This window comes from Neolamprologus brichardi, chromosome 8 (genome assembly GCF_056152115.1).
Source record: "Neolamprologus brichardi isolate AB-2024 chromosome 8, ASM5615211v1, whole genome shotgun sequence".
Classification (NCBI taxonomy): Eukaryota; Metazoa; Chordata; class Actinopteri; order Cichliformes; family Cichlidae; genus Neolamprologus; species Neolamprologus brichardi.
This window is the reverse complement of record NC_142111.1, coordinates 12037616-12109704: the sequence shown is the minus strand read 5'-3', so window position 1 is coordinate 12109704 and position 72089 is coordinate 12037616. Positions and strand designations below refer to the sequence as shown.

Sequence of the window (72089 nt, the reverse complement as noted above, 5' to 3'; positions counted from 1 at the left end):
TTTTATTTCCATCATTGTTGCATGAAAAATGAAAAATATGATTACATAAGCACACATTGTGCACATGCAATGTCTGTGACACTGTTTGTTTTCACTTTGGCATTCACAGGCAACTTTTCTAGTTTTGTTGTTGTTTTTTTGTTTGTTTAATCAACCAGTCAAACCTATTGGAAGAATGTGTTATATCATATGTTACTATTTTCAGTCCATAGCTTGCTTAGAGCTGGACTGATAATTTTCCTCTGCATGTCCCTGCTAATGTTTTCTCATGACCAGAAGGTTTTTAAACTAGAAAGCTTTGTGAAACACTAACTCAAACTACTTTCTGAGATGGGTTTTGGAAATAAATCCTATGTAGTTGTGAAGTTCAAAGTTGTAGTTGTGACAATCAAAATTAAAGAAAATGATTGTTTTGGAAAAAGGGTTTTTTTTTCATTCATATTAACCTTCTAGAGGTGTGTTTTGTGCTTATATGGAGATATCTAATTATGATATGTTGCTGAAATTTTTGTATCATCATGATAATGTTGGTCCGGGATGGTCTAAGGAGCATGGAAAGAAAAGCATCTGGACTTCAAGTTTTCTTGAAGACGTTTCACCTCTCATCAGAGAAGCTTCTTCAGTTCTAAGTGGAATTAATGTTCCAATTTTCAGCCCTATAGGGGTGTCCGCAAGAGGGTCATTGATCCTCTACCTGGGAATGAGGATCAGCACCTCCAAATCTGAGGCCATGGTTCTCAGCCGGAAAAGGATGGAGTGCCCTCTCCGGGTCGGGGATGAGTTCCTGCCCCAAGTGGAGGAGTTCAAGTGTCTCGGGGTCTTGTTCGCGAGTGATGGGAGAAGGGAGTCGGAGATCGACAGACGGATTGGTGCTGCGGCTGCAGTGATGCGGACGCTGCGCCGGTCCGTCGTGGTGAAGAGGGAGGTGAGAGTAAAAGCGAAGCTCTCAATATACCGGTCGATCTACGTCCCTACCCTCACCTATGCCAATAGCTCTGGGTAGTGACCAAAAGAACGATACAAGCAGCGGAAATGAGCTTCCTCCGAAGGGTGGCTGGCCTCTCCCTTAGAGATGGGGTGAGAGGTTCGGCCATCCGGGAGGGGCTCAGAGTAGAGCCGCTGCTCCTCCACATCGAAAGGAGCCAGTTGAGGTGTTTCGGGCATCTGACAAGGATGCCTCCTGGGTGAGATGTTCCGGAAATGTCCCAGCAGGAGGAGGCCCCGGGGCAGACCCAGGACATGCTGGAGAGATTGTATCTCTCGGCTGGCCTGGTAATGCCTTGGTGTTCCCCCGGATAAGCTGGAGGAGGTGGCTGGGCAGAAGGAGGTCTGGGCTTCTCTGCTTAGGCTGCTGCCCCCGCGACCCGGCCCCGGATAAAGCGGATGAAGATGGATGGATGTGTCACTAAAATGCTTAACTTTGCAGATGGTTTTAAACACTTAAGTCAGATAGACTTACTGTAAAATGACAATCTAAATTTCCTACAATCTGTAAGAAATTCATCTCAGATGGAAACTTTTATAAGTGATGAGAAAAGATTACAGTATCCATGTTGAATGTATTTACCTTTGGTTTCAGTTATCTCAATACCATCAAATACCAGTGTTACAAAAGCAGGAACAGCATCGTGAGAATGGTGCGTGTTGTTTGGCCTGATATTTCAACATTTCATTGATGATACAGCTCGTTAACCACTACACATTCGTACATTTGTAAGATTAAAATAAGAGTGGGAAAAACAATGGCAGCTTCACAGCTTTTAAACCAACTGGGAATAAAACTGCACACTTTTTTCCGTTTAAGCACTTTTTGTGAACTAGAACAGCAAGCTCTTAAAATATTAAACAACTTGGCCTAGTTAAGGAAACCAAATGCAGTTATGAAAGAGTCCAGCCAGCAATGTATCATTTTAAAATGGCCGAAACTTCCAAGTGGTAAAACTGCAGAAACAGTCACAAATAGTTTTCATTGTCATTTAATAAGATGAAGTCACAGTTTTCTTCATGTTCAAGCAATACAGGAAAGGATTAAGGAAATAAACAATGTGCATCAATAATAAATTAACTTTATTTTTTGTCATGTGCAGCGAAGGTTGGACCCCTTCCGACCATACATCCATGGCTCGTTGGGAGGACAGGTTGGAGAGAGGTAAAATGATAAGAATAACAATGAAATTAAACAACATCAGGGTCACGGGGAGAAAAGAGAACTGACCTCAGACTGAGCTCCTAACTGGGAGAGCAGCTTGAGGACGGTAAAAAAAAAAGCACTGCAGCACATAAAAAAATATGAATCTTCACATCTTACAGCATGTAAAAAGAATGTCGTAACCACTATTGTTTTATAAAGCTTTAAGCCTGGTTATCACTGGTGTCACCAGTGTTTTCTATGAATGTCATCCTAAAGGTCTCAATATAGTTGCCAATTTCCATTGGGTTGTTAACATTCAGAATGCCATGGATAGAAAATTTTTTTCTGAGATTATACAATACTTCAGACACAAAGTTCATGAATGAATACACATGTGATTCCTGCTTACAGGAAATGGTGGGCACAAAGATGCACACAGCAAAGGCAGCTACTACAAATCACTTCATGTGAAATGAGTAAAAAGCCAAATTGTTTATAACAATAATATTATTAATAATAGTGATAATAATAATAATAATAATAATAATAATAATAATAATAATAATAATAATAATAATAATAATAATAATAATAATAACCATCATCATCATCAACAACTAAAATGAATTAATAATATTCTAGTGTTTGAAATAGCTAATTTACTTAAAAATAAACTTTGAACATTAACTTGAATATTAAATAAAGCTAAACTTTTAATTGTTACTGTCAGCTTCCATTTTAGACTTTGACCTAATTCCATCCAGAGCAACATAGACTAGAACAAATCCTCATGAAGACTGGATGGATTAATGCCAAAAGTACAGTTTTATTTATGAGTGATGACACATAAGTAGACTTTCAGTAACTAAATTTACTGAAGTACTTAAAGCAGTTTAGGTGTTTTCGGTTTTGGAACTGCTTCTGTCAGTTGTGTCTAATGTTTTTGTGTGAGCATTTTCATTTTAATTAAGTAAAATATGCAGTTAAGCAGAATGCTATGTGTACAGTCACATGAAACAGGTTTCTGAGATGTCTGTGCTCCAGTTTCTCAGAAACTCTGTACTGTTTAAAGGACATGTGGGCGTTATTAGCAGGTATCTGTGCAATGTAGTCAGTACAATCTATGTATACACATGCAGGCCTGATAGCATTATTGTCCAACTATAACTTTAGGAGTGGCTCTTTTGAAGTCAGAATAAATTAGCAGTTAGGTATATTTTTAACATAGAAAAGTTGCAAAGGCTTTACTGAAAAAATAATTTCACCTTTGATTTTCACTTCATGGTAAAGGTTGTTACCTGAAGATGAAGAAAAAAAACAGACAAACAAACAAATGTTCTGATCATGTATTGGGCGTATTATGGCACATGCAATTGTATTCCATGTGATTAAAGCTAAAATAATTTCCACGTACTCTCAGCCTACTCTTTCTAATGGTGCCCATTTTGAAGGGGGAGATTAAAAATCTGTCACTCAGTAGTGTCAGATCTATGAATTAATCACACTACAAATGAAATCTTTTTTTAAAATATGCAAATTATCCAATAATATTAATCTGTCCAAATAAGATCTAAAAGATGCAATTAACCATAGCTAGTAAGTTAATAGATAACTTGGAAGAATTTGGGGCAATTTGGACATAGGTTTTGTGTTAAAATAGTAAATTAAAACACCACTTAATATTAAGAGAAAACATTGCATTCTAGTTAACAAAAAAGCTAGCTATTACAAATTATATTGAAACTCTACTTAAGTTGACAAGGAAATAGCAAATAAAGCTTGTAGGGAAGGAAGAGAAGTACCCACAATCCTCTCTGCTGCTCTCACTACTCATTGTAACTTTTTCCAGCAGGACCCAGTACAGGAGCCATACCACACAGTGATGCAGCAGGTGAGGATACTCTCAACGGTGCTTCTGTAGAAGGTGCTCATAATGAGGGTTGAGGTTCTTGCTCTCCTCAGTTTGCGGAGGAAGTAGAGTTGCTGTTGGGCTCTACTGACCAGTGATGCTGTGTTTTTTGACCAGGAGAACTTCTGAGATGTGCACACCCAGGAACTTGGTGCTGCTTACCCTGTCTACAGCATCATCATTGATGGTTATTGGGGTGTACAGGGTGTGAGTTCTCCTGAAGTCTATGATGATCTCCTTAGTCTTCTCCACATTCAGGGACAGGATGTTGATGCTGCACCACTCAGCCAGATGGCTAACTTCACTCCTGTAGTAGGTCTCATCATTGTTGCTGATGTGACCTACCAAAGTTGTGTTGTCTGCAAATAGGTTGGAGCTGGCTGATGGTGTGCATTTGTGGGTCAGCAGAGTGAAGAGAAGGGAGCTCAGCACACATCCTTGGGGAGCCCCCGTATTCAGTGTTCTTGTGCTGGAGGTGTTGCTGCCGACCTGTACTGTCTGCTGTCTTCCTGTCAGGAAATCCAGCAGCCAGTTATACAGCGAGGTGCTGATCCCCAGCAGATGCAGTTTGTGAAGGAGTTGCAGAGGAATGATCGTGTTGAATGCTGAACAGAAGTCTATGAACAGCATTCTAACATATGAGTCTCTAGTGTCCAAATGTGTGAGGGCTGAGTGGGGAGCAGTGGAGATTGCATCATCGGTCGAGCAGTTTGACCGGTATGGGAACTGGAATGGATCCAGGTTGGGGGAAAGGGATGTTTTGATTTGATGCATGACTAACTGTTAAAAGCACTTCATAATGAGGGAGGTGAGTGCGACCGGACGTTAGTTGTAAAAGTCAGAGGGAGATGACTTTTGGGTAAAAAAAAAAAAGGTCTAATAAATGTATTTTCTAGGTGAAAATTACTGTGTTTATATTCAATTTAATTTGTGTAAAATTAAAATACAACTCTAAGTTGGAAAACAACAATAACAGAAATATTGGTAAGTAGCTAACAACCAAACGTATACAATCAAGGATGGTTTTCGGTTATCAAGGAGGTTTGGCTAAAAGCTAATGAAGAACAAGCATGTTCTCACTAAAAATATTTCAGACACATTAATGATGAGTTATCATATAAATCAATTAAGTCTAGACAGCAGGTCAGGTTACAATTAACTGAGGCAATTTACTGTTAAATATCTTCAAACAAACCTCCAAAAGTTGATTTTGTTCATCTGGACGTAGCGTTTTGTGGGAGAAACGTTTCATCACTCATCCAGATGACTTCTTCAGTCTCAGCTGACTGCAGGTTTCCCCAATCTTATAAACAGTACATTTGCATAATGACTGAAACCAGCCCACTGAAGGAACAATGGGCTGGGAGGTCAGTTCCTTAATCATAATTATGCAAATTCTCATGACCATTGATCAACAACCACTGACCAAAACCCACTGATTAAAGACCACTGATCAATGGCCACGAGTACCATTTTTCATCATACCAGCATTGTATGATGGCGGAGCTCTGTTGTGTTGTAAATAAGCTCTGAAGCCCAGTTCAGCCAGAATAAAAAACTAATAAGCTACCTCAGCTCCTTGGCTGACAACTAGTGATAGCAGACTTATAGCATGCAACTTATTGAAGCTGCAGAATTGATTTATGCCACTGAATTTTCTCTTCTTCTTTTAGCTGCAGCAACACAAGTCTAATTTATTAACACGCCATGCTACTAAAGCATGCAAAGCCTCTGCGTGAGTGCACTGTCACATTATAACATCAAGAACATTGGACATTTAAACTTGTTTTCATTGCAGCATGCACTGTCTCCAATAGACAAAATTTGAAAAATATAATATTAGGGCTGCTTTGATTAAATTAGAGGTGCTTGTGGTCCATCCTCCTGTTCTTATAAAGGGGAACCACTACAGTCTGTCAGTCCAGAGACACTGTCCCTACTTCCATCTGATTCCTGTCTTGCAGAAAGATTTCAGCCAAGACAGTTCCATAGTATTTGCTAATCTTATCCACCCCACCACCACAAGCTTATTAACAGTGCACCCACTCATCAACTGCAATGCATATTTCCAGTAGGACAGAAGAGACATCAAACAAATCAGACATTTTGGATGTTTTTTCATAGCATCAGGTGTCATCTGCAGAAAAAGGTGTGACTTCCTGATGATTGCAGTCTGAAGAAATCAGCTTAGATGTGATAAAGAGAAGATGTACATAAGCAGAGTTAATGGGTTATCCATCTACCAGCCAGGTGAGATTGACAATCTAGTAGTAAATCATTTAACAAAGTATTTTTGCATGCTATGTTTTGTTTGTTTGTTTGTTGTTGTTGTTGTTTGTATCTTGAACTGGAAGATAAAGTGAATTCAATTAAAGTTGATTAAAAAAAAAACATATTGATTAATCTTAGCTTGCCCAAAAAGAAAGGCTTGCTTTCTGTAACAAAAATAAATGAAAAATGAATTTGCTATGCTCAGTTACAGCAGTTTGAGATTTTCAAAGTAATCATATCAGAAAACATAACTTAAAAATGTCTGACTTTGCTGCCCTCTAGTGGTAATGAAAGCAACACTATGGTTTCATTATTTATTATTAGTCCTTTATTTATCCAGGTAAAAATTCCAAGAGAGACCTGGAATCATGACAGCAAAAGTCAAAAAAACAAAAAACAAAAACGCATGCACAACATACCTCCTTAACAATTAATCCTCTCAGGTTCAAATTAAATTTTTTGTTGCTGATGCACAACCAAGTCCTGTAGTGGTACTTCTGAGTAAAAAAAACTCATAAAATATGTATGTGGGGTAATCAGGTGATTAGTTTTTAACGGCTGCAAATAGGCAACACCTGCCTTGAGAGGGTTAAAAAAGCAACTGACTGCATCCAATTTACAGTCCTTTTTAAACTGCTATTATTCATTCTTCTTTGATTCTAAGTGAGAAATGCTGCACTTTGTTTCAATATTGATCATTACTACTGCTATTTATTTGTCTCTTTATTTGAATAGTAGTGCCCTTTTCACTGTGTAATATTTTCTTTATTCAACGGTGCAACAGACTCACAATAGTTGAAATGTGCAATTCCCTGGTATTCCTATCCTACTTATCGCTATTATATACTCTGTATTTATGTCTCTGAATTTATATATGTGTATATATGGTATAATTCTATTGCTGCTTACATTCTTTTTCCATTTCTATTGGTGCTGTGCTACTGGAAACAGAATTTCCTGGAGGAACCCACCCGAGGTAATAATAACGTTTTATCCAATCTCTCTAATCTGTCTAATCAGAACTATCATCTCTATCATGCCCCACAGCAATAAGAAAACAAGAAGAAAATAAGTTTTAATAGAAAACATATGTAGTTTATTTAATGACAGTTTGCTCTGTCTTACATCATTGTCTGGATTTCTATTTTTTATTGTGCTGGTCAGCGCTCCACTTGAATAATATTAACAAAATGGAATAGGGAACTGTGATGGTTTGCAGTTTGGTAAATGCATGAAGGTCAGTGTGCCTCCTACCTACCATAAAATCACCTGATGTTTTTGGTACATTAACTCAAGCATATTTAATGAAGCCATGCAAAATATTGTCTATAAACTTTGAAATAACCTTCAAAATAAATTTGACTGGGTCTGAATTTTTTTTCATTTTAATTCAGGTTTAACACATTTAAGCTGTGTTAAAGACTAACTAGTGTAGATATATTGACCACTTAAGTTATGGTGGCACAAAAAATGCAAGGTTTTATCAAGGTAAAATTTTGCTTCTTTAAATGGGGCTAATTTTTCCTTTCTTTTTTTTTAATGAGCAGATTCTGAGGGATAATGTAGGATTCTTCACATTTTTGTGTGGATTTCTGCTCAAATTTCTTTTTCTTTCATGAATATTAAAATAGATGAAAGAAAGACACCTGAACACTAAAACATGATTTCAATAAATGACTTCTCACAGTGGACTTTATTTACTACACTCTATTTGTGTCAAAGAGGTCCAGAGGCCTGTACGTGATTGACTCCAGTGCAGAACCAAACACGGAGACAGCAGAGAACTTAAAGTATAAATAAAGGGGAAAACTCAAAAAGGGACTCGTGGCTTTGTGATTTAACTTGGCGAGGTAAAACAGAAGAGTGATTTTACTGATACGTAGAGGGGGTAGATGAAGGTCTGGTCAGCAAGCTGAGTATACTGACGATGGGGTCGCCTGACTTCCAAGGTTCCCGTGAAACCGGAGGCAAGAGGGCAGGCAGGTGGTGAAATCCTTCCAGGGAGACAGAGTGTGGAGCTGAATGACAGAAAATCAGAAATATGTCATACTGTACTGATCATAGCATATGAATGCATTTCTGTATGTTTCTTGCAGATGAGTGGACAAATGTCAGTGATGCTTTTGATACTTGATGATACTTATAAAGTTTGCCTGGTGCACTGTGAGTGAGTTTCAGCATCTATATAATGTATACAAAAGCTCACCCTGCCCTCTACTTCCTGAAGTATGGACACAGTTTGAAAATGTGAGTTAGTAAGTCCTGTTGTCCACAAAGGACACTAAATAAATGATACGATTTCTTCCTGAAATCTAACTAAATTAAATTTAAGACTCTCCAATGAAAGAAACAATTCATTTTTTGGGAACAGAATCACATGATCTTATCACACAATCTCCCTTGTGGCCACAAAATGCAGAAGCTGCAATCCCTTAACATTTTGAAAAGAAAATCTGTGTGTTCTTTTAGCCCAAATCCCAAAAATATGGCATCAATAGAAAGCCCAGGATGTCATCTTGACAGTAAAGTAGTACTCATATACATTGAATAAATTGTGCTTGGCATAGAGGTCTCAGAGTGATGTCCTCCACAAAGGACAAAAATTAATTACTGGATCTTTGGAAGTTATAAAACAGACAGTGCTGTCAGTATTGTAACTGATGATTTCTACATTTTGCCTTTAACAACTCCTCTAACACCATTTGCAGAAGTATTCATCTGTCAAAATACAACCACTTTCATTTATTGTTTTTTCGTGGGAGGAACACGACCAAATTACCGTACTTGTAAGAACCAGTCACAACTGAGCACTCCACCACAAGGTCCAACCTAACATCAGGGCTGATTGGTCCAACAAACTGTATTGGGGACATGGAGGACACTAGCAACTGTGTTGCAAAGCAGGTAGAGCTGGTGGTGACTAGCTAGCTAAAACGCTTCAACAGCTGATCTAAGAAGCCCCTTTAAAAGGAAATTAGAAAGGCACAGGTGAGGTGAGAGGAGGCGAAGAAGGAGCTGCCTCCTTCGGCTACTGCAGCACACATAGATGACCACTGGCCCAAGAGACAAACTCAGGTCAGTAAATCAGAGGCTGTCACTGCCTCTAAAGTGTTTATTGATACACTTTCAGAAGGTTGTTATAATCCATTCAGATGGACGATCACTAACAGGAGGATGGGAAGACTCCAGAATCAACTGTCACTGACTTCCAGTGGATACGGCAGTGTTTACAGGTATGATGATGTAAATTGATAGCATTTCTGGAGTGATTATTATAAGTCAGCGAGTGCCAATAAGCACTCAATAATGTCAATGTGGTTCTGTTGAGTAATACAGCGAGTCCTGATATAACAGCTTTGAAAAGCATTTGTAGATATTTGTCTTGATGCAAGCTCAAACATCCCATTAAGGAAATCCCAAAAAGTTGATTCTGTTCCTCTGGTCGTAGCGTTTTCAGTGGGAGAAAGGTTTCATCACTCATCCAAGTGACATCAGGTTTCCCCAAACTTATACACAGTACCTTGCACAATATCTGAAACTAGCACCACTGACAAACAATGGGCTGTGAGGTCAGTTTCTTGATCATTAATAAGCAAATTGTCATGACTACTGATCAACAACCACTGATACCATTGATCAGTGGCCATGATATTATATTATTACATGCTTCACTGTATTTGTGGTGCTTATGTAGGGTTTTTTACGAGAGAAGACAACTATGCTCCAATTATAAGTTTTCACAATTTATTATCAAAATGGTTAGAACCCTCTGTCTGACTCAGAGACAAAAGGCTGCCGTGCCCAGGCACTAAACACTTTTTATTATGTGTGATAAACAGGACACAAAGGTGATTGGTCAAAAGTTGGAAGAAAGCCACAGTTCTCCTTATTTGGCTGAGATCCAGCACTTTGGCTCATATTTCTTCTTCTGCAGCTTTCTGGGCATTTCTTTATTTGGAGATAACACTTCTGCCACTCTCTGCAATGCGCGTGTTCTCCTGGCAACCAATTCTTGCCCTCCAGTCAGGCCTGTAGACTTAAAGAAGGGGGTGAGAGTGCATTCCATCAGGTTTATTTGCCTCTGTCATGACTAACATACAATTAAGTTACTAGTTACCTAAAATGATCATTTTCAGCCACATGTTCTCAATAAATATTCTTATTAACTATAGTTCTTCTAGCTCCAGTGCTTAATTTAAACTGTGTGACACAGCTCTGTGTCGTCATTGTCCACATGGGCGAGCGGGAACAACACAATGTGGGACATCCAGTAGCATCCAGCCTCCACACAGATAACATTTTCCATTGCCCTTTTGGACTTTGTCGTTTGTCTGTGCCTGGAGAGTCAGATTTTTGTTTAGGGTTTTTGCAGCACCCTGTGCAGAAGGAACAGACTCACGCTTGCAGAGGTAAGTCAATTTGCAGAGGTCACACATTAGCTCTTCCAACAAAGACATTTGGTTATGTTTGTTTATAGTTTAATGATGGGACCACATGCTCTGCATCTTCAAAGTTTCTTTGTTATTATTCATACACAGTAATGTGATGTATAGTGATATCTAGTATAACTGGACCAACCTCGTCCCTCTTTAATTTATGAAGACTGAATGTTGAATGTTGGACCTTGTGTATCTTGGTTTTTTTTTTCTGAACTTTGTTGACCTCAGTCTTTTTGCAGGCACAGAAAATAAAACCAGGAGTACTGTAAGTGCTTCTTCTCTAGGTGGATGATGATTACACTGTGTGACACAGGATGTCACCTTTGGTCTTGCGAGGAAGCAAAGCTCAGGAAAAAGTGTGATTGAGCCGTTATATGGTACCCACATGTGTGCTTGCTGAGAAGGATGGATAAGGATGCCGCAGCCAAACCCAGGCCTCGTCGGGTTGGTTGTAGTTGCAGAACACTAGGACTGAGACAGCCGAGACTGTCCAACTGTACCCAACTTCAACAAAAGAATAGAGCAGCATTCAGTGATCACGACAAATGACAGTGTTCCTGTAACATTCAGATCCCTGATCTGATCTGTCTCCTTCTGCTTTTAGTAACCCAGCTATAGTAACCATACAGCATTCACTCTCTAAACACATGCCATGCACTTTCTAACTTCAAGGTTACTGCCTGCCAGTCATTTTAGAAACCATGTGATAACCTGACCTAACACCATTTCTTCTTGTTCCCCTCAATGGGAAAAATCAAGATGGCTGCTAGGGTGCAGACACACAGCTTGGCAGGTCCTGTGCGTTTGCCAAAAAACCCACCTAAAAACCCCTGGATCTTGACATCAACTTGTCTTTTTGTTTTTATACATTTTTATCTTCTGTGGAGTTCGACATGTCCAAGAAAACTGGATAATTATACCACTTTCCCAGCCAAATGGAGTCAACATCTTTTGTTCACAAGATTCTTGGATTTTGGTCACGCTAGACCACCCCCAGGTAAACATGAACAATCTAATATACCACAACTGTCGCAGGAGATTCTGAAACTTGTTCTGATGCTACTTTTGGCTGGTGATATAGAACTAAATCCTGGACCTAATTCAAACAACAGTGATTTGGACTGGCTACAACTAATTAGCCTAGTTAGCCTGGGCCTACCTGGGCCTCCATCTCAGCTGGCTGGGCCTCCATCTCAGCTGCCAGGGCCTCCATTTCAGTTGCCTGGGCCTCCACCTCAGCTGCCTAGGTTTCAATCTTGGCTTCCTGGGCCTCCAACTCAGCTGCCTGGGCCTACATTTCAGCTAGCTGGGCTTTCACCTCAGCTGCTCGGGCCTCCACCTCAGCTGCCTGGGCTTTCACCTCAGCTGCTCGGGCCTCCACCTCAGCTGCCTGGGTCTCCACCTCGGCTGCCTGGGCCTCCACCTCGGCTGCCTGGGCCTCCACCTCAGCTGCCTAGGCTTCCACCTCACCTTCCTGGGCCTCCACCTCAGCTGCCTGGGCCTCCACCTCAGCTGCTCGGGCCTCCACCTCAGCTGCCTGGGCTTCCACCTCAGCTGCCTGGGTCTCCACCTCAGCTGCCTGGGTCGCCACCTCAGCTGACTGGGTTTCAATCTTGGCTGCCTGAGCCTACATCTCAGCTGCTCGGACCTCCATCTCAGCTGCTCGGGCCTCCACCTCGGCTGCCTGGGCCTCCACCTCGGCTGCCTGGGCCTCCACCTCGGCTGCCTGGGCCTCTACCTCAGCTGCCTGGGCCTCCACCACAGCTGCCTGGGCCTCCACCGCAGCTGCCTGGGCCTCCACCTCAGCTGCCTGGGCCTCCACCTCAGCTGACTGGGTGTCAATCTTGGCTGCCTGAGCCTACATCTCAGCTGCTCGGACCTCCATCTCAGCTGCTCGGACCTCCACCCCGGCTGCCTTGGCCCCCAACGCGGCTGCCTGGGCCCCCATCTCGGCTGCCTGGGCCCCCACCTGCTCTACCCAAATTACAGTCTCCGGTAAAGGGTTTCTCTTCATTAAATGCTCATAGCATTGTCAACAAAAGGACAAGAAATCCTGCTATTAAAATTTACAGAGGAACAAAGATCTGCAAGACATTTAATCAGGCTAAAGTAATCTGGGACACTAAAAATAAACCAAAGGGGCTTTTATGTGGACACATTAACATTCGCAGTATGTTACCAAAGCATGAGCAACTGGAACATATTCTAAGCAATTCCAATATTTCTATTTTGGGTATCTCTGAATCTTGGCTCACAAGTTCTTCTCCTGAGTCTGCGGTTGTCTTTCCAGAGTACACAGTATTCAGAAGGGATAGAATTGGAACAAGAGGAGGAGGAATACTTGTGTATGTAAAAAAATACCTGGACTGCTCTTTACTTAGTTCACCAATAGATGTCGAAATAGAACATATTTCTGTTAAAATCACTCTTTCCCCAGAAATGTCATTTACGTTGATCTGTTTATATCGCCCTCCTTCTGCAAAGAATATTTTTTATGAACAACTACAGCGATTACTTAAATATCATACTATAAATAATAAGTCTAATGAAATAATTGTAATGGGAGATTTTAATGTCAACTGGGACTGTGTAAAGGACAGAAAAACACTCAAGGACATAATGGAGACTTTGAACTTTACTCAACATATTGAACAACCCACAAGAATAACGAGACACTCTAAAACTAAAATAGATCTGGTTTTCAGTAATAAGCCTGAGCGAATTATTAAATCTTATAATTTTATCACTGGTATTTCAGACCACAATTTTATATTATTTTCTAGAAAACTTATAAAATCACGGGTTAAGAATGACTTTCAAAGTTCATCTAATAGGAGATCCTTTTATGAATTTATACCAAGAAGTCAGCGACAAAATGTAGCAGAAGCATTAGCATCAGTTAACTGGGAGCCTTTATTGTGTAGTGATGATCCACAATTCTGCAGCAGTCACTTCACTGACATTGTCAAGGATGTTATATCAACATACTCCATTAGAGGTCGACAAAAAATAAAGACAACATCTAATTTGCCCTGGTTAAACAAAGAGTGCAAGAATTTAATGAAAACAAGAGATCAATTACTAAAACAGTTCCTGAAAACAGGTCTAACTCTGGATAGACAGAGATTTACTTCAATGAGGAACAAAGTAACAAGAAGTTTGAGACAGGCCAAAGCAAAATTTTTTATAAACATAATTGAAAGAGCCAAAGGTAATGGTAAAATTATTTGGCAACACTTAAATAAATTACTTGGCCGTCATTCAAGCAAAAGTAAAAATACAATTGAACTTTATGTAAATAACTCTATTGTTAGAGAGCCTCTATCTATTGCCAGTAACTTAAACACTTTCTTTATTTCATCTGTCAAGGAGATCAGTCAGAGCTTTGACTCAGTTGTATGCTCTGATAATGTGAATGATGTTGGTCAAAATTTGTTCACCATCACCCATATTTCAGACACTGAAGTTGTTAAACTAATTACAGGTTTAAAACAATCAAAAGCACTTGATGTATATGGTATTAACACAAATTTCCTAAAGGAACATATGGATTTGCTTGTACGTCCAACAACTCATGTTTTGAATATGTCTTTCGAACATTCCATTGTTCCAACAGATTGGAAAATTGCTGCAGTTACACCAATTTTCAAAGCAGGTGTGAAGACTGACATGGCTAACTATCGCCCCATAAGCATACTCCCGGTCGTATCTAAAATAGCTGAGAAGTGGGTGGTTAAACTCCTCACTGCTCACCTAGAAAACACCCAACCCTCATTACATCCATTGCAGTTTGGCTTTCGGGCACATCACTCCACAGATACTGCCCTGTGTATGTTAGTGGAGAACTTGAAGAGCTTGCTGGACAGGAGTCCCTGTGTTGGAGCTGTATTTTTAGATCTGAAGAAGGCTTTCGACTCTGTAAACCATCAGATATTGTTGTCCAGATTGACTCAGTTTAATATCTCCAGTCAGGCTCTTCAGTGGTTTGCCTCATATCTCGCACACAGGAAACAGTGTGTGGTGTTGGATGGGGTTAAATCTCCATATTTAGACTGTGATACAGGGGTTCCTCAAGGATCTGTTCTTGGGCCCTTATTGTTCTCTCTCTTTATCAATAACTTACCTGAAGTCTGTCCAAATATATTTGCTCAAATGTATGCGGATGATGCAGTTATATATACGCAAGCAAATAGTGTCCAGCAGGTGGCAAAAGATCTTACAGCTGCTTTAGCGTTAATGCATAGCTGGCTGGAGGACTCATGCCTAATGTTGAACACCTCAAAAACTGTCTGTATGTATTTTTCAAAACGCCCCTTGAACTTGAAGCAGTCAAACATATTCCTGGATGGAGTAGAGCTTGAATTAGCTCCAGAATTTAAATATCTTGGGGTCATTCTAGACCCAACATTATCCTTCAAGAGTCACATAAATAAAGTGTCCCAGGTACTTAAATTTAATAATCGAAATTTTAATCATATACGTAATAATTTAAATATTAATGTTGCAAAAACTTATTTTTACTCAATGATCATCTCTCATATGGACTATTGTTTGACGTCCTGGTCACTTGCTTGTCCAACAATACTTAAAACTATTGAAAACATTTATAAAAGAAGTTTAAAACTACTCGACAAAAAACCGACTTCCCACCACCATTGTCATGTATTAAAAAAACATAAATTACTGAACTTCAATAACTTAGTGAAACTTAAAAGGGTGTGTTTAATATATAAAGTCTTACACTCCCTTGCTCCACCACCACTAAAGCAGTTTATCAGGCATAAAGAAAGCTCAGACAGGACCACTCGAGCTACAATCCGAGGAGACTTGTTTATACCCCACAGACGGACAGCATTTGGGCAGAACGTCCTCTCTGTTAAGGGTGGCCATCTGTGGAACAGTCTTCCTCAACCTATTAGAGAATGCTCGACATTCAATTTGTTTAAAGCAAAGGTTAAAAACTGGCTATGGATAAATCAAGTGTGTGATCATGTATGAGTTGTATATTTTTAATGTTTTATTTCGGTACAGAATGGTGTGTATGTGTAGTTTGGTGATGGAGTTTTTATTATGAATGAATGATGATTTTTTATGAATTATTGTCTATTTCTTTATGTTTAAGGACAACAGGTGGAAATTAGCCTTTGGCTATAATCTGGCATGTTTACATTCATGTAATTTTTCTTTTTACATTTATGTTCATTAACATGCACTGTCCTAAATAAATAAATAAATGTCAATGTTGAAGAAGAGGACATTTCAAGAAGCAGCTGGAGCTGGAGCAGCTGAGACAAGTACATCCTGTACCTCCATCAGCAGCATGCCATCAATGACACAAAAGAGCCTAGTTTGACAGCTTTTCCCATCCTGCATGTCAAACAGCTGGAAAAGAAATTATCCCACATCCCAATGTTTCACCAACATGTGCCAGACACTGTTCCTGCCATTCATGGTTACATCACCTGAGACAGTCACGCCTACCTCAGGACCTCCACTTGTCACCTTCTGATCATTATGATTATGAAGATGACAGTGAGCGCAATTAAGACTGTAAACATCCACGGCCGTGACTGTTTTGATGCATGTTTGTGCGTTTTGTCTATTTCTTTTGCAGCTGTTTATTACTAACAAAGTGAAACCAAATTCTGTAGTTTATATTCTGTATGCATTTTCATCTTTACCAGCCACAATCTAACTACAATTAAGAAACCAACATTCAGAAACTGTTGCCTCAGTGGCTTTATAAAATATGTAAGTAGTTCAGGTAATTTAGCCAGCTTTTGAATTACCACAAACACTTATAATATTCTACCTGCACAGCATGTTTTGTATGAGATAAAAAAAAGTAAGGTAAAAAAAAGGTCTTCCTCTTGGTAAGGTTGAAGTTATATAATTGATGGTAATTCAGTGAATATACTCAGGTGCTTCCCTTTATTCCTTGGCACGTTGCTTTTCAGTGTCCTAGAATGTTTAATTGTCTTTCTGTTTGTAATCACTGCCTGTTTTTGACTTTGTACAACTTCTGCATGTCCTATTCCTGTAAAATCTTTTACTGATACATATGTTTTAATGTTAATAACACATCTTTCCTGTCAACATCATGTATTCACAGCATATTTGAGAAAGGAGATTCAGTTTAGTATAGTAGTGATTTAATAGTTACAGTGTGCCACTACCATTTAGGAGAATAGAATGAAAAAAGTACACAAGGACTAAGGAGTCACTTGCGGTTGAAGAACGATTTACATTTTTTTAAACCTAGAGTATTATTTGTTGTTGTTTGTACTTCAAATGTAAGATGCATTCAAGTCCCAGTGTAAAACTGGGACATCTGTTTTTTTTTTTGTTTTGTTTTTTTCCCAAAACATGTAAACTCCCTTTTCTAAATAAATTGAACAACTCGCAACCCCTTTATCAGAAAGCTCGGAGTTACCAATTACAGACACTTAGCAGTAGCCTATAAATGTTTAGTGCACAGCTGCAAATGGGTGGGGCCGTCACTGTGGATCATCCTTTGCAGTCATTTTTACACTGGGACAATGCATCTGAAATACGACCTCGATCTTCGCGTTCCAGAGGATTCGTCCACACGTATATAATGGGTTGTTGGTGAGCGAGAGAGATGTTACGGGTTTTTCGACATTTGTACGCACAGGTTTTATTTTAAGGTAAAATAATCGGATTTGTGGGGCTGAACCTAATAAAGTAAGCTGCGCGTTAATGGTCAGTATTTAATTTTGTAAAATAGTTTTACGTGTGGCCAGGTTGCTTCGTATTTGGGTGTGGATTATAGCTTGTGAGTCCTCAAATCATTGTACACATTTGTACATCTTAGTTTACGCTTGTGGATCATATCGTACGCATTTGCTACACTTTTAAAGCAGTTTTTCTGATATCGTCTACATGAATTTGTAATCTGACTCAAAACTTCCAGTACTAGTAGTGCTCTTTAAAAAAAAGAAAAGAAATCACACTTTATCTTTCGTCGGAAGCAACACCATGGACTTGATATTCAGTGCTACGTTATTGTCAGGTAAGACAACTTTGTACCTTCTGATTTTGTTTTTCATTTTCTATTTATGAATTACAGCAACCTATGAAAAATGGACTGACCTGGGCCGGTTCTAGACAGGCATATATGAGGGGGCAGACAGAAATGTGGCAATGGAGGAGGGAAAGGGGTGGGGTGCTGTGGATAACTGTTTTTGTCATGTAATTGGACTGGCATTCCCACCTAAAGGCTAAGCTTCTCCTGGTCTAGTTCTTAGGGTCACTGAGGCATGCAAACCCCCTGACCACGTTAAAGTGGCCATCCCTCAGGGGGAAAACTGAAAAATAAAACAGCAAAAAATAAAATATTTCTCATCAGATTATAAAAGCTAAAAACATGACATTTACCTTAATTGGATGGCCTGTATCAAATATATTCGAACCCAACAATAACACTTCTCACTATTGCCAATATTAACAAAACTAAAAGGGTAGGAAAATAGAATAAAAAAAAATAAAGAACACCAAATATCCATCAGGATTTTTACAACCAACAACATAAAATTTATCTTAATTGGATGGCCTAATTCTCAAATTAATTGGCAAGATTAAGTAAGAATAAAATGAGACCTCTCAATATAGCCAATATTTACAAAACAGAAAGAGTTTGCATAGTAATAAAACACACACACAAACAATTCACCATGTCTCTTCCTACAACACTCAAACTAATTTGTAGAACACAACGGATTTAGAACAGAACATATTAACTTTTTTGTCTTTTTTTATTATTACAACAAACAGAACTCTTTGTTTCCAACTAAACACTCTCCTTTCTCCTCAATCCACTCTACAATAACAGTCTCCTGTTTCCCTTTCCAAAAACTTTCATCCATATCCAAGTTATTCATTATGAACTTCTATTGGGCCAAGATCACCAAATTTCTCTTTCTTTTATGTAACATGGTGTGACAATAGGGGTTAAGACCTATGACAAAGTGGAGAAGGAACTCTCATACGATGCTGAAGACACACCAATTAGCAGGACTGTTACAAACAAGTTTCAATATTCTTATGTGAAAATCTAGTTTCCATTCTTGAAAGTCCCTGTCAAGGATGTTGAGCAGGGATCTTTTCAGAGACTGATGGGGAGAATCATAGGGTCACCAGAGTCTGTATGGTCCAAAGTTGAGAGCGCAACACTTTGTTTGTTCATTGTTTTCCTTCTCTTTGTTGGATGTGACTCATCCTCAGCAGGAGATGACACCCCCCAGCAGTCATCCTCACAGATGTTTTTTAAGAAGTCAAGTGCTGCACTAACAACCTCAGAAGCACTGCACAGATCAATTCACTGACACTATAGAATAGCATTTGCTGTTTTTAAGACACCGGGCACCCACAGTAGGAACTTTCCAATCTCAAAGAATTGATGCCTCTTAATTTGGCATAACAGGCCTGATGCCTCGGTGCACAGGTCAACTGCAGCATTATCATCCTCTGTCATCTCAGACAGGATACTAAGGATTTCTTCTTGATTTTCCACAGTGCACCTTGTCACCACATAGTGGCTTGTCCATCTGATCTCAAGCAGCCTTTTTAGACAAGGTGCATCATGTTTATTGAGCACATAGTGGTGGTGAAAAAAGTTGTAGAGTGAACTAGAAAGACTAAAAAATCTTTTTGCACATGGCTCACTCAAATGGCATGCACAACCACTAAGTGCAGTTGGTTGTTGTAGCAGTGGATGTATGGGACATATTTGTCAATCCTCTCAAAGCTTGTACACCACATTTAATCCTACTCATTACAGAAGCCCCATCATAAAACTGGCAAAGTATACTGTCAGCATTGTAGCCAGCATCAGAAAGATGTAACAGTATCTCAGAGGTGATGTACTCTGCATTAAGTTGTTGCAAGTCAAGCAACCCAGTAAGATGCTCCTCTGGCATGGAATTTCTGATGAACCGTATTATCACAGACACATTTTCCACATTGCACCTATCCCTGGTCCCATCACTTTTGAGGCAAAAGCTTCTCATCCTTCTCTAAGGTATATTCCATCAGTTTTAGAAAAATACCTGAAGCAATGTCATCATTATTACCCGCTGCATCATGTCTCAAGGTTTCAGGAGTCCCGCGAAGCCCCAACTCCTTTACACAGAGAAATATTATAGCAATACCAATACTCTTGACATAGCAATGTTTTTTTCACGTTGTGTTTTACCAACCAACATTGAACCCACAGTCACCCCTGTGGCCTCTCTGCTTTTATGCTCAGACCAGATGGCTGAAGCATGCACATGGTTGTGGCTGGACACATGCCTCTGTAGCCCCTTGTCTCGACCAGGTGCTGTTTTCCATTTGTTACAACCAGTTATGGTAAAAACTACATCCTTCTCATTAACAGTGCTGCCATATTTCTAACAGGGGAAACAGAAGCATGCGTCCTGCACAACAGAGTACTCCAGCCATGGTTGTGTGTGGTACCAGGCAGGATTGATTGATCTTAATGTTGTACAACCAAATACACATTTGAGATAACTACTCAATATTGTGGTGTGTTGCAATTTAAGTCACTGGGTAGCTGAGCAAGTTGCTTTGGGACAGCAATTGTTGGCAGAGGTACAGGAGAAGCAGCGCCTGTTGATGCCACAGGAGCAGACATGCTAGCTGTTGTCTCTGATGTACCAGCAACAGCGTCATTGCTACTGGTATTGGTACAGGCAGAAGCAGCACAGAATTTTTTAAATGCTTGGAAGAAATAATGTATCTCACATTCTTTTTCACTCACTCCCTTTGTGAGCTGCTGGAAGCTGGGGTGAAACGTGAAGAAGCTTTAATAAAATTCACTGTGATTACATCAGTATGTGAAATAAGAAAACTGTTGAGTGCAGAGTTGAAAACTGGGGCAGGGCTCAGGCAACTCTGTGCAGCAGACAGGCTCACAGAAAGATACACTTCTCTACCAGACTGAAACTGTGAAAACAACAATGGAATCGTTGACTGTATAAATATGTTTGTATTTTTTAGTTGTTAATTATCTCACGAGATAATAAGTGATTTTTACGACAGAGGTTTGCTGCTTCATTTTGCTCTGCCCTGCCTGCTGAGAAACCTGACACCGGGTCATTTGCATACTAACAGTGATTGGATGTTTAGCTGGGGGGAGGGTGCGTAGGGGTTCTCTGCCGAGGGTTGTGCGAGTTTGCGCACCAACAGAGCACAGAGGGAAAGAGTGGACGATATGTGAAACTAGGGCTGCACGATTTTGCATAAAATGAGAATCACAATTTTTTTGCTTAGAATTTAGATCACGATTCTCTCACGATTTTCTTTTCCAATATAAATATTTCTTGCACTTATTAACTGCACATCAACTTCGTAACAGTTGAGACTGAACATAAAAACAATAAATAAACATAAAAACAATAAATGTCTCACATTTTGTCGTTGCCGCAAAACGTTGTACTGCTTGTAATTCCGTCTCAACCGTTGCTCGACACTGCGTGTATAGAGCAGGTAGTGCAACATTTTTAAAATAGTTGTGGGACGGCACTGTGTAGCGTTTGTCTAGGATGTTGATCATTCTCCTAAATCCCTCGTTTTGCACAGTGTTGATGGGAGCCATATCTTTGGTCAGGTGATAAGTGATGTGCCTGCGGGAGGTCGACGGGAAGCGCTGTATAACGTTCCCGTTATTAATGTTTGGGTGGTTGACGGGGACGGATTTTCTCCTGTCACTTTCTTGGCCTTTACAGCTTCGTCATATTGCACTTTATGGTGACGTTTGAGGTGGTTATACAGATTTGTAGTGTTACCTTGCGGTGCTGCTACTATGGCAAAACACAGCTTGCAAATGATATTTTTTTTGACTCTCATCGTCTTCTTTGAAGGCAAAAAACTTCCACACGGAGGAATGAGAACCTTTTCTTGGAAGTAATTTTACAGTGGGGTTGACATTCTCAACGCCATCAGGAAACGTTTCCTCTGCGCTCATTGTGTTTTCTCCCCTGGGGCAGTTTCACGTGCTCTCCGTTGTTTTTTCCAAGCCAGATGCCTTCTGTATCACGTGGTATAAGGCTCCGCCCTTGTCATTTGTTGAGCAGGAAGCGTGAGCGCTTGTTTTCATGCAGATTATGTCCCGGATCAAAATGCGGTACAATCGTCATCTTTTTTATTTTTATTTTTATTTTTTTTAAAATCGTTGTCATTTGGAAATGAGATCGCACATAAGTATGAATCGAGATCGCGATTTTTCTAACGATTAATCGTGCAGCCCTATGTGAAACCATCTCATTTGTGCCTTTTCTAGTGGATTTTTCAGCTACTGTAGTAAATTTTGTCCATATTCATATGTTTGTGGGTAATCTATTTTATTTCTTATTTTGTTATTTATTAAGTTTGATTTAAGGGGTAGGAAATTTGTTTAAGGGGGCGTTGCCCCCTCTTGCTCCAGCATATAGCCAGCCACGGGACTGATTGGTACTTTATGCAATAAAAACTGCAGACTGCCTTCTAAATACAGAAAGTGCAATAATCTTTTTAATTATGTTTAATGTTGTGATATGATGTACATTCACAACTGTGTGTGGTCATGGGGAATGAGACAGGACACAGGAAATACTATTTTGTGGGCTTTTTTTATTCTCCGACTGTACTCGGAGGAGCACAGTTTTAATTCTGTAGTTTTGAGTGAAACGGCAAAATTTAACTATTCCACTGGCTCAGCCTAAAACTGCCTTTCAGGGTCTGAGACAACAGTAACTATCATATGTACATGTTAAATTCAAACAGTATAGACAACAGTAGTGACCTGTCAAGAAACAAATACAACAAAAAAAAGAAAACAAAACAAATAAACACATTGTTTACATCCCACAACTTCACAGGTCAACTGGCAATAAAGTGCACTGTAAACTCTCTTTTAAACATACATTTCTATGGGAGAACATCATGAACTCACTTCGGTTTCTCCACACAGCTACTGTGCTAGGACAAGTACACATGCAGGAATCACACAGCAAGTGATCTCCCCTCTGAATCAAACAGAAACATACAGAGTTATGCAAAGTGAATAACAGTATAAACTTAACAACTTTGAAATCTGTTAGGACACTGTAACTACTCACGCCAACCCGGTCTTCAGTCCCTTTCACAGCACGTGACCATTAAACATGCACCCGTCGCGCGTTAAGAACTCTCTTGTGTAGCTAGCCACAGAATATTTTGCAGTCTCTAACTCTCCAGTGCTCCCGCTCACAGCGCTCAGTGTGTGACGCAAACTTGAGTGCATGCGTGCTCTGGCTTACAGTGTCTCTTAAAGGGACAGTATACCCCCAAAATGCGAGGTCTAGTCATCACCATGACAACTCTACAACAGACCTCTGGTAGACAGGCAATCAGTCAAAAACACAATCCCCTCTTTTTAAACCCTTTCCATATCTAGTATTAGTTCACTTGGCTACATTCTCCCCTGCTACGAGTCAACGTCCTCGGTGACCCCCTGCTCATTCACCATTCCCCTGAGTTTGGTGGTGTAGAGAACCATACCGGCTAACACCTGGGAGAGTACATCTGGACTGAAGGATACTGCATTGCATGCTGACCTAGGTAGATTAAATGGGTTTGTGTGGACCCCTGCAGTTTCTCTCCTACTCCTGCGTGTAGCAGGTGTGGGTGGACCTGCCTCCGCTTTCTCTCTTTTTCCTTTCCTAGGAGCTGGAACAGGTTTCGCCACCGGTTCTTCGCTGGAGAATCCAATGCTTCCTGGTCCAGGTGTAAGGTAAGCTGCTGGCTCCACCTCGAGGTCATCAGGGTTGTCACTGCTCTCCTGCCCTAGTAGATCCTCACCCACATTTTCAGTTCCATTCTCCAATTGGTCTCCAGGCTCGTCGACCGTCAGAACCAAGTTCCCAGGTCCTTGAGCCACTGGCAGCTCCATTGGGTACTGGACCTCCTCCATCAAGGCAAACTCTGGATGCTCAACCTCCGTATCAGACACTTGGTGCTCATCTGCAGAACTGACTTCCTGGTCACGTAGCCTTGGCTTGGGTGCAGGTATAGACCCCACGCATGGCCTCAAGTTAGATCTGTGGACTCTTTTCACCGGCCCTCCTTCCAGGGGCACTACTGTGTATGTTGTCCCTTGGATATCAACCACTTTATACACAGGGGCTGCCCAGGCATCTTGAATCTTATTCCTTCCTGGTGGTCGGTAACGGAGATACACAAACTGTCCGATGTCAACAGGTGGACAGAACACCTTTCCTTGCTGCTGAACCACTCTCTCTGCAGCCTTCCGTTCGGCAAATTCTCTGGCTCTGGCATGTGCATCCTGGAGACGCTCCTGATGCACTAATAACCAGTCCAGTTTGTCATCCTTTACTTCTTCCCGGCCCAACAATGCATCAATGGGTAGATGTGGGTGGACCCCAAACAGCAGGTAATGGGGAGAATACCCTGTGGTCGAGTGCGGCGTGACATTGTAAGCATACACCAGCTCTGACAGATGCTCGGGCCAGCGCCGCTTCTTCTCAGGGGGAAGCGTACGCAGGAGATTGTGCAAAGTCCTGTTGAACCTCTCACAATGTGGGTTACCCTGAGGGTGGTGGGGTGTTGTACGAGTTTTCTTGACTCCATACAGTTTGCATAGCTCAGCAATCACTGCGCTTTCAAAATTCCTGCCCTGGTCTGAGTGTAGGCGCTCTGGTACCCCATATTTCATGAACCACTCTTTCAGGATAATCTTAGCTGTGGTATCTGCTTTTTGATCTCGTGTGGCAAATGCCTGACTGAACTTGGTGAACACGTCAGTCATTACAAGAACGTTTTCACGACCATCTGTAGCCCGCTCTAGGGTGGTATATTCAACAGCAACAACTTCAAGTGGGCGGGTAGCCAAAAATGGAGCGTGGGGTGCCTGAACTTTGGGTTGAGGCATCTTTGTTAACACACACCTCTGACATTTCTTCACCCAGTGCTCAACATCTTCAAACATGCCCACCCAGAAACATCTTTGTTTCAACAATCCCAGTGTGCGTTCAATTCCCTGGTGTCCCATGTGATCATGCACACTCCTGAGCACTTTTTCTTTAAGGCAGGCAGGTAGTAGCAGCTGATGGCACTGTCCAAGGTGAGCATCCTCAATCACACGGTATAGCAGTCCATCCTTTTCTCTGATCCGAGGCCACTGCTTCAGTAGAGAACGTACCGGTTTAGACAGACCCCCTCTTTCTCTGTAGGTAGGTCTCTTCTGTCTGCTCCAAAACTCTCTCAAGACACCAATTGTCGGGTCTGACACTTGGAAGCGATAGAGTTCTGCATTGGAGTAACCAGGCATCGTTGGGGTGTTGCCCAGCACAGCCTCACTGACTGCTTCCTCATCTGGTTCGGAGGCCTGCAGCAGTCTGATCCTACAAGCCTAAACTCCAGCCATGACAAGATCTGAGCCTAGACTTGTACCTGCCCTTAGCACATTACATATGGCTATAGAGCCATCATATTCTGCATCCTCACTGTCAGGTTCTGCCGTGTCAACTGTTGGTTGCCGAGAGAGGGCATCAGCGGCAGTGTTGCAGCGGCCAGGGCGATACTTGACATCAAAGTCAAACACAGACAGCTGAGCTACCCACCTCTGTTGAATGGCTCCTAAATTAGCAGTGGGCAGGTGACACAGGGGATTGTTATCCGTTATGATCGTGAACTTGGACCCCAGCAGATAACTCCTAAATTTTTCTGTGACTGCCCACTTTAATGCTAGGAGTTCGAGCTTCATGCTGCTAAAGTTTTGATCGTTCTTCTCAGCCCCTCTGAGCCTCCTACTAGCATAAGCTATGACTTTATTCCTTCCCCCCTGCTTTTGGGACAGAACAGCACCTAATCCAAGACTGCTAGCATCCGTTTCCAGCGTGAAAGGGAGATTGAAGTCAGCATAGCCTAGCACAGGGGCACTAGTCAACTTTTCCTTAAGCAACTCAAAAGCTTGTAAACATTGTGGTGTCCAGGCTGAAGCAAAAAGCCGTTTAGCCCTGACAGGACTTATCTCCTTAACACAGACGTTCACTACATCATGGAGTGGCCCCGCAGTTTGGGAAAAGCCCTCAATGAATCTCCTATAGTAGCTGCAAAATCCTAAAAAGGACCTTAGCTCTTTCACAGTACTAGGAATGGGCCATTTTGCCACAGCACTTATTTTGTCAGGATCTGTGCTTATTCCCTGAGCCGACACTTCATGACCAAGAAACTTGACCTTGGGCTGGAGGAAATGGCACTTTTCAACCTTAACCTTCAGCCCCGTATCCCTCAGTCTTTTCAAAACAGTCTCCAGTCTCACAATGTGATCCTGGAATGTTGATGAAAACACAAGCAGATCATCCAAGTAGATCAACACAATCTGAAAGACCAAATCACTCATTGTGGCCTGCATAAGACGTTGAAACGTCACGGGGGCATTACATAACCCAAAAGGCATCCTTAAGTATTCATACAGGCCAAATGGTGTGGTAAATGCTGTTTTGTCTCTGTCTTTCTCATGTACCGCTACCTGATGGTAGCCACTGGCAAGATCTACGGTTGAGAAGAACTCTGCACCACTCAAAGCATCCAGGCTCTCCTCAATGCGAGGGAGTGGAAAGGCATCACGCCTGGTCTTCGCATTTAGTCTGCGGTAGTCTACACACAGTCTAAGACTCCCATCTGACTTGCGTACCAGAACAACTGGTGAAGCATAGGAACTCGAACTCTCCTGAATCACCCCCTTTCTCAACAGTTCAGAAATGTGCTCCCTAACCTCTTTGTACTGATTTGGTGGGATGCGCCTGTATGGCTGAGAAACAGGGGCTTCATCTACAACAGGAATTTCATGCTTCACACGATCAGTGTACCCCAAATCCTCATCATGAAGTGCAAAAACATCCGCATACTTTTTCAAAAGAGTTCTGACCTCGACCTGTTGTCCTGGTGTGCCACCTATGTGTAATCTTCCCAATAAGTCCTGTACGCAGCTATTGGCCCCCTGACAGTCCTTTTGGTTAAGCGTCACCTCCTCATGGTTGGCAGATATGCGCTCAAATCTCACCTCGCATGGGTCACCCTCAATGCAGCGGCCAGGACTAATAATGCCTAGTCTAGCCTTAGGTGGAAGCCAGACATCCTCTTGTGAGATGTTCATCACCTGTACTGGGAATACCAGGCTGTTAGTTGACACTAGAGTTGGGATCACCAATAAGCCACCTGGGAGCTGAACATTCCCTGGTTCAACCAATGCGCTACCAAACTGCTTGCCATGGCCCCTTGCATAGACAGTGTTCAGGGATGAGGCAGGCACCCGCACTTTGTGTTTGCTTGCAACACGGGCAGTAGACACCTTTTCCACAAGCTCAGCAGCTTGTATGCAGTGGCAGGCCTTCCTCCAGCTGGACTCCAGCTCTCCCCCTAGAGTGGTGTCAAACTCTGAGAGTACTAACTGTCTACATCGTTTTGCAATGTTCATCCCTATAATGCCATGGGGTGACGAATCCAACCATTTGGGATTGTCTCTTTCTGCTTTATCATCTTTGATTATAAGAAAACCACATTCAGGTATAGTGAGCCCCATGACCTGTACATCTAACTCCACATAGCCTAAATAGGGCAGCGGCAACTGGTTGGCTGCTGTGATTTTAAGCCACTTGGCAGTACAGTGCATATCTTCATCTTCTCCCTGGAGATGATTTCTGAAAAAGCTTTCTGTCAAAGTGCTTACATTACTTCCTGTGTCAAGCAGACATCTAAGGGATACACCACCTATCTGGATATCTACTTCAGGGCACTGACCAACAGCATGTTCTAGAAAATGTTCCTTGGTTAGAGCTTCCTTTGAGCCTTCTGACTTGCCTCGCATTGCCCGGCTCATAGCAATGGAGGGTTCCCGTTTCCCGTTAGCGGTGAACTGGGCATGGTGGCAGACTGGCTCGTAGGTTGTCGGGGTGCATTACAGTGTCTGGCCATATGTCCCACCCCTTCACATCGGAGACAAATAGGCTGACCCTCTCTAGTGTACCTAGGCTTGGGCTTAGCTTTAACACCTCTACTGTCTTCAGAACTGGCAGTCTGTGTTGTGAGCTCCCTCACTGCATTAGTTAACTCCCCTATGGCTTTACCCTGTTGTATGATTATTTTAACCATCTCTTGCAGAGCCATGGTAAAGTCTGTCTGTACATCACTGGTGGAGGTTGTCTTTTCACAGCTTTCATCTGGCCTGTCACTCACTATATTTCTATGTCTTGCTACATTAGTGCTGCGTGGACGATCTTCCATAGTCCACATGATTGCCTCCTCTCTAACATCAAAGAGACTACACTCAGGCTTGTCCCTAGTGAGCCTACGTAGTTCACGCCGAAGATTTGGGGCATGCACACCTTCAATGAATTGATCCCGAAGTGCCAGCTGTGTGTTGGGTACTACATTAGGGGACTGCTGTATTGCAGCATTGAGCAACTGAGAGAGTGCATGTGAATAATCTCGCAGGTCTTCCCCATCTAGTTGGCGGCGTGCATAGAAAGCATGCAAGAGCTGTGGTGTGGTGCGCTTCTCTCTAAATGCCTCCCTCAAATATGAAAAGAGATCACTCGGTTCCTTCACCTGGCCTGCCATACGTAACTTAACTTCCTCTAGGGCAGACCTTTTCAGCTGTGAGAGGATAAAGTCGGTTTGATCCTCTCCACGCAGACCCCTAGTTCTTATTGCTCTTTCCACCTCTTCTATGAATTCATCAACAGTGTAAGCATCTTTTGCTGGTTCCCCACTAAAAGGTACAATCACCTTTTCTCTTGGAATGTACACAACAGATCTGGTTGGAACATTACCCATGTTAGCAATACTAGACATAACAGCATCATGTTTCCTACTCAGTTCGTTAATCTTTGTTTGTAGCTGCACCAACGGGTTACCTGCACTGTCAAACAACGAGGCAGCTTGACTGTCTTCAGTGGGGATAGCTCTGGCCCCTGAAGGACCTTCCCCCTCGTCCTCTTGCGACATACTGCAATGTCTCTGAGTCTTTAGTGCAGCAGATTCCCACAGTCACTTGTAGATGAGATTCAACAATCCAAAATCTGTGTCAGATGCCCTCCTCGTCCAATGGCTGAAGCAGGCTCCTGTTGTACCACTGCGCAGAACCACCTCAGGACGTCCACACTGCGATTGCCGCCCTCTGGGAAGGACTGGGATCTTCTCAGCCACTACTGTTGTCTATAAAGCCCCACTCACTGTGTCTCTCTATACTGAAACTCAAAACTAACTTGAGAATCCCACTTCTGACACCAAACTATGTGGCCCGGTCATGGGGAATGAGACAGGACACAGGAAATACTATTTTGTGGGCTTTTTTTATTCTCCGACTGTACTCGGAGGAGCACAGTTTTAATTCTGTAGTTTTGAGTGAAACGGCAAAATTTAACTATTCCACTGGCTCAGCCTAAAACTGCCTTTCAGGGTCTGAGACAACAGTAACTATCATATGTACATGTTAAATTCAAACAGTATAGACAACAGTAGTGACCTGTCAAGAAACAAATACAACAAAAAAAAGAAAACAAAACAAATAAACACATTGTTTACATCCCACAACTTCACAGGTCAACTGGCAATAAAGTGCACTGTAAACTCTCTTTTAAACATACATTTCTATGGGAGAACATCATGAACTCACTTCGGTTTCTCCACACAGCTACTGTGCTAGGACAAGTACACACGCAGGAATCACACAGCAAGTGATCTCCCCTCTGAATCAAACAGAAACATACAGAGTTATGCAAAGTGAATAACAGTATAAACTTAACAACTTTGAAATCTGTTAGGACACTGTAACTACTCACGCCAACCCGCTCTTCAGTCCCTTTCACAGCACGTGACCATTAAACATGCACCCGTCGCGCGTTAAGAACTCTCTTGTGTAGCTAGCCACAGAATATTTTGCAGTCTCTAACTCTCCAGTGCTCCCGCTCACAGCGCTCAGTGTGTGACGCAAACTTGAGTGCATGCGTGCTCTGGCTTACAGTGTCTCTTAAAGGGACAGTATACCCCCAAAATGCGAGGTCTAGTCATCACCATGACAACTCTACAACAGACCTCTGGTAGACAGGCAATCAGTCAAAAACACAATCCCCTCTTTTTAAACCCTTTCCATATCTAGTATTAGTTCACTTGGCTACATGTGTAAAAATAAATAAAAATGGTATATTCTTTAAAAGCCACAACAACACAATTGAGGTTGTGTCGAGAAGAAAAAGAACATTTGCATTTCAATGTAGTTACAGAACATTTTGACATGCAAAAAATAGCATCGTATGATATCATATTAACTTTTTTTTAGGAAGCTGTGTTATATCATGTCATAGCATAACTTGTGTGGCAGGCATCAAGTCTGTCAATTAAAGCTGGTCTTGGCCAACTAAATACAACTAATAACTGAATCATTCTTGAAATTATAAAGCTATTGGGGAAGCAGAACATCTTTGCAATAAATATCGATTGAATCAGAATCAGAATTCTTTATTAATCCCTAGGGGAATTATGTTATGTTGTTATTGAAATAGTTAGTATTGGATTTACTAATGAGATATAAACATGTCCAGTGGAATTTTTTGATTTCTTACATTTTTGGATAACTTGGCATGCCTCAAGTCAAATTGACCCAGGAACATCATTGCTGTGCCTAAGTAACTAACATAACAGGAGAGTTAAGTACAAGTGGTAACTGCCTGAATTAACCATGAATGACAGTATAAAATAAATATTTATAAAACATCAATGAATTCACTTGCAAACAATGAGCTCATATTCAATCATATATGTAAATCCACATCTATATACTTGGTTATTCACTTATCTAGACTTTATAAAGATCTAAAGTTATCTTTATACTGAATATAAGATTATCAATCAAGAGCAAACATTTAATAAACAAATCTGTATTTATAAATTACATACTAAGCAGGATTAAAGCTTTATAAATGATGAATTTAGCACTTATTAATACATTACTAACTCTTTACAGTGTGGCATTATTATAAAGTGTTATTATGTAATATGGTACTATCACATAGCTTTATCAAACAAAAGGCACTCAGAAACTGGGGAAAACTCTGACAGGAAGAGGTCTGGCAGACCCAAAGCCACAACTGAATCAGAGGACAAGTTTCTGAGAATTAACAGCTTGTATGATAGGTGGCTCACAGGACAACAGCTTTAAGCACAGCTGAGTAGTGGGTGTAGTAAGCAAGTCCCAGTTTCAACTGTGAAGAGAAGACTTTAAGCTGCAGGTTAGACAGGACGAGTTGCAGCAAGAAAGCCATTGCTACGATGCCACAATGAGACAAAGAGGCTTGTCTGGGCAATGAAACACCAGCCTTGGATTACTAAAGACTGGAAGAAGGTATTATGGACTGATAAATTGAAATTTGAAATCTTTGGTTCGTCACGCAGGATTTTTGTATGCCTTCAAGTAGGTGAAAGGATGTTTCCACAGTGTGTGGCATCAACTATCAAACATGGAGGAGAAAGAGTGATGATCTGGGGCTGTTTTGCCGGATTCAGGGTCAGTGACTTGTACAGACTGAGAGGCACCCTGAACCAAAATGGCTACCACAGCATTCTGCTTACAATACCCTCTGGTATGTGCCTAGTTGGTCAGGGGTTCATCCTACAGCAGGATAATGACCAAAAACATAAGTCTAAGCTGTGCCAGAACTACCTTAGGAAGAAAGAATAAGATGGTAAGCTTGAAAACATGGAGTGGCCCTTCTAATCTCCAGACTTAAACCCCATCGAGCTGGTTTGGGATGAATTGGACAGAATAGTGAAAGCAAAGCAACCTACAGTGCTGCACATTTATGACAACTTCAGCAACAGACATTGGAAAAACTTTCTGAAGAATACTTGATTTCTATTCTCTGTGCAGTCAGTGCTGGTATTGTTTGGGGTTCCAGGGGTGCTCCGCCTCCGTGCTGGGGCTCTGGTTGGCCCTTTCACACTCTGGAAGACCTCTGGATATCTGGGGGCTCCATGTCTGCTTCATGCCCTGGGGGACGGGGCTATGGCTCCCCACACCTTCTAGCAGATCATTACATGGAGAGACCTTTTGAAAACAAGTGTGTTCATGCACACAGTTGTCCACACAGGTGTTCAAAGACACAAACTACCCTTCCTTGGCTCTGGCCTCAAAGCATACTGCGCACTGTCAGTCTTGCGTGCTCCTCAATACCATCCAGTATTTACTATTTATTGTTACACTACTCATCTAGGTTGTTGCTGTGGTCTCCCTACTGTATTGTTCTCTTTTTGCTTGTTTTCTTTTTTCTTTTTTATTCCAACAGGTGATCCAACTGATTTTTTTTTGTGTCTTCTCTCAGTGTCCCTCTTCCCCTCTGTTTTTCTTTCCCTCCCATTCTTTCTTTTTCCCTTTCTTAGCCTCCATTCATCTCTGTCCAGTCTATAATAACTTAAAATAAATAAATAAATAAATAAATAATAATAATGTTAATAATAAAGATCAATCAAGTGGACCAATATGGCAAAGCTATACTGACCCACTTGGAAAAATAAATCCATTGACCTTCAGACAATAATTCTGATAGCTAAAGTACCGAACGGAACAGGCAAAAAAAAGGAAAGCAAACAAACAAAATGGGCTCCACATTAAAGTTTTATAAGTGAAAAGTTACTACCTTTAAATTGTCTTACTCTAGTGCACTCTAGTGGTAATGAAAGAAACACTCTGGTACTCGAGAGGTAGAATGAAATTAGACTAACACAGCGTAACCAGTTTCCGAAATGTCATTATGATTAGTAGTGCTATAATAATAATGTTCTCTTTTTTTACAGTGATTTTAAAGATTTGTATTCATTATTCCTCAGTGTTAAATGCTGCACTTGGTTTCAATATTGATCCTGTGGCTTGGAAGACCCTGAGTAACTCTGCTGCTGGTTTTGGCTACCAGGTGGTGCAGAGACAATCAGAGTAAGTCAGGACATGCATTGTTATGTTGAAAGCGGGTTTACAGCTGCATGTTTAACATTACTGCTATTTATTTTTTATTTATTTACCATCTCTGTTATGCTATATGGACATATGGAGTTTATTTAATAAGAGTTTGCTTTCTAGACTTACATGATTGACTGGATTTATTTTGTTAGTTTGCTTGTCAGTGCTCCACTGGAACAGCATTCACAAAATGGAAGAGGGAAAATATACAGGTGCACCACTTCTCCCCCAAACTGCCAAGATTTACAATTTCAAGGTAGGTAACCATTCATTTCTAAATGTGCTAAAACTCAGATAGTATTTTGCCATAAAAATAGATATCCATAGATCCTGCCGCATACATTTGTTTAAATCAAATCACAGTTACAGTAGATTTCCATATTAGATATCTTAGTATGTAACGTTCAGCCTTAAAAATGAAATAAACTTTCCAACTGATGATAAAAACAAGAAAAAAATTCTTAAATTTTGACAATAGTGACGAAGAAAAGTAAAACTGAGTTTTGTTTTGCATTCCTTCATTTTGAAAATATACCAGATGAAAACTATTGTTTATCTCAGTTTCCAGTCTAGACGATACCACTTCTTATAGTTATCATGAATTGTGGCACTTTGTAGTTGTCAATTTGAATATTGTTTTCTTCCTTACACAAAGTGTATTTTAGGAGTGTTTTAACACATTTGTAATGCTTTCAATACAGCACCAGATTTTGCAGTCAACATGTCGCTTGGTTTGTCAATGAAAAGTGATCCAACAGCACAAAACACTGTGGTGAGTTACTTAACTGCAGACATTACCAGTGATTGTATCTCTCTATATCTATCCCTATATCTCTCTATCTCTCTGCCCCTCTCTCTCTCCTTTAAACAGACTAAAAGTCAGCAGATTTTAAAGATTTGTGTCGGAATTTCTTGTTTGATTTTATATAGAATTAATAATTGTTTAAGTGACAAAAAAATACTCAACCTGCTGTATTATGGCATCTTGGCTTTGTCTCCTCTCAGGTGTGTGGTCCAACCATTCCAAAGGACTGCAGAAGTATCACCATGTACAACGGTGTGTGCTTTCAGTTGGACCGTTATAATAGGATCAGACCACCCGTACCTTCTTCTATTCAAGGTAACAGTAAATGGTCTTTGCCTCTCTGTCTCTCTCTCTCTTACACACACACACACACACACACACACACACACACACACACACACACCATTACTCCTGGTGCCTGATTACATTTAGTGATGCCCTCTAAAATGTTTTAAAGGGGCACTTTAAAGGGACTATGTTTAAATGTGTGGTATTCACTGACCCTTTACCAAGGTACAAAATCCTTTTGCTTGCATGATATCAGTTTGAAACAAATATAAAATTAACCCTTAAAAATTAACATAATTTTGAATCCATCTCTTTGACAGAGTGTAGAACACAGGCAGACATCGCCTTTCTGTTGGATGGTTCAGGCAGTGTATATAATACTGATTTTCAAACAATGAAGAAATTTGTGAAAGATCTAATCAAATCCTTTCTCTCAAGTGACACACAGGTGAGCAACTGTTGTCTCTCTGTCAGTAAAATCATAGCAAAGACATAAAATAGCTACATTTTTATTTCTATTAAGTATTTTTTCTCTCTTTTTCAGTTTTCTGTTTCCCAGTTCTCTACTTCACCGGAGGTTCACTTTTACTTTAAGAAATTTTCCTCATCTGGATCAGTGGAGACTGACATCAATAGAATTAGTCAACAGAGAGAAGCTACTTACACCGCCAAGGCCATCAGACATGTTGTGTAAATAATGCAGTTATAATAGTGAAGAAGTGCAGTTACATTATTGTCCAGTTGATTTTTTTCCATAAATCTGATCACATTAAGTACTGTGTGGACTGTATGACTGAGGGAAGCCTTTTAAAAGACACACTGTACACAAACTTGTGCTTCAGAGTGCCATCTTCTACAGAGAAGATGATATAGCCTCAACTAAGGCTAAATTCAAATATTTGCTGAGTTTAATTTGAAAAAACAAACAAAAAAACCCCCAAACAAGCAAACAAGCAAACAAACAAACTTGTATAACGTTGATCTGTGCAAAAGTTTAAAAAATTGCCAAAGAGAATGACATGCAGAAATAATAATAATGCGGTTTACCTGATTGTGTATAATTTACAAGATCAATTGTAAAACAATATTTTAAAATGAGATTTTTTTTTTAATTTGACAGGAACAATGTTTTCACACCACAAAGTGGTTCCAGACAAAATGTGAAGAAGGTCTTGATAGTAATTACTGATGGACAATCTCATGATCGTTATGATCTGAGAGGTGCAGCACAGCTAGCAGAGAGTAAAAACATTGTTCGATTTGCTATTGGGGTAAGTACTTCCATTATTTAAACCTGCAGTATGTTGAGTTTTATAGTAATAATGAGTTTTATTCAGTTGTCACACTACAGTCACATTATGCTGCACTATAGGGAGAAAAATCCTGAACCACTCACTCACTACAGCTCCTGAAGTTGCTTGGCCATAGAAACCAATGTTATGAAATTCCCGTCGCACAGTTTTTGTCTAAATGTTTCCACTTTGGAATAATACCACTTAAAGTCAATCATGGAATATACAGGCAGACCAAATAAAATTTGGTGACTTGTTGCAGCAGTGCGATCATATTGCAGTACTACACTTAAATTCAGTGAGCTCTTTAGAATGACTCACTCATTCACAAATATTTGTAAATTCAGACTGCATGGCTAAGGGATTGCATTTTTTTTAATGCCTGTAATAATATGACTGAAAACACCCGAATTCAAAGATTAGGAGTTTTGGTTACATGCTGGCCACACATTTGTATATGCACCATATAATGTACATGTAGTGCATTTATTTAAATCAAAGCCAAACTCACTGACCATGTAAAATTTAAATGAAGTCTCTTAAATAAAAGCTGAATTACTGATGGAAACATGAGATATGTGTGTAACACAAACGCAGCTAGTAGAGGAAAAAATATGTGTAAAAACTATTTTATAGCATGACATAAATGTTATCATGGATTTAGGTTCTATTCAGTGTTAGAGAGTTTAATACCTGCTTGTAAATCAAGTGAAGTTTAACGAATGTATTTTAATAAAGTGAGCAAATAATTTTGCATAGTATGAGGACTCAAACATGTTTGTCAACAATCGTAGGTGGGGAATGCATTTAATACACCTGATGCCAGAGGAGAACTGGACACCATTGCATCGTCTCCCTCAAACAAACATGTCTTTCAAGTGGAAAACTTCGACGCACTTGAAGTAATAAGACAGAATCTGCAGGACAAAATTTTCTCAATCGAAGGTACAAACATAAATTTATTGTTACAACTTTGTAAAAATTCCTGTAAATGTTTCAAAAATTAAAATAATTGCACTGTAATAAATGCTACTTTCAGCCGCTCACTTTTTCACAAGGGATTTTTTTCACATTCATTATGAGGATCTGTGTCCTTCTGGAATTGAAGCAGTTAACTTTCATTTGTTGTGTAAACTGCTACAATAAGAAAAAACTAAAATTAGTACATTGTATTAACTTTATTGTACTGTGTTCAGTAAAGTCACATGTAAAATTAAACTTTACATTTTGTGAAATGAGCAATAAATGCTCAGCAGTTTTAAACTGTAAAAAAAAAATCATTTTAAATAATTACTTGAAACATAAAAAAATGAACCTTCAAATTGAATTTGACTCAACGTGTCTCTCTTTTACCTTCTCATTTATTTTTCTGTTACAAGATTTCAAAGCAGTGGAGAGTCACTGGAAATGGAAATGTCTCAAGAGGGATTCAGTGCAGTTATTGTGCCTGAGGTAATTAAAACTACCTGAAACTCACCAGACAGTCTAGTCATAGAAAGAAAGATTCACATGTGCCTTTGTGGCAGTTTTTAAGACCTAAGGGCAAATAGACAGTTAAACACAGTCCAGATTTTAAAGGTAAAATATATCGTATATAAAATGTTTATTTGTCTGCACTGCAGGGAATTCAGACGTCTATTGTTGGTGCAAACCAGTGGAGGGGAGGCTACGTGCAATACACAACAGGAGGCCAGAAGCTGAAAACATATGAGGACGTGTATTTGGAGCCTGACAGTTATCTTGGTAAGAATATTACAGCTTTAACAATCTAACTCATACACATGTGATCATGTATATATACACAGCTCTGCTGTAATTCTTTGACACAAACACACTGAAGAGTTTGCATAATAGACATAATTTAAAAGGAGGAATCAGGAATCTTAATCTATCTTCTCCTTTTGAAAACCAAAATTCTAGGTTACTCCATGGCAATTGCTAAAACCCAACGTGGCTCTCTGACAGTTGTTGGTGCTCCAAGATATAAACACAGAGGAGTTGTGGTTGCTGTTAACAGACAAAGCTTTGAAAACCAAAAGATTGAGCCCTTGGCATCACAGGTATGCATTTGTAGCAAGACAGATATGAATTAAATTATAATTTCCATAGAAATTATTATCTTAGATACAAAAATAATAATATCTTCCTTACACAGTATCAGACTGGTGAATATTTCGGGGCAGAGGTGTGTACCATGGACATAAATAACGATGACATCACTGATCTAATCTTCATATCAGCTCCAATGTACATGGAGCCTGATAGAGAGGTAAGAGTTTATGTTTGCAGACTAACTGGTTTGGTAAATCAGTTTTATTTACTGCAGTTAAATTAATCGGTTTATTTGTCAACTTTCTTAATGTTCATATAATATTCACTCTCCTCATTTCAGTTTGTGGAGTGTAATTTTGATGATCCATTAGTACTAAGAGGACGTGCAGCTGTCAAAGGAAGGTTTGGCTCTTCTCTTGCTGTACTGCCTGATCTAAACTCAGATGGATTCAGGGATTTGGCAGTTGGAGCACCTTTGGAGAATAATGGTGAAGGCAGCATCTACATATTTAATGGTGAAGGAAGAGGAAGAATCAGTCCTACTTACTCACAGGTACACAACATCAAAGAACTCACAAAGATGACTAAACTTATTTATCACTATACAATCTGCAGCTTGATTAATTAAAATATTTCCATGTACACAGAGAATTACTGGCTCTGAGATCCAGTCAGGACTGAAGTTCTTTGGTTTGTCAATCAGTCAGTCATCTTTTGACCAAAGTGGGGATGAACTGCCTGACTTAGTGGTGGGTTCAAAGGGCACAGTTGTCTTACTGAGGTAAGTCCAAGAAAGTGTAATTGTACTTTTGTCTATTGTAATTCTGCAGTATTTGTTGATATACATATTTACAGTATGCATTAATGATCAAATATTTAGGTACATTTTAAAGTTCATTATTATAAGAATGGCACAGATTTTTATAATATCATATTTATATTGTATAAAAATAATTAATTATTTATGATTAATTATCACATAAAACATTAACTCTAAATTACATTATTTCTGGTAAGAATTTGGGGGTTTGGGGTATGATTTGTATTTTGTTTCCTTGTTCCCTATTTCCCTTGTTATCTGGTGTGTTATCCCTCTGTTCCTTGTTGCATCATCACGCTAGACTGCATGTTTACCCTGTTTGTTTTTGTTTTGAAAAGCAGCATTAAAGCTGCAGGAAGGAACATCTGGCTGAACAAGGCTCGGTGAGGCACAGCTATCTGCCATTCACATGTCTTTTCTTACTTTCCAGATCAAGACCCATAGTAACAGTAAAGGCTGAGGTATCGTTTAGCCCAAAGAAAATCCCTACACAGAATGTAGAATGTTCAAAACCATTGGAGAACACAGCTACAGTCTGCTTTACTATGAGCAGAGTGTCTACAGTCAATGAAGGTTCATTATCCTTCCCACTTGTTATAAACCACTGCCCATCATTTTTATTTTTAATGTATTTACATTTGCAATATTTTAATCAAATTCTGTTTCTCTATTCAAGCTCGAGCAGTGATTAATTACACTTTAACGCTGGATGCCACTCGCAAGCCTCCAAACAACCGAGCTTACACCAGTGGGAAACAACGAGAGCAGTCTGGATCAGTTACTGTTGACTTAGGAAGACAACAATGTATAACTATGAAATTCCTCATTGAGGTAAGATAACAACAATCTTAGAAAAAAGTCCTAAAACCAACAGAGTTTTGAGTCATTAAACAAATGATTTTTTTAAAATTAATTTTATTTTTAAGACTCCTCCAACATTGAATCTAAACCTCTTCTTGCAGGCTTGCCCTGAAGATGCTCTCAATGAACTTTCCAATGAGCTCAAATTCACGTTTAATGGTTTGCCTTCAAACACAAATCTCAGACCGAGTCTTGCCCCGCAGGCCCAAACAACAACCATTCATCCTGTAAGTAACCTTTTAAAAACCCTATTAACTTACCAACTGAGGCTAGTCTTTATGAAATTATGACAAACCTTTAGGTTTGCCCTTACCTTTACTGAATCCATTTTATTAAAGGCATGCATCTGACTAATACTGCTTTGAGAGACTTCTGTTGAAGTACTGGAAGTAAATGAGTCACCAGTGATGGTCTGTTTAAAGCTGAGCCCATGAAGACCTTCTGCCTGTTCACAAAAAAACATAAAATAGAAAAAAAAATAATATATTTTTTACAAATTTATAAGCAATTCTACACCCCGGTCAAAAACATAAATATGAAATATAATCTACATATAAGTTATAATATAATATAAACAAATGTACTTGTCCACTGGTTAATTACAAAACCATGCGGGTGCAAGGACCTCACAGCACAAGCAGACTCCCAACGTATTATATGACTGTGCTGTTTGTTATATATCATGTATATATAATGTTTATTTTTCTATAATGTCTACAAATGTCAAGAAGTCACAAGCAAAGTGAGACCACATCATAGTGCATGTTTAAACAAGGAAGGTTTATTCATCAAAATTATTTATAGATTAAATAGACATAACATTACTTTGTCCATGTTCCATGTCCTGATATCAGACAGAAATGTCACATGATATTAAACAGAAGCTTAAATAACCAACTGAACTCTGTAGAGTGGGAAATTATCATAAAGAAGTTCATTTTAATTTGTAGTTTCAAGCTGCTCTTCATATTTTGGCCAGCAGATGTCACCAAAGAGGACTGTGTCCAAACGCTTTGAGTGTTGTGTTACAGACAAAATAGTATTTTACTTATTAATCACCAGTGTTGGGCAAGTTACTTTGAAAAAGTAATTAGTTATAGTTACTAGTTACTTCTTCAAAAAAGTAACTGAGTTACAAGATTCTAAAAGTAATTAATTACTTGAAAAGTAACTATTGCGTTACTTAAAAAAAAAAAAAAAAGTTTAACCCTCTGGAGTCCAGGGTATAATTGGCCATTTTTAACTACTTTTGATTTTCGCTCCACATTTCACCTTTAAAAACTATTTACTTTGCCTTGTTTGGTATCATCCTTTTCAGCGCAACCTCTCGTGTCTGAACCTCACGTGAGGTAAAATCAGACAAAAAACATAAAATCTGAGTAGAGTAGAAGTTATATTTTTTACCATTTCAACCAATAAACATGTTTAATGAATCATATTTCATAAATTTAATTTAAATATAAATTGTCAATTTTAAAATCCTATGCACAAGTTTTGCAAACAACAAAGTTATTTGCATCCATTTACCTTTTACACTCTTTTTTTAAATAACCATTTCAAACTATTTACAGAACAATCAGCTGTTCTGCATTCAATAAGATGTCACACAAATTATTTGTGCCACTCCAAAAAAATACTTTCTGTCCACTATAAAGGAGAACATCACAGCCTGATACCTGCAGGTCTGACAGCAGGTGTATCACTCCTGTTTCTACCTGGAGACAGCAGTCGCCTCATTGTTCTGACACACAACACAAAACTATCCACAACTCTACACACTAACTATACAAGACAACACATTAACTACAAACAAACGTCACAAATCTCTCACATCTCAAAACTCGCTCTCTCTCTTTTTCTGTTGTCTTTCTCTCTCTCTCTCTCTCTCTCGCCGTCACTCCTAAAACATCTGTTTTTTGTTTTGTTTTGGGTTTTTTGCTCATAAGCAGAGAGCGCTTGCTAGCGCTGTCCTTAGACAGTAAACGTGACAAAACTATTCAGGAAAAAACGCCGCGTATACATTGTTTATCATGACTCTTTAAATTTAAAAACTGGTATATATCACCTTGTTGCTTTGTCTTTAAGTGGTCATGTGATTGGCTTACCACGACTACTTTATTCTTCCTCAGTCAAACAGCAGCACTCATGCGATTGTTTTGCCCCCTTAGCTCCAGGTGTTGTGCCAAAAAGTGATTGTCGGCCAGAAAGTGATTGCCATCAGCGGGAGCGCGCACAGCTGCTTAAAGCTGTAGCTTTAAGCAGATTGCTTACAGCTACTTCCATGCAACTGATATAAGATGCGGTAAGCTGAACACAGCTTCAACCGTCTGTTTGTTGAAAAAATGTAATGCGGTCGCACTGCATTTTCTTGTTAGTAATGGTAACGGCGTGGGAACGATAGGAATAGTAATTAGTTAGATTACTCGTTACTGAAAAAAGTAACGCCGTTACTTGTAACGCCGTTCTTCCCATCACTCTTAATCACAACGTCCTAATTCACCCACTTCTTAGAAAAAAACAACAGCAATAGGGGGTGACTTTTATTGTTCTGCACAGCCTTGTGCAGTGGTATCTTCCTGCATACAAGCTGTACCACGAACTATACAGTTTTCTACTTTTACCTTTACTTTCTCTACTCTACTTTTGCCACTGATGCGAACTTATGTGGTTCTCACCTGCTTCAACAGTAGCAGCAAATTTGAACTCTTACAAATTGAACAAATTCAAAATACACAAACCTTCACCTTATTAAAAGTGCTTCTGTCTAAGATCAGTTTCTTGGCTGTGCAGGGGACTAAGATGTTTTCCAGAAGTGGATGAAGAATATTAACAAAAATGTTGTTCCTGGTATAAAGTACCACTATTGTGATTGATGCTTGTTTTATTTTTGAATGCGGGTGGTATGAAGGCAACCCGTCTACCTGCAGAGAATGTTTGCAGAGTTCTCAATGACTTGATATCACAGTTACAAATCTTCTAAATATTACTGTCTCTTATATTTTTTGTATATTTAAAAAAAAAAAGTTCATCTGTCAAAACAAATACCAACCAAAATATCAAAAAGCATTATGTCAGTTCCATACATTATTATTTATTATCACTTTATTAGTGAATTTTCTAAATTGTAAATTACCATTACTTTTATTATGTGATGAAATAACAATCTCTGTGGTACCATTTGTCAACACATCTATCATATTGTTCCTGTGAGAACTGTAAATACATGTAGTATAGCACCTTGGAGAAACAGCGAAAAGATAACAATGACAAAAAGAATCTGCCAGGGAGAAAATATAGCAACAATAAACTACAAATTAAATGAGATCTATAAAAACACACTTCACTACTACAGCAATGATATAAAATTTGCCAGACAATCCTACATCTCTCAACTGTTTAACAGTGATCAGTCTGCTTTTTTTATTTTTCTTTCTCCCATCAATAAATCAAAGGATGAACAACTTCATCCTTCCAAAACGAGACCAAGTGAATCTTTACACAAATAAATTTATCAACTTTGCTTCTTACTTACTCCAGAATAACATTTCTAATATTAGAGTTAACCTCTTAGACTCTTATAGGAATTTACCAAATAGTGTTGGAATTAAAAAGAATTTAGTGATTTGGATTCCATTATCAGTGTCATCGATTCAGTTCCATATCGATTCACATTGCGGTCTCATTGGTACTGACTCTGTCATGTGTCAATGTGTGACAGGTAGAGGTCGGACCTAAATTGCAAACACGGTGACAGGAGTGAGCTCAGAACAGCTTTATTACTTGAGTTTGGGGAAGAAAACACAAAAATATCAAAAACTGAGCCTAAACAGAAGCCAATAACTTAGTGGTTACAAAACTGAATGAATAGAGCACACACACACTCACATAGGGAGAGAATGACAACAATGTGACAGTAATCATAGGGACAATAAATACACAGGAGGGGCTGAGAGGAGTCTAACTGACGAGAGACAGGAAGCAAAACTGAACACGAGACAAGGGACTATCAAAATAAGACAAGAAACGCATCACACTCAGAGACTTGAGACACACAAACTTGGCAGAGGGACAGAGTGAGAGAGCAGTGAGACATGACTGAAAGAGGACACAAGATTCACCTGAAACAACTACAAAGAGACCAGACAACCACAGAGACAAAGCACAGAGAAACATTTAAAGTTTCAAGTTTATTGTTATGTACAGAAACTTGAAATGTCTCTCTGTGCTTCCACATGACAGGGAATACAGATGAAGATAACCAACTGAGAAGATGGAACAAACACAAACAGAGAAAAAGTAGTACATACAGAGACAAAGGCTGACTACTCACTGAGACAAGACAAAGAGCAGGTGACACGAGAGGGGAACTAACAGTGATATGAAGTAAGGGCTAAGAATAAAAAACATAAAACTCAAAAGCATAAAGAATGACATTAAACTAGGAGGACTAATATTAGAACTAGAATCTAAATTATTCAGTCCAAATCCAAAAATAAACTCGTAACCACAAAAAGTCAAAATACATGGCCAAAAACTGGGATGCCCTTTGTTGTGATCAGTGTTGGGGTCATTACATTACAAAAGTAATGCCTGACACATGTTACAGGTACCGGGTGGCAGCACATGTAGGCAGCTATATATGTGTCCTGTAAACAGGAAAGAAATGATCTGACAGGGAGATGTGGCTTGCCGTTTCCTGAATACTCCGCCATTATGTATTCAAATTCACAATTATGCACTCCTTTTATTACTTTTACAGTATTACAACTGTGTATTTACTTATTCTTAACATAGCTCACACATTCTCCATATGTGTTACCAACTGTTACCAACTAGACTAAAGGGAATTAACACATCCCAATATCATAAACATGAACAATATTCTTGTAAGACTTGGTTCAAAATGAATTCCAACAAGACAAATCTATAAATCTCAAATAGTTTGAAAGAATGGTGTAATCAGCACCATCTTGACATGTGCACTGAATTCATGGAAACACTTTATGGCAGAAAACAAGATACTAAAACAATACAGAATATCGCAGAGCATAGGAGGTGTGCGACCCTGGATGTGATTGCTATTATATTCTATTTCGGGCACGATACGAACCTGTAAACAGGAAAGAAAGGATCAGACAGGGAGACGTGGCTTGCCGTTTCCTGAATACTCCACCATTATGAGAAAACAGCGCGGAGCATGCGCTTCAGGCTGCTAACAACAGGCCAAACCATGGTCTCACACTGCCACCTACTGTTACAAAAATGGATCGCCCGCTACAAATATCCCAGGGTAGTTACCAAGTTTCCTGGTAAAATTACTGTAGTTATTTAGGGCATTCCCAAATGGAAATATCACTTACATTGAAAGTAAAATTACTTAAATTAATTCACATAAATGTGATCACACATTAGTGGGTATCACACACATATTACAGATAACACTTAATTTCATGTTTCTCTGTAAAATGACCTGAAACCCCTCGCATTGCCATTAATTAATATAATCTATATGTCCACAGTCCCACACATGTTTACAAATTTCTTTGTTGATGAGGACACACATACAACCTTCCTGTTAGTATTTATGTATGAACACACAGCTGACAGGACAAGCAAAGACAAAAACCTTCAAAAAGAGAATTTCAAGCGATCGCCACTGTGATTCTACTTTAGAAACATGAACAGGTAGAAGCAGAGGCCGCAGCCTGAGTGCCTGTCAGTTTGTTACCTGTTAAACGTCAGGGTCTGGCTGCTGGCTGCTGGCTTGAGGTCGACATTCAGTCAGCTAACATAACTCTGGGTACTTGGCTAGCATAGCGTCAGCATGTTGTCTGTGCAGCTGATTGCAAAGAGCTGAAGTTGTGTTAGCAGCATAATGCAGTTGTTTCTGTTCCTGATGCACTTTACACTTTACCATCATGCTCTCATTCTTTATGAATAAAAGTACTGTCCATATCCATGCTGTAGACCACACCTTTATTTTTCTCCTGTGTCAAACAACTGAAACCAGCTGATTGGAACAGATGAGTGAAACTGAGGCAAGCAGTCGAACAGTTGGAGGGGATTCAAATTTTGGGAACCTTTCTTGATTCCCGCCCTTCATTGGCTCAATTGGTCAATTTAAAATCCTTTTGGTTCTTAAAACACTTGTTTTTTTTTTATCCTCCAGTATAACTGCTTCCCCAGTCTCTCAAAAAACCTCACATCAGATCAAGTGCAGCTTTTTGAACTGTTCCCACAATTAGATTAGAAGTGTGCTAAGGGGGGTTTCTGTTACTGTGGCTCTGTGTTTACATTCAAAACAGACTCAAAGTCCTTTTAATTTGTGCAGGGTTGCAGTTATTAACTGTGTTTTTTGTGTGTATATATTAACTTCTATTTTCTATCTTTGTAAAGTTTTATTTTGCCTGTAGACCTACATGTGATAGCACATTGGATCACCATAAAACCACTTTAGTGTTTAAATAATGTACAATGTGTACTTTTCCATTATGCCCTCTTCCACAGTTAGGGTTTGAGATCAACTGCGGCACTGACAACAAATGCGTTGATAACCTGAAAGTGGATTTCAACTTCACCAGGTGAGGCACAGTTACCAAACTTAAGCTTTGCATGTGAATCTTGTTTTCTTCAAATGTGTTATTATTTGCAAGCTGAATTTAATGTCACTTAACTTGTCTTTACATGACCATCATTAATATTTTTGAAAGTGATGACACTCAGTTGTTTTGTTTGTGCTAACAAGCAAATATTAGAATGTTAACTCAATAAAAAGGGATGAATGGTTTTTTTTTCTCACATTTAGCGCCAATATCTTAGCACAGCCAATTTTACCTTACTGTTTGAACAAAAAAAATAACATGGTTTATCAAAGTTCAAAGTACATCATATTTGATATACTCTGACATTGGTATGCTTGTAGTCTTGTCTTGTTTTACCTTGTTCTCATCCTCCTTAATACTCCACAGATCCTCAGAGGTTAAAGTGGGCATTGATGAGCTTTTGGATGTCACAGTCACAGTGGAGAACAGAGGAGAAAACTCGTACAACAGTCGTGTTATTCTCACGTACCCAGCTGGACTCTCCTACAGGAAGTTCACCATTCAGCAGGTAAAGCATCAGGATCAAGTCTGTATCAGTTCATCACTGATCTGCTGCTCTTCCAATGCATCCAGCAGTCATTTTATTTTCTAATAAAGGGAAGAATTGAATGCAACTCTTTGGACAGTGAAGATGGCTTATCACGAGGAAGGACAGACTGCACTATTGACAAGCCAATTTTCAAGAACAGAACTGAGGTTTGGGGGGAGAAGGGGTTGACCAAATGATCCATTCTCCCTTCTGCACAGTTTAGTAAAAACAGAAGTCATTCCAATCTGTCTTCTTCATTTGAATTTAGGTTTCCTTCATTGTCTCCTATGGGATTGAAACAGACAGTAAACTTGAGAGGAAGCTCTTTGTCACTGCAAATGCCACCAGGTACTGTTCATTTAGTCCAGGTGCACTTCATTTAAGCAATAACCTCACATATACGGTACAAATCATTTCATTTTTCCTTTTCAGTGGAAATCAGGAGCATTCCCCTACAAGTGAACTCTACAAAAAGAAATGGATTGATGTAAAATACAGCATTTTTATGACATTTGAAAGGTATGTGTTTTTCTGTTTTAACAAAAGCAAACCATTTAGAAATTAACAAATTATGATTTATTGATATTATTTATAATAACAGTTATTTAATGATTGAAATATTTTTGTCTAACTCCCCTCAGCTACCAGAGTTTCACGTTGGGGATAATTCATTTGCAAAAACCCATCCAACAATCAATCAAGGTACAAATCTGTATATATGTATTTTTTAAATTTCATTGTATGATTTAGACCTAACTGTAATGATTGGTTGTCCTCTTCTTTTCTTGTTTAGGTTAAAAATGATATCAGAGCGCTTAATTTCACTTTAGTGATCAGGGTTCCAGTGAAGCTTGGTGAAAAAGACATTTGGGTGGATTTGAGCAGCCTACAGGTAATATACTGTGGCGGGGCGTGGCCTGCGGTGCCGTGCAGAGGAGGCGGGCGCACCTGTACGGCATCCGCAATCACGCCTCGCCGACTTAAATATTGTACTGGGTCCTGTGGTGGTTGTTGTTGTTGTTATGTTGAGCTGGCAGCGGGAGAGCTGCAGCTCTGAGTGCGAATGTGCAGCAACCGTGAGGGATTAATAAAAAACTACCAAAATGCCACTGGGTCTGCCGTGGTCGTTTACATATACATTTCAGATGTTTTAGCTGCTGACTCCAAAAATGTTTCAAGCTTAGCTGTGGGATGGGCACATGTGGCAAAGTTAGGACCGTTCAAACAAAAAATGTAAATTTCAGATTCCAGACTGTCAGAGAGGAAATGATGAAGAATCAGATGTCAGAGATATTGTTCCAATTATACTAAAGAATAAAGTAGTGGTAAGTATGCCTCTGCACCTTGCTAGATGACAAAAATTCAGAAATTCACCTCACACTGGTTCACAGCTTTTGTTTCATTCAGTCTCTCTTAAATCACCCACAGGATTGCTCTGTAGCCAGGTGCAGAGTGTTCAAATGCAACACTTTCATAGAAAGACTGCAGAGTAGGACGTATGAAATCTCTGCCAACCTCAGTTTAGGATGGATAGAGCAGGTAGTTAATGGATAATTTTTGTTATGTTTGGATTAAAACTGTCACTTTGAACCATATTCTTTAGAAATGTCACATTCAATTAAAGAACACAAACTACATAAATTAAGCTTATCTCATTAGTTTTTTCTTTTTTTTTTCTCTTAGACTGGACTTGAGTCTACCAAGTTCCTCTTAACCAGTACAGCCAGTCTGGAGTATGACGATAACCAGTACTTCTACTTTTCAACAGGGTCCAACTACAATCCTCCTGTTTACAAGGTGATTGCACATTTTCTCCTGTTTGAAATGCACAAGCGTGGATTATTTTGACTTTCTATCACTTCATCTATCAGATTGAGACAGTGGTGGAGTTGTATCCTAAGCCAGATTTCATCAAGCCAGATTTCATCAAACCAATTGTCATAGGATCCCTGGGAGGGTTGGCTTTTTTGGTTGTACTCACGGCTGGGCTGTATAAGGTGAAACACTCTTCTTACTGTTTTTTGGTGGATTTCACAACTTCAAAAAGTTATTCCAGTTATTGTACTGTTATTTCATTTTTTTCACTGCTAGGCTGGATTTTTCAACAGTAATTATAAATGGACCCTCAATCAAGAAGAAGATGGCCCAGGTCCAGGAACTGATGAAGGTGCACCTACAGCAAACACATATTTGTAGATGTATATGCATCCTCCTGTTTTAGAAATGAACCTGCTTGATTCATATTAGAACAGACTGAATAAACAAAAAAACAACCTAACATCACTTCCTCACTCATTCATTCACTATCACCTCTAGCAGAGGTTCCCATCTGTTGTTCACGGTCCTGACAAAGGGGCACAAAGTGAACCTTACAACGTGAAAGTAAATTTCATTTTTGCAATAGACACACAAATATTTCTTTTTCAGGACCCTAAAACTTTTCAAATCATACCGTGTGAGCAGGACAGCACAATTGTGTACAAACAGATTAAATCTCACGCTGGTACCTGATGACAAGGCATAAGGAGCAGACACAGTATGTTGAGGGACCACTGTAGAAAAGGTTAGGAATTACCATCCTACGATACAATACATTCAGTAATTTTGCTTCATTGTAAGACTTCTTGCATGATATTCTGTGATTTGCGATTACCTGAGCTTTAAGGTGTATTTTTAAAGTAACTATTATTACTATTAAGAATCAAACTGCTTGTCTACAATTAGTTAAAAAGCTACTAAAGAACTGCTGTAATTGTGAAAACATTTACAATGTGAATGGCTTTGTTAAGAAATGAATTATGAAATATGTAACATGTATAAAAAATAAATTATATTATTCTTCTGTATTTATTATATGGAGGATGTGGGTAGAATTACATTTCATATGAACTCTTATCATTCTATCATATTAATTAGAAAAATAACAGCAGACATATAGAGCAGATATATTATTTTATAATTAGTTTACAGAAGACTAGCATCATATTAGAAATTAATGCTTTATAACAGTGGTTCTCAAACTGTGGTACGAGTACTGCTGGTGATACTTAGGCTCCCTGTAGTGGTACACGGGAAATCTCCCCCCAAAAAATTTAAGATTAAATAATAAACCATTGTGGAGGTATGCAAAGACAACACAAGAGTTCCCAAGGCTCTTCTCGGAGCCGGAGTCAACCAGAAAACATCGTGAGTCCTCTATAAAGAGCAGCCTTTCCTTATCGCCAGCGGTCGCGGCCGCTACAGAGTGCTGGCAGGCTCGTTCCCCTGGGCCTTAAAACTGCAAAGGCCACACGGCGCAGTCATGCTGATGGTAAAAACACAGCAGCACCTTGAGAGCAGTGTAATTCCCAGCGGGTGGACAGCGGCTCTAGCGAGGCCACCACAAGATGGTATTTCATGTCGTCGGTTGAAACACCATGAAGAGCAAAATGAGCTTCAACGTGCCCTCCATGAAGGGGGGTTGTGAAGCCAAAAATCCGGCACAGCAAAAAATTAAGACGTACAGCTCTGCTATCATTCCCGACATAAATGAAGACAGAAAACTAAACAGCAGTGACGTTTGTAGGGTTATTGAAGTTGGGCTAGCTGGTATCTAATGATGTGCTACGTGGTGGCTAGCTACATAGCTATGTTAGCATAACATAAACACAGTGAAACTGGAGGATGAACTTTTTTCCACTAGATAAAAGTTAACATGAGGGTCCCCAATGAGTAGGGACAAATATAACTGCATAGCAGGATGCTGTAAACCAGGGGTGTCCAAACTTTTTTCACTCAGGGCCACATACATAAAAATATAGGAGGGGCTGGACCACTTACTAGAAATTAGGTATATAACCTTAACTTTAGTGTATTAAAGTTAGAAAAATCTCTTAAAAGTGGTCAAATATGTTATATTGTTGAATATAATTAAAGACAAAACTATGAGGGGCCGTACAAGCCAAAATTCATTCTTTCACTCTCACATACATACATTCTTCTTTCACACACATATACTTTCACTCCCACATACATATATTATTTTGTCACGCACATGTATTGTCACTCTCACATACATATATTCTTCTTCCACACACATGTATTGTCACTCTCGCATACATATATTCTTCTTTCACACACATGTATTGTCACTCTCGCATACATATATTCTTCTTTCATGCACATGTATTGTCACTCTCACATACATATATTCTTCTTTCATGCACATGTATTGTCACTCTCACATACATACATATATTTTCACTCTCACATACATATATTGTCATCTCGCACACCTTTATTCTTATTTCATATCCATGTATATTCACTCTCACATAAATCCATTAATCTTCCTTTCACACACATGTATTCTATTTTTCTTAATGCTACATATTTTTATGCTGACATATATTTATTCTCCTTGCAGGTGCAGCCCTTTCTAGTCATATATATATACATACCCTTTACCTTTCAACACATATATATTTGTACTCCTATACTCATATATACATACAATCCCAGTGTTTATCCTTTACCCTTGCATACATACACTCTGACATTCACATCTGCATTTCCTAACACAGGAAGTTCATCCTTTAAGCAGGAAGTTATTCTTAAACCAGGAAATGTAATACACTTGGAGAACTTACTTGACATACCCAGACCTAAACCAGAAGAACCAAGCAATGAAGCTGTTCAAAGTCATCCTGCTTTCTTTGCTAGTATTGCAGTTAATTTGCCGAGTAAGTAGTAATGAAAATGACATTAGAACTTTTTTAAATAATGTATTAGAATGTTTGGAACAAATTCAAAGAGAAGCTACAGATTCTTTTGTTCGTCAGAGGCTCCATAGAGAACTTGGTGATCACATTCAAACCTTATCTGGAATTTTGTCCATCTCAAGATTTGTTGACGATGCAAGAAATAGAGAAGCAGTGAATACATTACGGTCCTTAAATGGATGGCTAATTTTTTTACTGACTGCTTATGAAACCAGACAAGGAACTACATCTGAGAACAGACTTGTCTTGCTACCTCCACCTCTCATGACTTGCTCTCAAGGTCGACCGCGATACAGCATTTCAAGAGAGCAAATATCTCATTTAGTATCTCTTGGAATGAACTGGCAAAGCATTGCAACATGCTTAGGGGTTAGCTCCCGTACTCTGTACAGGCACAGAGAGGACCTTGGCATTGAGCCACTGACTTATGCAACATTATCCGATGAAAACCTGAACAGGGTTGTTAGGGAAATTCTTCAGTATACCACAAATGCAGGTGAACGATATGTGCATGGCAGCTTGAGATCACGTGGGTTACGCATCCAAAGGTGGCGTGTAAGACAAAGTCTACAAGAAATTGACCCCTTTGGACGTTCCCTCAGAAGACGCAATGCAATACGTCGACGACTGTACAGTGTTCCTTTCCCCAATCAGTTATGGTGAGAAAATTCTAACAGAAAAACAGTCCTGATTCTAAGTCTATAGCGAAATGGATTATCTAAAGCAAAATAACTCATTGTTTTATTTACTCAAACTTGTGCATATCCTTGACCATGTCATAGTTTCCCCATACATAACTTATACTTATTTCATTTTTCTATAGGCATATAGATGGAAACCACAAACTTGTGAGATGGAGGATGGTGTTCCATGGCTGTGTGGATGGTTTCAGTAGAACCATCATCTACCTCGCGTGTTTAGATAACAACAGGGCATCAAGTGTTTTGTCACTGTTCATGGTTGGTGTTCAGAACTTTGGAATGCCATCCAGAGTGAGATGTGATCATGGACTAGAAAACACTGGTGTTGCCCGTTTCATGCTTTACAGGCAAGGACTGAACAGGCATAGTGTTATCACTGGCAGGTCTGTGCATAATCAAAGAATTGAGCGATTATGGGCAGAATTAAATCGAGTGGTCTCATATCATTTTGTTAATCTTTTCAATTTTATGGAGGAGCATGGTGTATTAGATTCACTTAATGAGCTCCATTTATTTTGTCTTCATTATATATATTTGCCACGTATTCAAAGAGCTGCCACAGAATTTCAGAACCAGTGGAATAACCATGGACTTTCAACACAAGGAGGGCAAACCCCTCTTCAGCTGTGGCAAAGGGGCATTATCAACAATGCAGGAATACATAACCCAAATATGAATGGTATTTGTGAAAATGACTTTGGTATTGATGAATGCAGACCACTGCCAGAGCTGGAGACAAACAATAATGTCGTTGTTCCATCAACTAACATTTCCATCAGTGACACCATGATGGTTATACTTCAACAGACCTTTGATCCATTTGAAGATGATGGCAATAATGGTATAGATTTATTTTGCAACCTTGTTCGTTTTCTTGAGAGACAATCCTAAAATATCAATAAGGCCTCTGGAGAAATTTCATTTACTGTAATTGTGGTTGTGCAGCTTAAAAATACAGTGCCAAAACTGTTGTTAGTTCAGTATTATTAGAAGTTTAGTCACAGCTTTAAATTTCAAGAATGCTACTATCAACCTTTACATGCATGTTGACGGTTTGTATACAATTTTAAAGAATTTATAAGTTGTATTATGTGAGTGTGTTGAGATTTTACAACCATGTTTTGTTTTAAAACACCTTGTTAAAAGAAAAAATAAATTTGTGCAACCACATTTTATTGAGGTTTTTGGTCATCACAATCACCAGATGTATTGTCTTGGAACAAGATGACTCAAACTGATAACATTAACATTAATACAGTCAGTAAATACATCAAACATGGATCACTGATCAAATAGAATAGAAGTGTCAGATAAACAATATTGAAGAACACCAGAGAATAAAAGCAACAAACAAGTACAAATCTAGAAAACAAAAATAATCACAATGCACATAAATTAATGCAATGAAAAAAAAAAACTGAATTGAATTATGTTAGTATATATAACTATTGTATACTTGTAGAACGGTACCCTGACAAGCAAAAAGACTTGAAGCAAATGAACATTTGTTAAAAGGTCAATGCAAAAACAGAGCCTCCAATCACAAAATAGGTGGGTGAAATATGAAATATGGCAACATAAAGTAAATTCAGCTTGGTCTCAAGTGTGTTAATTGGTGTTTTAGGTGGAACATTTTGAACCCCCCCTTAGAATTACTTAATGATTGACACTCATTAATTTAACTGAGTGCAAAGCTCAGATTAGCATACTAACCTGACCAGGAATTAAGCTATTCCAAAACCATGTGTATTACCTAATGCAAAGTCCATATTCTCCTGAAAGTCTTTGTAAGAGGTATGAAGTGGTAACTTTAAACAATTGATGCACGTGTTTGCAATGGGTAGTTTAGACATGGTTTGTGCATCAGGCTCTTGGTGAAGAAATTCAATGGACGGTTGTGGAGAGAAGCCAATTGGTGGAACAGTGTTGGCTCCAGTGGCAAAGGCAAGAATTGTCCCCAGCTTCTGTGTTCCGTCTTGATCTAAAGGAAAAGCAATACTGTCAAAAATGACATTAAAGACAAAAAACACCAAGCATTTCTACTTTTAACTGATTCAATGAAAAGATGCAACGCATTATAAATTGAACACACACTGCTTAAAACTCTAAATTTACCTTCTGCATCTGTTAGGTAGTCTCTCCAGAAACTAATGACAACTGCTTCAGCGTGCCTTTTATTGCTCCCAGCTGGAGAAAGGCGGATGGTAAAGAGGCTGTCAAGAAGGTCAGCTGTAAGCACTGAAGGTGACCAGCAGAGAAGGGTGCGAAAACTCTCTGGGTGAGCTTGGATTTTGTCCAGCACCTCAAGTGTCCGTAGTCCATCCTGAAATCTAAATGATAATCAGAATTACCTTTAAAATCACAAATCACATCAAAAATGAATGGATCCAAGAAGTATAATCTAAAACATATGAATTTATATATACAATAATTTTTACTTCAGATTATTCACATCATCAAAAGTGTATATCCCAAATCTGCATTTTTCATGTGATGCTGTCACCTTTGGAGGCATGGTGTACCTACACATAAAGAAATGTCACACAAAATTCCCAGAATACAAGGCAATCAGCAAGGGTTTGAGTTACTTATTGGACAACAATAAATACATACATACCTTTCAAATGGACCACGGACTCTGTGTATTACTTGGAACATGATAATGTCATGTATAAGCAGATCCTTGTCTTCCAGCCTCCGCAGCGGCCTCAGGCAGCCAGCATTGGCTAAGTATTCCTGAAGTGGCTCAGTTGCTACTATCAGATCTTCAAAGGATTTACACTCTTTAACCTTCAAATAAAAAAATAAAAAATTAATGGGCCCCAATTAATACATGGAGTAGAACGAAATGCACAAAATACTAAAACATTTTTCAACAACTGACAAATCAGTTTTACCCTTTTAATTTTTTCACGCAGGTCACTATCGGCAACATCTTCTAAAACTGGTTTAGCCAAATCTGGGCCATCAACAAGGCAAGAGAAGAGTGTTGGGGACAGAAAGCCTGCTGGTGGACCACCATGTACAAGGCTTACTGCAATGGCTCTGCCTGCAATGAAGTACCTGTCCTCCCTCATGGCTAGAAATAATGAAAAACATTACATGTCAATAGATGCATGAAAGCGCTTGACAAGAACTTCATAAAAATGATTTTTTTTATTGCATTACTCCAGGGATATCAGCCTAAAATCAATACATACCAGCACTATCAAGCGCCAAGTTCATTTTGCCTTCTTCACCCTCAAACATTGGAGACAGGGGCAAAGCTTCGATCAGAAGTCTTAGAAATTCTCTTCTTGGTCCACCCAAGTCAACAGCCTCTTCAGGTACTCCCATATCATCAGAAAACCTGACAGAAATTGTGTGGCATGGATCATATGTCGCTCGTTTAAAACCTCTAATTGCTCCATCCAGGACTGTTGATCTATTAATGTTGAACTTGCATTTCTTCTGTTGGTTTACTTTTGCAGAAAGTTCCTCCAAAATATCTTTCGCTGATACCAAACAACTTGAAGTCCTGTAGGATTAAAAAAAAGAAAAAGAAAAAAGAAAAAATATTGAAAAGAACATCAGCAAAAACATTCGCATACAAGGGCTACAAGGACATACAAAGTTTTGTCAAAATCAGAATCAGCATACTTTATTAATCCCTAAAGGAAATTATGATAATCATAAGCAAAATGTACAAAGGAGTATATTGCTCAGTGGCTTTTTATATTGTTTATATGTTTTGGAGAACTAGAAAGCACTAGAGCAAAGAAAAATAGTTTCAATGCACAATAAGTAAATAACAATAAGTAAATTTCATTTCATTGTCAGATAGGCTCTGTTAAAAATTCGCTGCCTATTTCAAATAAAATAAAATTTGCCAGCATTACAGCATTATCATTTGACTCTTTAGACATTCAAAAAACTGTTTTGTTAACAGCAAATATAAATATTATATATGCATATAAATATCTGAGGATGGATTACACTCCTTCACAACACTGGTTACAGAATTGGATTGCAACAAATATGGTGTGTTTAATTGGCTACTGTAAAACATTTGTATTTGAAACTAACCTTTCGCTCTGCAGGCTTGCTAGTATAGCCTGGTTAAGTTCCTCATCATCAGAAGACATGTCAGATAGTGGAGTCATGATTGAAAGGTAGTTATCGTAGTTTACAGATTGACTGTGTGTTGATGTAGAGGGTAATGCTGAACAATGATTCTCTGGATTCCTGGTCTGGTAGGGTGAGCTTGAGGTATTTTGGCACGTCAGGACCAGAACTGGATCACTTAAAGATGCAGATGATGAGGTAGAAGGCTGACTAGTGGAAGGGTAGATTTCCAATGAAGACACTGGTAACTGGCTGAAGGAAATGTTTGTTGAAGCGCTGCTGTACTTGTGTGAGATACTGCTTTCATGGGTCAAGGCAGGAGTTTCCGTTAATAATGTTCCATTACAAACTGATGAGGCAGGAGATTGCGTCGGAGCAGAGATTGGTTGGAAGGCAGCTGTTGAACTGGCAAAACTGTCTGAAGATGATGAGCGCAGCTGCCTTGATGAAACAGGGTTTTCTTCACAGTTTTCCTCACTGCTGTAGCTTGTAATATCATCCTTAGAAATAAAATAATAATTATAATAATTCACATATATTGAATTTGAACATTAAATACCATATATCCAACCTCTTCTGCTTATTCTTATCAGAGGTGGGGTGGTTGGAGCCTATCCCAGCTACCATAGGGTGAGAAATTTCGAGAGTTAATAGATCTTTCTCACAATTACTTTTACATACTAGGCAGACAAAATTGTAACACATCTCCTGAACAGCAGTAGTCTTACATTCTATAATTTACAAACAGTCCAGCAGAGCAGCTGTAAATTTAGTCAATACCAGAGCTTAGGATTAACATTTTAAAAAAGGAACTTTAACTTGGTATTATTCTATCCAACTACAAAAGGTGAAAGGCAAGTTTAAAAAGAACAGAGATGAGAAAGTTCAAATGTTGTTTATGCACCAATTTTTGGTCTTAATATTATTACTGTACAGTGCTATGTAGATTCATTCAAAAGTCAAATAACATACCAAAATTGGTTTTGATGGTCTGATGTATAGGGCTTTCGATTTATAAATTTTATGTATGAGATTTGCATCCAGCTCCTGTCCTGCTCGCAGTTTGGGCGCAATCAGTCTGTTGCCACAAGCCATCAGAAACTCCAGGCTGGAAAACAGTTAAGTTGTAAAATGTTTAAAATCCAAAACAGCAAAAATGTTCCAATAACTTTTTTAGAGATAATCTTGTTTTCCTCTTTGAATCAGACTTAAAACAGTAGTAACAGAAGTAAACTTTATACAAATGTCAAAAAAGTATGCCAAAAATGGAGTGTTCAAGAAAGGATAACTGATTTGGTTCTTTTAGTTTAGTTTACTGATTCATGTCTACCTGTTCTCTGACTTAAATTGTTATGTAAAGCTTTGAAATGCCTAGATATCGAAAAGACTACTGACAAAAGCTGTGTCGCATTAGGTTTCGACTGCCAGCACAACCTACCTTACACTAATAGAAAGTTTATCTCCAAAGGCGTCCCTTATTTGTTCAGAGACAGTTTTCTGGTCCCAGGATTTTTGGAATTCAAATCCATTCAATATATGCCCTTGTTCATGTAAATGTTGTTTTGTGCGATGCTTGACAACAACACTGCTTGATGGCCGTGGAAGAAGGATGACATCTTTGTTGAAAGTATCATGATAATGTGTCTTGGCCCTATAAAACAAAACAGAAACTATATTCAGATTTATGTATCCTTTGTTTTATTTAACTATCAGTTCCTTAAGAAAGTTGCTAATGTCACTTGGTAGTGACCAGCTTACACGTTAAACTGTTGCTAAGCTTTTATAAATAAAATAAAATGTTACACAGTTCATATTAAAAAAACAGTATCACAGCTAGCCATTTAGCCCACTTGAATATGTTTAAAGTTGCTCGTGTATGTAAGAGTTGAGTATAATAGCAAACGCAAATAACAGAAACATAATTTGAAAGAAAAAAATGCATAAAGTAATAGCATGCTTATAAATTGCCTTTGAAAAAAATGGAAAATGTACGTAAAATAGAAAATGTTTTGTGGTTTGACCATTTTAATTCACTGAAGCTTGAATTTAAAAAAAAAATATATATATATACACATATACATACACACATATACATATACACACACACATAGTACAATGAAAGAAAATCTAAATGCTCCAGTTCAACTACAGTGCGGCCCCCTCAATCACAAAAGCTCAAAAAATAAACTGCATAAGGAATTTTTTTACTGCTCTTTAAAATGAAATACACCTACAAAGAGGCATACAAAGAAACATTTGCTATTACTTTTTACTTTGAGTAAAGAACAAAAAAGACACCAATCATATTTCTTTTTTTCTTATTTCATACACTGTAGAAACTGGACTGAAGGCATGACTTGGCATCCATGTTTATCTACCTCTACAGTGGTACAGATATTGATCCACTCACAACACAGAGTTGGATTGATGTCTTCTAGCAAGATTAAAATTCTACCCCCCCCCCCCCCCCCCAAACAAAAAAAAAAACAAAATAAATAAATACAAAACTAAACAAAAATAACAAGAAAGTTAACCCAACCTTTTATTTAGCAGGCTAATGTAGCTACCACCTCCCACATTAATAAAGAAGATTTAATATAAAGTAATCTTAAAGTAAGCATCAACTTACACTCGGGTCACAAGTACAAACAGCCACTAATATTGAAATAAATGCGACGGTCTTTACTGTTTTTAATGTGGATGCTGCTGAATAAATTAGCTAGGGCTAAAATTTTATAAGGGTAACAAAGTGCGTTGCTAAATCAGCAAAGCACATTTCGTATTTTGTATTTCGCAGTTGTATAGTTAAGTGGCAAACTGTTTTGTTCTTACCTTTTCCTTGATCTGCAGTTCCAGTTGCCAAAGTGTTTCTGGGTCTGATATCGCAAAGACTGCCCCACTCCAGTCGAACTCCGTGTAGCTACTTGGCTCGTTGAAGCTACCCGGGTGTTAGCTGGTCTAAAAAGTTCCCTCATCTCACTTTCCACCGTGCTGTGGGTAACACTGGGTGCAGTTGAGGCAGTCCCATCTCGATCAAGTGACGAGGACAACGATGTGACCGTTTCAGGAGATGATAAAATATTTCTTAACAACCCGACAGCTTGCTGAAGAACTCGAGTTTCTTCTCCCCCCTCCATGCTGTCAGACACTTGAAAGTGACCCGCGCGTGCTTCTCAACCAATCACAGCGGTACAGGCACCCAGCCTTCCGTTTCCATTAAACTCCTTCCGTTTCCACTATACTCTTTCATTCACATACATTATTCTCTTGCATACATATATTTTCTTCAGACATGTATGCATTCTCTTCTTACATACATATATTATTTGCAAGACTAAAATGCATATTGAATGTATGTAAATGAGAGCAAAATGTAGGAATGCATAAATGAAAATATATGTATGTGAAAGAAGAATGTATGTATCTGAGAGTGAAAATATATGTATGTGAGAGTGGAAATATATGTGTGTGAAAGAAGAATGTATGTATCTGAGAGTGAAAATATATGTATGTAAGAGTGAAAATATATGTATGTGAGAGTGAAAATATATGTATGTGAGAGTAAAAATATATGTATGTGAGAGTAAAAATATATGTATGTGAGAGTGACAATACATGTGTGTGAAAGAAGAATGTATGTGTGTGAGAGTGAAAGAATGAATTTTGGCTTGTACGGCCCCTCATACAAAACTGCCTTCATCACAGCTTTCCATAAATTGATCTTTATTGATTTATTCAGAAAAAGCTTTGGTAGCTCATTCTCAGAACAGCAGCCTCAGATTTCTTCTTAGACGGAAGATTTACGGTACAGAGAAAAAACAATAAAGTGGAAAATGGGACGGGTACATTTCAAGCTTGTTATTTAAGTTATTAGGCTTAGCAACACACCTATTAACGTTCGCTTGAGACCGTTATCAACATTAACAGACTGAACTGGACTTAAAAACAGACTTAATAACTAATTTTAGTAAATTATTCTGGTGAGTATCAGCTGCGCCGGGTATGTAAATCGGGCCATCCAGCTGCGGTGCTGATCGTACGCCACTCGTGCCAAAAATCAGGACAAATGTCACTTGATCAAGGAGCAGATGTGCATCAGATGAGATCAGCTGATTTTGCGTGTGCCTGCGCTGTGCACAGCGGTGTGTACTCTGTGTGTTAACAAAATAAACGCATATAAGAAAGTGGTGTGCAAAAGCAGGGTAGTGACAGAATTGATGAGCATTATTGATATTTGAAGCATGTGTACCTGCACATTAACACACGGGTACTGCGGAATATATTTTTACTCACCTTTTTTTTTTTTTTTTTTTTTTTGCTGTCCCGTTTGGTTCTTTTGCCATCAGAATTATTGTCTAAAGGCGAAGAAAAATGCCCAACGGATTTACTTTACCAAATTGACCATCCCAGCCTTGCCGTAATGGTCTATTTGATTCACCTTTTATTTTTTTATTTTATTTATTTTTTTATTTTCACTTGCTAGATATGGGACAGACTTGAATGAGGAAAAGAAAAGGGAGAAAGGAAGAGGGGGAAGAACAGCGGAGAAAAGGGATGGGGATAAAGGGCAAAAAAACCCAAAAAACAACTAAATAAGCAGACAAAAAATAAATAAATAAATAAATAAATAAATAAATAAATATATATATATATATATATATATATATATATATATATATATATATATATATATATATATATATATATATATATATATATATATATCACCTGGATCACCTGTTGAGAAAGAAAAAAGAACACAAGCAGAAGAAAATGAGAGTAATACAATAAACAACATCACGATGATATATGGGAATATAACAGTAAATACTAAATATTAAACATTATTGTGCAGCACGTAATATCGACAGCGCACAGTGTGCTTTGAGGTAGGAGCCAAAAAGGGTGTAGTTTGTGTGTGTGAGCACCCGTGTGTACACCTGTGAGCATGGACATGCTTGTTTTTAAAAGGTTCCTTCATGTAATGATCTGCTAGAGGGAGCCACAGCCCTGTCCTCCAGGGCATGAAGCAGGTATGGAGGAGATCAAGACTCCAGACATCCAGAGGCCCCCAGAACACAAGAGACCAAGAAAGACCAACAGAGGGGCAGCTGCGCCACTATCCCAGAAAGAGCTGAGGAGAGTCCCAGATGAGGGGTCACTCAGCAGCCGCGGAGCAGAAGCCAGGGGGGGTTGCAGTGAAGTGCCTGAGAGCTCCGCCGGCAGCCAGCTGTGCCAGAGTGACCGAGCCCCAGGCCAAGAGGCGGAGGGCACCCCACCCCCGAAGTGGCCTGAGCGAGCCCCAGGCTCCAGGCCCCGATAAGCAGCCACGAAGGAGTGAGCCGGTGTGTACCTGGGCGCCCATCCCCGGACAGAACCACCAACACACCGATGTCTGAGGGCGTCTGCCACTTGCAGGGGAAGTGGTGGGGGGAGATAAGCCTCCATACCTTAGATGTCCTGTGATGTCCCCAGAGAGGTGGCGTCTGATACCCAACCTGACATATAGACACAGACATACAGGCACACACAGAAACAAACATCCATTCCCACCCTCATGCTCTCATATGCAATTACTCAACACTCAACCAACGTGGAGACAGACATAGAGAGACACTGTACACACAATCACAATCCCCAAGCGTACTCTAAGAACCGGGTCTAGGTACCCTTGCCCCTGGAGGGGGAAACTGCACCCAGACCCAGGTGGTGTTACCCTTTTCCCTGCGGTGGGGAGAAGCAGACCGCCCTGACTCCGCAGCAGCAGGGAGGCCCCACACTCCAGACCCCAGTCGGACGGCCAACTCCTCCTCCTGGCCCCCCGCTCCAGCAGGTCACAGAGAACGGGGGTGTGAGAAGACTCCAAACCTCCCTCCGCCCGCTCATATGTAGTGTTGATGCATGTGTGTTCTAAGGTGCATTTAAAACCGAGGAGGGCATGGAGCTACCTGCCAAAGAGCAGCAGGTAAGCGCATAGCCCCTCCTGATGGCCCTCAGTGTCTACGTGTATTTAAAATTGAGAGGTGGGCAACGACGCCAGGAGTGAGGTGTACACCCTGATGGTCTTTTGGAGTCCGTGTAGCGTGCCCACCCCCAAGATCCTATATGTATGTGTTATGAGAGTGTGAGTAATGTGAATGTCTAAGTTGTGAGATAAAATTGAGGCACATGCAGCCAGAAGGGGGGGGGATGCCTCCCCTGCACCCTGGTGACACACCTTTACCCCGGGCCAATTAAAAATGGCCCGCGCGCCGCAGGTGGCCCGCGGGCCGGAGTTTGGACACCCCTGCTGTAAACGGACCAAACTTCAGTCAGGGGAACAACTGCAATATAAGGTTAATCATTAATATACTGCTGCATGGGCTGGGCTGTAGTTACATCGTAAGGTTTTAAAATGAATAGTGGTAATAAAAACCAACAGAGGCCGACGGTGATCACTGCCTTTTTTTAGTGGCTTGTTCAGATTAAATAGAACAAAATAAAATGCATTAAAACATGTAAAAAAAAAAAATGCAACAGCAGTAATAAGCACAGAGTAGTTTGGACCTGGAAGCAGGTTTCATCAGATCATCACTTAAAGACCAGATATCCCACCTGCTCTAAATGTTTTAATGCAGTGCAGTTGTTATTATTATCACTCATCACATCCTGTTTATGACAGTTATAATATAAATATAATTCATATAAGAAATTAAATTGTCTTGCGTAAACTATATTTAGTGTTAAATAGACCTATACTACTGTACTTTAATGTTGGTTACAGTGGCGGTACCTTATGAGCCATATATTTTATGAGGTGGTACTCATTGTGAAAAGTTTGAGAATCATTGTTCTAAGCCATCTAAGGAACTTACATACATTCTCTCCTTAGACTAAGCCACTTAACGTTTGTGAAATTGGACCCCGATAACCCTATCCTGGGCAGGGCAAACTGTTCACTAGATTTTTCACTCATAGGGCTTTTTGAATTGATCTTTGTCTGGTCCCTCACCTACTACCAATTTCAATCAGCTTCTGACTATTAAAATAGTTTCTTAAATTATTTTTTTTTTAAAAATGCACTTGAAATAGTGTTTAACATCAAACTCAACTAAATACTGAATCATGTACCATTAACAAGCTCTGAAACTAAATGTAAGAGCCCAAATAATAAAAGAATTCATGAGGTCATTACATATACCTCCTTCGTAGCACACTGAGCCACAGGAATGTCCTAACACCTATACCAACTGAGCAAGCCAGCTTCTTCTGGCATTGCACCCTACAGACACAGACACCCTACAGAGAAAGCTGATTTCCATTGTTTATTTCCACAGCCAGAAGCGACTGGAGGATATGCTACATCCTTCTATTTTTAAAAAGGGGAACCACAATCCCAGTCTGTTAACACAGAGCCACTGTACCTCATCTATCATGTAATGTTGCAGACGGGTGTCAACCACCCCCTTCATCCCCAGGCTCAGCTTCCTCTTCACAAGACATGCCAGAGGGACTAAAGAGATCCACCACCCGAATATGTCCTATGTTACACAGTTCATATTAAAAAAACAGTATCACAGCTAGCCATTTAGCCCACTTGAATATGTTTAAAGTTGCTCGTGTATGTAAGAGTTGAGTATAATAGCAAACGCAAATAACAGAAACATAATTTGAAAGAAAAAAATGCATAAAGTAATAGCATGCTTATAAATTGCCTTTGAAAAAAATGGAAAATGTACGTAAAATAGAAAATGTTTTGTGGTTTGACCATTTTAATTCACTGAAGCTTGAATTTAAAAAAAAAATATATATATATACACATATACATACACACATATACATATACACACACACATAGTACAATGAAAGAAAATCTAAATGCTCCAGTTCAACTACAGTGCGGCCCCCTCAATCACAAAAGCTCAAAAAATAAACTGCATAAGGAATTTTTTTACTGCTCTTTAAAATGAAATACACCTACAAAGAGGCATACAAAGAAACATTTGCTATTACTTTTTACTTTGAGTAAAGAACAAAAAAGACACCAATCATATTTCTTTTTTTCTTATTTCATACACTGTAGAAACTGGACTGAAGGCATGACTTGGCATCCATGTTTATCTACCTCTACAGTGGTACAGATATTGATCCACTCACAACACAGAGTTGGATTGATGTCTTCTAGCAAGATTAAAATTCTACCCCCCCCCCCCCCCCCCCAAACAAAAAAAAAAACAAAATAAATAAATACAAAACTAAACAAAAATAACAAGAAAGTTAACCCAACCTTTTATTTAGCAGGCTAATGTAGCTACCACCTCCCACATTAATAAAGAAGATTTAATATAAAGTAATCTTAAAGTAAGCATCAACTTACACTCGGGTCACAAGTACAAACAGCCACTAATATTGAAATAAATGCGACGGTCTTTACTGTTTTTAATGTGGATGCTGCTGAATAAATTAGCTAGGGCTAAAATTTTATAAGGGTAACAAAGTGCGTTGCTAAATCAGCAAAGCACATTTCGTATTTTGTATTTCGCAGTTGTATAGTTAAGTGGCAAACTGTTTTGTTCTTACCTTTTCCTTGATCTGCAGTTCCAGTTGCCAAAGTGTTTCTGGGTCTGATATCGCAAAGACTGCCCCACTCCAGTCGAACTCCGTGTAGCTACTTGGCTCGTTGAAGCTACCCGGGTGTTAGCTGGTCTAAAAAGTTCCCTCATCTCACTTTCCACCGTGCTGTGGGTAACACTGGGTGCAGTTGAGGCAGTCCCATCTCGATCAAGTGACGAGGACAACGATGTGACCGTTTCAGGAGATGATAAAATATTTCTTAACAACCCGACAGCTTGCTGAAGAACTCGAGTTTCTTCTCCCCCCTCCATGCTGTCAGACACTTGAAAGTGACCCGCGCGTGCTTCTCAACCAATCACAGCGGTACAGGCACCCAGCCTTCCGTTTCCATTAAACTCCTTCCGTTTCCACTATACTCTTTCATTCACATACATTATTCTCTTGCATACATATATTTTCTTCAGACATGTATGCATTCTCTTCTTACATACATATATTATTTGCAAGACTAAAATGCATATTGAATGTATGTAAATGAGAGCAAAATGTAGGAATGCATAAATGAAAATATATGTATGTGAAAGAAGAATGTATGTATCTGAGAGTGAAAATATATGTATGTGAGAGTGGAAATATATGTGTGTGAAAGAAGAATGTATGTATCTGAGAGTGAAAATATATGTATGTAAGAGTGAAAATATATGTATGTGAGAGTGAAAATATATGTATGTGAGAGTAAAAATATATGTATGTGAGAGTAAAAATATATGTATGTGAGAGTGACAATACATGTGTGTGAAAGAAGAATGTATGTGTGTGAGAGTGAAAGAATGAATTTTGGCTTGTACGGCCCCTCATACAAAACTGCCTTCATCACAGCTTTCCATAAATTGATCTTTATTGATTTATTCAGAAAAAGCTTTGGTAGCTCATTCTCAGAACAGCAGCCTCAGATTTCTTCTTAGACGGAAGATTTACGGTACAGAGAAAAAACAATAAAGTGGAAAATGGGACGGGTACATTTCAAGCTTGTTATTTAAGTTATTAGGCTTAGCAACACACCTATTAACGTTCGCTTGAGACCGTTATCAACATTAACAGACTGAACTGGACTTAAAAACAGACTTAATAACTAATTTTAGTAAATTATTCTGGTGAGTATCAGCTGCGCCGGGTATGTAAATCGGGCCATCCAGCTGCGGTGCTGATCGTACGCCACTCGTGCCAAAAATCAGGACAAATGTCACTTGATCAAGGAGCAGATGTGCATCAGATGAGATCAGCTGATTTTGCGTGTGCCTGCGCTGTGCACAGCGGTGTGTACTCTGTGTGTTAACAAAATAAACGCATATAAGAAAGTGGTGTGCAAAAGCAGGGTAGTGACAGAATTGATGAGCATTATTGATATTTGAAGCATGTGTACCTGCACATTAACACACGGGTACTGCGGAATATATTTTTACTCACCTTTTTTTTTTTTTTTTTTTTTTTGCTGTCCCGTTTGGTTCTTTTGCCATCAGAATTATTGTCTAAAGGCGAAGAAAAATGCCCAACGGATTTACTTTACCAAATTGACCATCCCAGCCTTGCCGTAATGGTCTATTTGATTCACCTTTTATTTTTTTATTTTATTTATTTTTTTATTTTCACTTGCTAGATATGGGACAGACTTGAATGAGGAAAAGAAAAGGGAGAAAGGAAGAGGGGGAAGAACAGCGGAGAAAAGGGATGGGGATAAAGGGCAAAAAAACCCAAAAAACAACTAAATAAGCAGACAAAAAATAAATAAATAAATAAATAAATAAATAAATAAATATATATATATATATATATATATATATATATATATATATATATATATATATATATATATATATATATATATATATATCACCTGGATCACCTGTTGAGAAAGAAAAAAGAACACAAGCAGAAGAAAATGAGAGTAATACAATAAACAACATCACGATGATATATGGGAATATAACAGTAAATACTAAATATTAAACATTATTGTGCAGCACGTAATATCGACAGCGCACAGTGTGCTTTGAGGTAGGAGCCAAAAAGGGTGTAGTTTGTGTGTGTGAGCACCCGTGTGTACACCTGTGAGCATGGACATGCTTGTTTTTAAAAGGTTCCTTCATGTAATGATCTGCTAGAGGGAGCCACAGCCCTGTCCTCCAGGGCATGAAGCAGGTATGGAGGAGATCAAGACTCCAGACATCCAGAGGCCCCCAGAACACAAGAGACCAAGAAAGACCAACAGAGGGGCAGCTGCGCCACTATCCCAGAAAGAGCTGAGGAGAGTCCCAGATGAGGGGTCACTCAGCAGCCGCGGAGCAGAAGCCAGGGGGGGTTGCAGTGAAGTGCCTGAGAGCTCCGCCGGCAGCCAGCTGTGCCAGAGTGACCGAGCCCCAGGCCAAGAGGCGGAGGGCACCCCACCCCCGAAGTGGCCTGAGCGAGCCCCAGGCTCCAGGCCCCGATAAGCAGCCACGAAGGAGTGAGCCGGTGTGTACCTGGGCGCCCATCCCCGGACAGAACCACCAACACACCGATGTCTGAGGGCGTCTGCCACTTGCAGGGGAAGTGGTGGGGGGAGATAAGCCTCCATACCTTAGATGTCCTGTGATGTCCCCAGAGAGGTGGCGTCTGATACCCAACCTGACATATAGACACAGACATACAGGCACACACAGAAACAAACATCCATTCCCACCCTCATGCTCTCATATGCAATTACTCAACACTCAACCAACGTGGAGACAGACATAGAGAGACACTGTACACACAATCACAATCCCCAAGCGTACTCTAAGAACCGGGTCTAGGTACCCTTGCCCCTGGAGGGGGAAACTGCACCCAGACCCAGGTGGTGTTACCCTTTTCCCTGCGGTGGGGAGAAGCAGACCGCCCTGACTCCGCAGCAGCAGGGAGGCCCCACACTCCAGACCCCAGTCGGACGGCCAACTCCTCCTCCTGGCCCCCCGCTCCAGCAGGTCACAGAGAACGGGGGTGTGAGAAGACTCCAAACCTCCCTCCGCCCGCTCATATGTAGTGTTGATGCATGTGTGTTCTAAGGTGCATTTAAAACCGAGGAGGGCATGGAGCTACCTGCCAAAGAGCAGCAGGTAAGCGCATAGCCCCTCCTGATGGCCCTCAGTGTCTACGTGTATTTAAAATTGAGAGGTGGGCAACGACGCCAGGAGTGAGGTGTACACCCTGATGGTCTTTTGGAGTCCGTGTAGCGTGCCCACCCCCAAGATCCTATATGTATGTGTTATGAGAGTGTGAGTAATGTGAATGTCTAAGTTGTGAGATAAAATTGAGGCACATGCAGCCAGAAGGGGGGGGGATGCCTCCCCTGCACCCTGGTGACACACCTTTACCCCGGGCCAATTAAAAATGGCCCGCGCGCCGCAGGTGGCCCGCGGGCCGGAGTTTGGACACCCCTGCTGTAAACGGACCAAACTTCAGTCAGGGGAACAACTGCAATATAAGGTTAATCATTAATATACTGCTGCATGGGCTGGGCTGTAGTTACATCGTAAGGTTTTAAAATGAATAGTGGTAATAAAAACCAACAGAGGCCGACGGTGATCACTGCCTTTTTTTAGTGGCTTGTTCAGATTAAATAGAACAAAATAAAATGCATTAAAACATGTAAAAAAAAAAAATGCAACAGCAGTAATAAGCACAGAGTAGTTTGGACCTGGAAGCAGGTTTCATCAGATCATCACTTAAAGACCAGATATCCCACCTGCTCTAAATGTTTTAATGCAGTGCAGTTGTTATTATTATCACTCATCACATCCTGTTTATGACAGTTATAATATAAATATAATTCATATAAGAAATTAAATTGTCTTGCGTAAACTATATTTAGTGTTAAATAGACCTATACTACTGTACTTTAATGTTGGTTACAGTGGCGGTACCTTATGAGCCATATATTTTATGAGGTGGTACTCATTGTGAAAAGTTTGAGAATCATTGTTCTAAGCCATCTAAGGAACTTACATACATTCTCTCCTTAGACTAAGCCACTTAACGTTTGTGAAATTGGACCCCGATAACCCTATCCTGGGCAGGGCAAACTGTTCACTAGATTTTTCACTCATAGGGCTTTTTAAATTGATCTTTGTCTGGTCCCTCACCTACTACCAATTTCAATCAGCTTCTGACTATTAAAATAGTTTCTTAAATTATTTTTTTTTTAAAAATGCACTTGAAATAGTGTTTAACATCAAACTCAACTAAATACTGAATCATGTACCATTAACAAGCTCTGAAACTAAATGTAAGAGCCCAAATAATAAAAGAATTCATGAGGTCATTACATATACCTCCTTCGTAGCACACTGAGCCACAGGAATGTCCTAACACCTATACCAACTGAGCAAGCCAGCTTCTTCTGGCATTGCACCCTACAGACACAGACACCCTACAGAGAAAGCTGATTTCCATTGTTTATTTCCACAGCCAGAAGCGACTGGAGGATATGCTACATCCTTCTATTTTTAAAAAGGGGAACCACAATCCCAGTCTGTTAACACAGAGCCACTGTACCTCATCTATCATGTAATGTTGCAGACGGGTGTCAACCACCCCCTTCATCCCCAGGCTCAGCTTCCTCTTCACAAGACATGCCAGAGGGACTAAAGAGATCCACCACCCGAATATGTCCTAGGTTGAAGTTCCCACTGTGAGCAGCAATCCGTCTTGCATTATTTCCGTCTGTATTTATTTGGATCTGGCAAAGGTTTCAATTTACTACGCATTGGACCTCTTTCAGTTTCTCTCACTCAGAGAGCTAATGAAACAAAACATTTGAAAAGATATGAAATGGTGCACCTTCGATCAGGAGCATCAGGTGTTAAAGTGTGGTGACAAAAAGTACACTATATCAGTGGAGAGTCAGTAGCAGAAAAAAGGTTGACTTCCTGGTGATTGTAGTCTGAACAAATCAGCTTAGATAAGATAAGCAGAGTTGACTGGTTAGTCACCTACCATCCAGGCAAGGTTTAGGAAGTAAGTGTTTTTAGATGTTCAAAGTAATATTGAATGCTATGGGGTTTTTTTTAATCTTGAACTGGAAGATAAAGTAAATTAGCAATGACAATATCTGTGTGGGCATTAGGCATCTCTACAGAACATCTACTCTACTTTTCTGTTTTTCAAGATTACATACAGTCAGGGGAAAAAAAATATCTGAACCCCAGCTGATTTTGTAAGTTTGCCCATTAACAAAGAAGTGAGCAGTCTATAATTTCAATGGTAGGTTTATTTGAATAGTGTGAGACAAAATAATAACCAAAAAAATCCAGAAAATGCATTTCAAACAAGTTAGAAGTTAATTTGCATTTTCATAAATGAAATAAGTATTTGATTCCTGCAAAATGTGCTTTAGTACTTGGTGGCAAACCTTTGTTGGTAATAAAAGGTCAGACATATTTTGTAGTAGCAACTGAAACCTTCAGCTCCCTCCACAGATTTTCTATGGGATTAGGGTCTGGAGACTGACTAGGCCATTTCAAGACCATAATATGCTTCTTCTTGAGTCAATCCTTTGTTGCATTGGCTGTGTGTTTTGGATCACTATCATGCTGGAATACCCACCCAACCCATTTTCAATTCCCTGGCTGAGGGAAAGATGTTCTCACCCAAGATTTGATGGTACTTGGCCCCATCCATCCTCCCTTTGATGCAGTACAGTTGTCCTGTCCCCTTGGCAGAAAAAACACCCCAAAACATAATGTTTCCACCTCCATGTTTGATGGTGAGGACAGTGTTCTTGGAGTCACAGGCAGCATTCCTCCTCCTCCAAACACAGCGAGTTGAGTTAATGCCAAATAGCTCGATTTTGGTCTCATCTGACCACAACACTTTCACCCAGTCCTCCTCTGAATCATAGAGATGTTCAGTGGCAAACTTCAAATGAGCCCTTACATGTGTGTTCTTGAGCAGGGGGACTATGGTCACAGCTGCTTTGAGATCATTGATAAATTCTTCCCGAGTAATGTAGGCCAGTGTTCCACACTGTTCTCATTCCACACTGTTCTCACTTTTCTCATTATCATTGAAGCTCCACGAGGTGAGATTATGCGTGGTGCTCCAGACTGAGGGAGATTGGCAGTTATATCATGGTTCATCTATTTGCGAATAATCACGCCAACTGTTGTCACCTTTTCCCCCAGCTAAACGCGATGGTCTTGGAGCCCATTCCAGCCTTGTGTATGTCCACAATCTTGTCCTGGACATTCTTGGAAAGCTCTTTGGTCTTGGCCATGGTGCAAAGTTTGGAATATGGATAGATTGAGTGGGCAGATGTCTTTTATACAGGTAACAAGTTGAGAAGGCTTCCAATGTCAGCTCATTACCTGTATAAAAGACACCAGATATCTTGCTGATTGATAAGGGATCGAAAAAGTATTTCACTCATGAAAATGAAAATTAATTAATAACTTTTTAAAATGATTTTTTTTTCAATTTTTTGGTTTTTGTTCTGTCTCTCACTATTCAAATAAATCTACTATTGAACTTATAGACTGAACATTTCTTTGTTAGTGGCCAAACATAATAATTTTCCCCTGACTGTATAAACAGCCACACATAGACATGAAGTAGGTGCATATTAAATACAGGCCCGTTTAACCAACTCATGCTGACTCCCTTTTACAAAACTGGCACAAATGTCTCAGACAGTTGAGACATTTCACAGGAAGGCAAAAAGCAGAAATGCACACTGTATTTTTAGATTGTTCTGCTTTTTTACGTAGAGGTTTCACTTTCTGTCCATAATGAGGTTAAATGTTTTTGACAATGTCAATCCATTAGTATGAAAACAAATTGACACTATATATACAATAAGCCTTTTTTTCCTTTTTTCAATTTGAAGTGAAAAGTTCAAGTGAAAATGTTTTTTCTGAGTATAACAATATTTTAGCAAATAATTTTGTTTCACATCTGCATATAAGAACTTAAGCTAGACAAAAGGTTTTATAGGCTATTGACTATTTTAAATAGCGCCAAGAAGGTTATGTTTTTTGTAGCATATGTGTGCATGTTCATGCATACACGTCATTCTGTCTGTAAACAAAATAGCTCAAACGTTTTTAAATTAATTCCAATAAAACTTTGCAGGAATGTAAATTTGGGTCATGCCAATGATCCATTAAAATTTGGCTTACATTCATCAAGGTCTTGAAGGTCAACTTAATGATTGATCTGTCAAAAACTGAAAAAAAAAAAGCCTTATAAATGGGATTCTTACAAGTGTGGTGTGCAATGTCAACATATAGAATGTACTATTAAGATAAATACCTTTTATTAGATAGATACCTTTATTAGTCCCACAAGGGGAAATTTCATGTTAAGGCTGCCGACCTATTGCACACAATGGCGGCGCCATCATACAATTGCAAAATCGATCATTGACATGCAGCCTAGGGTGTTCTGGTGCTACTTGCTCTTATGGACATCCATATGTTCAAACATGGTGTTCATTATGGATAGACTGTGATTTGCACAGAAGTCCAATAACAGAACACTTGAGTTCAAATCATGCAGGCCTCACAATCACACTCCTCAGGGTCTGACTGTCATTACCCACATAAGCACTGAAGTCTCCCAGAAGGATGACTGTTGGGTCTGGGCTTCCACAGGCCCCGCTGGTTTAGAAACGTATTCTCGTTAACGACAAAAACAAGACGAACATCTTTTACTTGCTAGCAAGGGAGGCCCCCTCAGTGTCTCAGAAAAGCACTCTGAATCCAACCACAGACTGACCCCACCTTAGGCCTCCGCTTGCCACCTTTTATTGAAAACAGTTACAGTACACACAAGCGCCTCCCATTGTAAAACCCCTCCAATGGTTACAAAAGACAAGGCACTATGTATGTATGTGTGTGCATGTGTATGCATGTGTAAGAATGTGTGTGTGTGTGTGTGTGTGTGTGTG

General features: G+C 39.5%; 3 protein-coding genes across 4 annotated transcripts; 2 read left to right on the top strand and 1 right to left on the bottom strand.

Moving 5' to 3' along the window:
• Positions 1 to 17732: 17732 nt before the first annotated feature.
• LOC118455421 (integrin alpha-M-like) lies at positions 17733 to 48638 on the top strand. Its single transcript, XM_087845449.1, has 30 exons — positions 17733 to 17783; positions 32636 to 32738; positions 32915 to 33018; positions 33464 to 33534; positions 33768 to 33882; positions 34176 to 34303; positions 34400 to 34545; positions 34976 to 35126; positions 35942 to 36111; positions 36527 to 36599; positions 36770 to 36890; positions 37068 to 37207; positions 37303 to 37449; positions 37540 to 37752; positions 37847 to 37980; positions 38450 to 38592; positions 38696 to 38850; positions 38982 to 39107; positions 45388 to 45461; positions 45849 to 45990; positions 46080 to 46178; positions 46280 to 46359; positions 46444 to 46530; positions 46653 to 46713; positions 46805 to 46903; positions 47256 to 47336; positions 47440 to 47550; positions 47695 to 47808; positions 47883 to 48008; positions 48103 to 48638. The coding sequence occupies exons 1-30, from the start codon at positions 17750 to 17752 to the stop codon at positions 48205 to 48207; spliced, it is 3453 nt and encodes a 1150-aa protein (XP_087701575.1). The 5' UTR covers positions 17733 to 17749; the 3' UTR covers positions 48208 to 48638.
• A 2469-nt stretch (positions 48639 to 51107) lies between these two features.
• Positions 51108 to 52363, top strand: LOC148101755 (uncharacterized). The gene is made up of 2 exons (XM_087845182.1): positions 51108 to 51430; positions 51595 to 52363. The coding sequence occupies exons 1-2, from the start codon at positions 51108 to 51110 to the stop codon at positions 52361 to 52363; spliced, it is 1092 nt and encodes a 363-aa protein (XP_087701308.1).
• Positions 52364 to 52672: 309 nt separating this feature from the next.
• Positions 52673 to 58725, bottom strand: LOC118455355 (uncharacterized). 2 transcript variants are annotated; one of them, XM_087845445.1, is made up of 10 exons: positions 58409 to 58725; positions 57015 to 57227; positions 56549 to 56684; positions 55538 to 56076; positions 54673 to 54989; positions 54370 to 54551; positions 54090 to 54262; positions 53911 to 53994; positions 53588 to 53802; positions 52673 to 53453 (listed from the first exon to the last, which is right to left on the bottom strand). In XM_087845445.1, the coding sequence occupies exons 1-10, from the start codon at positions 58711 to 58713 to the stop codon at positions 53197 to 53199; spliced, it is 2421 nt and encodes an 806-aa protein (XP_087701571.1). In that variant the 5' UTR covers positions 58714 to 58725; the 3' UTR covers positions 52673 to 53196. The 2 variants fall into 2 exon arrangements, with proteins under 2 accessions (XP_087701571.1, XP_087701572.1); XM_087845446.1 differs by lacking the exon at positions 53911 to 53994.
• Between the last annotated feature and the right edge of the window lie 13364 nt (positions 58726 to 72089).

What these genes read in the sequence shown, in the direction of transcription:
- LOC118455421 (XM_087845449.1), top strand. Translation starts at nt 17,750, where the DNA reads ATGGACTTGATATTCAGTGCTACGTTATTGTCAG. An exon ending in AAGGCCATCAGACATGTTGT is followed by an intron (nt 34,546 to 34,975) that starts GTAAATAATGCA and finishes TTAATTTGACAG; the next exon opens with GAACAATGTTTTCACACCAC. An exon ending in TTGAGCCCTTGGCATCACAG is followed by an intron (nt 37,208 to 37,302) that starts GTATGCATTTGT and finishes TTCCTTACACAG; the next exon opens with TATCAGACTGGTGAATATTT.
- LOC118455355 (XM_087845445.1), bottom strand. Translation starts at nt 58,713, where the DNA reads ATGGAGGGGGGAGAAGAAACTCGAGTTCTTCAGCAAGCTGTCGGGTTG. An exon ending in AAACTTTCTATTAGTGTAAG is followed by an intron (nt 56,685 to 57,014) that starts GTAGGTTGTGCT and finishes ACTGTTTTCCAG; the next exon opens with CCTGGAGTTTCTGATGGCTT. An exon ending in GTCCGTGGTCCATTTGAAAG is followed by an intron (nt 53,995 to 54,089) that starts GTATGTATGTAT and finishes CTTTATGTGTAG; the next exon opens with GTACACCATGCCTCCAAAGG.
- LOC148101755 (XM_087845182.1), top strand. Translation starts at nt 51,108, where the DNA reads ATGAACTGGCAAAGCATTGCAACATGCTTAGGGGTTAGCTCCCGTACT. An exon ending in CCTTTCCCCAATCAGTTATG is followed by an intron (nt 51,431 to 51,594) that starts GTGAGAAAATTC and finishes ATTTTTCTATAG; the next exon opens with GCATATAGATGGAAACCACA.